The sequence below is a fragment of the Anopheles marshallii genome, chromosome 3, assembly GCF_943734725.1.
Source record: "Anopheles marshallii chromosome 3, idAnoMarsDA_429_01, whole genome shotgun sequence".
Classification (NCBI taxonomy): Eukaryota; Metazoa; Arthropoda; class Insecta; order Diptera; family Culicidae; genus Anopheles; species Anopheles marshallii.
In genome coordinates, this window is record NC_071327.1 from 40,668,939 (window position 1) to 40,741,027 (window position 72,089).

The 72,089-nt window shown below is 39.1% G+C and overlaps 3 protein-coding genes across 3 annotated transcripts; 2 read left to right on the forward strand and 1 right to left on the reverse strand.

Moving 5' to 3' along the window:
• The first annotated feature begins 4,981 nt into the window (after nucleotides 1-4,981).
• On the forward strand, nucleotides 4,982-7,653 carry LOC128715520 (DNA replication licensing factor Mcm6). The gene is made up of 4 exons (XM_053810427.1): nucleotides 4,982-5,073; nucleotides 5,140-6,173; nucleotides 6,257-7,461; nucleotides 7,546-7,653. Exons 1-4 carry the CDS (start codon nucleotides 4,982-4,984, stop codon nucleotides 7,651-7,653), a joined length of 2,439 nt encoding a protein of 812 aa, XP_053666402.1.
• Nucleotides 7,654-8,357: 704 nt separating this feature from the next.
• Nucleotides 8,358-9,209, reverse strand: LOC128715526 (proliferating cell nuclear antigen). Its single transcript, XM_053810432.1, has 2 exons — nucleotides 8,714-9,209; nucleotides 8,358-8,644 (listed from the first exon to the last, which is right to left on the reverse strand). The coding sequence occupies exons 1-2, from the start codon at nucleotides 9,207-9,209 to the stop codon at nucleotides 8,358-8,360; spliced, it is 783 nt and encodes a 260-aa protein (XP_053666407.1).
• Nucleotides 9,210-42,032: 32,823 nt separating this feature from the next.
• Nucleotides 42,033-59,510, forward strand: LOC128715524 (lachesin-like). Its single transcript, XM_053810431.1, has 10 exons — nucleotides 42,033-42,123; nucleotides 47,541-47,644; nucleotides 47,944-48,151; nucleotides 49,461-49,619; nucleotides 52,162-52,290; nucleotides 52,401-52,538; nucleotides 54,558-54,707; nucleotides 55,065-55,118; nucleotides 59,100-59,180; nucleotides 59,353-59,510. Exons 1-10 carry the CDS (start codon nucleotides 42,033-42,035, stop codon nucleotides 59,508-59,510), a joined length of 1,272 nt encoding a protein of 423 aa, XP_053666406.1.
• Nucleotides 59,511-72,089: the final 12,579 nt, after the last annotated feature.

Genomic DNA, 72,089 nt, shown 5'->3' on the forward strand with positions numbered 1-72,089 from the left:
TCACGAGCTGGTTACTTCAGGAGTATAAGGTTTCTGTAACTATTTGGGAGCCTGTGCGCAGCGAGAGTTTAAATAGGTCACTAAATACATGAACATTTTCATGTTCTTCAAACGTTTTTTTAATAATATAACTTCAGTTATTTAGTACATTTTCACTATAATAAAATGGCTAAATTATCAGAATGCATGTAATAAAAAAGGCTCACCAGAACAACGTATTTGCACTGTCGTTAGGAAAAAAATGCACTATAGATGTACACAAAATGCTGGATGGAACTAGTGCACACTGCTTAAATCACTACAACATCCTTCACTTAATAACACGGGCACAACAGCACTGAATTGAAAGCAGATCGCAAGCAGTGGGTGAGACTGTGGTTAACACTTTCATGCACTATTTGAATTCTTTCCACACAACAGGTTAGCAGAGCTAGCGGTTGATCCGTGTTGTCCCGCCGCACGTCGGAAACTTTGTGTCCTTATAATGGGTGGAACACACGTATTTATAAACCGTACGCATCCGCAGATCCTTGCTACAGGACGCATTCCTTTGATACAGGATCCTTAACACTTGCTTGCTCCAGGATGGCGCGTTCAAATGACGAGAACGTTGTGCTTCCATCGCTGATACTGTTAACCGTGCTACATTGCGAGCCTAAACGTGACATCGATGGTGCGGTTGATGGAGAACTGACGTCACGGTAAGAGAAAAGCAGTAAACAAACATCATATATATACTGATAACAGCGATATTGTTGATTAATTGCACGAGTAATAGGGATGTACATTTGAAAATATGAACTGTACACGAATAAACTAAAACATTTCGAAACTCAAGTCTTAGAAAGTGAGCCATAACTCAAAACTAACCACATATAAAGGATAAGTAAATACATGTGAGAGTTTTCAAAAGCGGTTTCTAGCAATCGTGTAGAAGAATATGATGAAAAGTATATCATACTCTTAGATTTGCGTGCAATTACATAGGCGGGTAAAATGATCGAAACCACGTGGGACTTTGCATTAGCCCTGTATCATTCACTTGTTGCTCGAAAAGTTCGCGCGTGCAACATTTGGATGTTGCATCTTATGTATCAGAGGTGTCGAACGTGTGTTTGGGAGGCTGTATTGTTAACACATTAATGATATAATGTATTTATCAGCTCCTTTCATTATGTGTGTCTAATTTTTTAAATGTTGTAATTGTGGCAAGTGTGTAACAAGTCTTGGTTTTTTATTTATCGTTTTTAGCCACCAAAGTAATTTATCTACACCGTACAAGGCATCAGTTTGACATTCCTGTTATATACAACTTTATGTAGACTTAAGTAATGTAAACATTATTTCTACATTTTGTTTTGCGTTTGAAACAAACTACAAAGCTACAATTTTGTGAAATTGATGTTTTACTTCATTATAGTTTTGAGCACTATTTCTATATTTTTTATTTATCTGAAGAACGACCGGGCTGTATATCTCACTATTTCTATGTATGTTATTTATATTTTCCTCTCGAACGCTGTCTTAGTGTTCAATATTGTTTTAAATTACTGTGCCATTTGCTGCTCGCTGCATTGCAGTCGGCATAATGTGGTGTGTTCATAAGTAAGCGAAAAATATCGGAAAACGTTCCGTTTACCATGCAAAGCTCATTAAAATGACATTCAATACGGATGGATATAAGGAGTTGATCGATTTGAACTTTTCGACTTTGAAAACCAGACAAGCTCATTTCTCATTTGGCCATTTAGATTTGTCATACATCAGCTTAATGCATGATAGCGACTCGGTGTTACCAGTGCATATATACTAGACTATATTTAATAGTCACCAGTAAGTAAATGTTTGAAACTTACACTCGTTGTTACAAGTGCTTTTTTTCTAGAATATATTTAAAAGTCACCAGTAAGTAAATGTTTGAAGATTACAACATGAATATAAGATGAAATTTAATGTGAAATTTAATATCTTCAGTATATTAGGGGAATAGAGGATGATTAATTTTCTTTTTTATATTTTTCTAGCCGATAAAGTCATTAGATTATCATGGCAGTCATTATCTATCGGCAAGCAGAGTAATACCGCTTGAAGTGCTACAAAGAGCAATGCGAATAAAGTTAGAGCATCAGTAGAGGCACGCTTGAAATGACGGCCAACTGCTATTGCATGAGGGGCCTTGCTTGCCTAGCCTCTAAGCAGTTTAATCCACCACTGGTAATGGCTCTGTAGATTTTGAATAAATGTTTTTATTCAGTTATTTGGTTTGAATCGCACCGGTGCCAGATGTAACAGTCCTCTAAATCGCTCATGGTCGAGAGCGTTCATCTACCAACTCATTATCCCGGCCTTTCTGAAGGATGCATTTACGCCATCATTTCATCTCAATTTGAACCTACCACGGCTCGATGTGGTCTTTCTTGTGACATGACCATCCCAGCGGAGTCCTGCCCAACCACCACTAATCTCTTGGAATTCGTTAGCCTATGCCACAGGACTATTGATGCCGGCCTTCAGGCCGTATATACAGATAACAAAGCAGCTTTTGACAGAGTAGGAACATGGAATTCTACTTACTAAGCTAAAAGTCCTTGGTCTTCCTGTTAAAGTGCTGGCCTGGATACTGTCCTACCTTTGCGACCGATCGTACCAGGTAAAAATGGGAATACAAACTTCGAGGTGCATCAACGCTACTTCCGGGGTACCGCAAGGGAGCAACCTTGGTCCGCTCCTCTTTGTGATCTACTTCAACGACGGGTCGCAAGTGCTTCCACCAGGTAGTCACCTGCTGTATGCCGATGACGCGAAGCTGGTTTTCCCGATCCGCACTCAAGCAGACCAATCGCAACTTCAGACAACTCTGAGCGTGTTTCAGTCTTGGTGCTCCACGAATGGCTTAGAGCTTTGCGCTGACAAGTGTGTTGTAAAAACATTCGCCAGAAAACGCAGCCCACTGTTATTCGAGTACGCCATTAACGAATCTGTCCTTGTGCGCCAAAGCTGTGTCAGGGACCTTGGAGTGTTCCTTGATGCTAAGTTGAGCTTTCTTGACTAGCTAGAGCACATCGCCACTAAGGGCAACCAGCTAATTGGCCTGCTGAAGAAGTTAGCGAGCAACATTACTGATCCGGTCTGTACTAAAGCGGTCTACTGTTTCTTAGTACGTACGGTGATGGATTAGGCATCTGTGGTGTGCTGGCCTATGGCTGCGCGTCCCCTGACCCTTCTGGAGTCCATCCAGCGCAAGTTTACGCGGTTTGCTCTGGGTTCCTGGAGCGTCCAAGTTGCCTACGTAAGACGCTGCGCGTTTCTTGGCCTGGAGTCGCTGAAACAGCGAAACTGTAACGCGCAGAGATTATTTGTCGCATGGCTACTTGAACATCGGATGGACTCGCCGGCACTGCTGTCCGGTCTCAACATCTACGTTCCGGCGAGATTACTCCGCGCAAGGCTGTTACTTGACGTAGAGGAACGTCATATTCGTTTTGGCTCCTCTGATCCGTTTTTGTCCATGTGCCGTGAGTTTATTAAAATCAAATTAAATTAAATTAAAAAAAAATGATTCGTCTACTATGTTCTATGCAAAATCTAATCTCAAATCATTCAAATGTTCTTCTATCTCGCAAGGTAGGCCCCTAACACGATACTGGAACCTGTGGCACTGGCCATATGCCATATGCCGAAAACTGGTAGATCCAATCAATCGTACTGGACAGAGAAGTAAATGGAATTCTTCGGGTGATCCAAAAAATGTATGGATGCCTCCAGTTATTGACTAGTTATTTTAATATTGTGGAGAACACGACAATCTGATTGTTCATACCCCTGTTTTACAACCCAAATTCTATACCCAAGCGTTCGTCCGTAATTTGTAACTTGACGGATCGGATCATTTTAGCTGGCCTAAATAAACAACCATCCGAAAAGGCCAGACGCACGATTCATGCAATAAGCGTAAGCGATCAGTGCATTAAGTATAAAGTAACATCTCAGATCCTCATTAGCAAAAATGTTCGACGCGCGCACTAACGTGCAATGCAATAAGAGATTCTTTAATAACCTAAATAAGCATTGGACAGCGCATCAATAAATGCAAGCTTTATGTAAGATACGGAAAGGAAACATGTCAGACGAGGATCATGGCGAGGATCATAATCAAACTGAAAAAGGACGAACAACCCAACAAAAATAAAAATTGCTAAATCTTCAAAACAAAATGGAACACCGGATCGAGATCTTGTTATCTAAACTCAACGTTATCGTAAATATATTATGAATACCGGATTTGTACTTTAAACCTCAAGGCGGTATCTTCAAGTCACTCGGGAAATCAACAGTCCACAGTTATGTACTTGTTCTGGAACGATCCAGTGAAATAAAGTGATCTAAGTGAAATAAAGAAGAAAAGTGAAAAGTAAACGCTTAACACGTCATCCTACAGCGCGATCAGTGATACAAGGGTCCACTACTAGGCACTGATTCTAGTCGAACCAGGAGAAGCCTATCCGAGGTCGAGCCGATTATACCCTTGATAAGGTGACTTTCACTGTTTGAAGAAGGAAATGTCTTCAAACGATTGTGAATTGTATATTAGTTTAAGCTACCCCTTTAGTTGTAAGCAATACGGCCTGGGCGTCCTTATTGAATATCTCCACAATGTGATAACAATATAATTTGTGAACAAAAAAAAAAATTCGTAAATATAAATGAATGGTTTAGATACGAGTCGTTACAACAACAATTTGCTACTCACTGCATCATCATCAGTTACAACCCCTGGAATACTGGACTGCTTGAATTTCAAATTTACAGAATGTCAAATAAAATGTCCAACGTTTCCACTATTTGGTGGCGTTGTGTCCAACGAATGTCATCTGAAATTGGCGCGCGCTTGTTGCTTGTTTGCGATTCGTGAAAGAGAACACTTGCGAGAAGAATAAAAATTGTTAATAATTGAACATAACTAAGTTTTCGGTGAATTATAATGGATGTAGCAGATGCGCATGTTGGTCAGCTTCGTGTACGGGATGAAGTTGGAGTACGATGTCAGAAATTGTTCCTGGATTTTCTCGAAGAGTGAGTACGGTAGCAGTCGGTAATGGTTTCATTGTTTGTTCATGCGCTTTTAACATTGTTCCATAGGTTCAAAGAGGACGGCGAGATCAAATATCTGAAAACGGTGCTAGATCTGGTCAATCCGGATCGGTCTACGCTAGAGGTCAGTTTTGAGGATGTAGAAAATTACAACCAAACGCTGGCTACTGCGATCATTGAGGAATACTATCGCATCTTTCCCTATCTCTGCCAATCGGTGTCGAATTTTGTACGGGATCGGACGAGCTTGAAAAAGCCGAAGGAATGCTACGTATCGTTTGTAGATGTACCGACGCGCCATAAAGTTCGTGAACTCAGCACTTCCAAGATTGGAACGTTGATTCGCATCTCCGGTCAGGTGGTACGCACGCATCCAGTACATCCGGAGTTGGTGTTGGGAACTTTCGTGTGTCTGGATTGTCAGACGGAAATTCGTGACGTAGAGCAGCAGTTCAAATTCACGAATCCGACCATCTGCCGCAATCCAGTGTGTGCCAATCGTCGTCGGTTCATGCTCGAAGTGGACAAATCATTGTTCATTGATTTCCAAAAGGTGCGCATTCAGGAGACGCAAGCCGAACTCCCGCGAGGATGTATTCCGCGCTCGGTTGAGGTGATTTTGCGTGCAGAGATGGTAGAAACGGTGCAAGCGGGAGACCGATATGATTTCACCGGAACGCTTATCGTAATACCGGATGTGGGAGCACTGCAACTGCCAGGAGCAAAGGCTGAAATCGGGTCGCGTCATAAGCAGGGCGATAATGCAGCCGAGGGCGTTCGAGGTTTGAAGGCTCTGGGTATGCGAGATTTGAACTACAAAATGGCTTTTCTAGCCTGTTCGGTGCAGGTGACTTCGTCTCGATTCGGCGGTACCGATTTGCCGATGAGTGAGGTAACATCGGAAGACATGAAGAAGCACATGACTGATGCGGAATGGAACAAAGTGTATGAAATGTCCCGTGACCCCCGACTGTATTCACACCTAATAAACAGCCTTTTTCCCTCGATCTATGGTAACGACGAAGTAAAACGAGGAATTCTGCTGATGCTGTTCGGTGGTGTGGCCAAAACTACACAGGAGAGTAAGTGGTTGAAAGTTCATCTAAACAAAATGTTTCACAATTCGTCTAATCGCTCGGGTCTGGGGTTTGTTTGTATATTGCAGAAACTACTCTCCGTGGTGACATAAATGTGTGTATTGTGGGCGATCCCAGCACAGCAAAATCTCAGTTCCTGAAACAAGTGTCCGACTTTTCGCCCCGTGCGGTATACACATCGGGTAAAGCATCGTCTGCTGCAGGTCTGACAGCGGCCGTAGTAAGAGATGAGGAAAGTTTCGATTTCGTTATCGAAGCCGGAGCACTTATGCTGGCGGACAATGGCATTTGCTGCATCGATGAGTTCGACAAGATGGACCCGCACGACCAGGTTGCGATTCACGAGGCCATGGAACAACAGACAATTTCCATTGCTAAAGCGGGCGTACGAGCCACACTGAACGCTCGTACCTCGATCTTGGCCGCAGCAAATCCAATCGGTGGCCGGTACGATCGGTCGAAATCGCTACAGCAGAACATTCAGCTGACGGCTCCGATTATGTCGCGTTTCGATCTGTTTTTCATTCTGGTTGATGAGTGCAATGAGGTGGTTGATTACGCGATCGCTAGAAAGATTGTCGATCTGCATTCCCACATTGAAAATCGTGTAGAACAGGCCTATTCGCGTGAGGACGTGCTGAGGTACATAATGTTTGCACGTCAGTTTAAACCAGTTATCAAACCTGAAGCCATGCAGCTGCTGGTTGAGAACTATGGACATTTGCGGCAGCGTGACACAGGTACAAGTGGCAAAAGCACTTGGCGAATTACCGTTCGGCAGCTTGAAAGTATGATCCGTTTAAGTGAAGCAATGGCCAAAATGGAATGTAATGAAGAGGTGACTGAACAGCATGTGAAGGAAGCTTACCGGTTGCTGAACAAATCAATCATCAGAGTGGAACAGCCGGACATTCATTTGGATGATGAGGAAGGAGAGGAAGGCGAAAACATTATGGATACTGCAGAGGATACACCCGAAGATACACCAGCAACGAATGGAACTGATGAGAACGGTCACGAAGCAACGGCTGTCACCAAGAAGAAACTCACACTTTCCTTTGAAGAGTACAAAAATCTGTCCAACATGCTGGTCATTCATATGCGCAATGAGGAGAGTCGCATTGAATCGGAAGAAATCGAACAGGAAGGAATTAGCAAGACGCAGTTAATAAACTGGTACCTTGGTCAAGTTGAGGATCAACTGGAATCGTTGGAGGAACTGACGGAGCGAAAGATTTTAATTGAAAAGGTGATCGACCGACTGATCTATCATGTAAGTAACAATGTTCATTCATCGATTGTTGTACTAGTTTCGGAATAGTTTTAACGTTATATGGGTTGTTTCTTTTTGTGGCAGGACCAAGTCATCATACCTCTGAAGAAGGCTGGACTTGACGAGAAAGGATCCTCCGGGGACGAAGATGTGCTGCTGGTGGTTCATCCTAATTACATTGTCGAAAGTTAATCTAATGAGTTCGTATCCGATGTATTGGTTCATACGCCAACTTTTCTCACGTAATTGATAATGGAGTTTTATAATAAGTAAGTGCGTGTTTCATTTTGCTTTTTTATACCATATGAACAATAAACTTTACAATGATGTCAATACGCTGACATGTACAGATATTGTGAAAAGAGATGGCAAGCGGATGGAGCTTATTTAAACATCTTGTTTGATATCTTTGATCCCTCATAATTCTACCAGCATGAGTTTCAATAGAGTTTTACTAAAATCAGCAAATAGCCATATATTATGTTTACGCGTGTTATTCGGTTCATCAACTGTAGCTAGTTAGTACTGTACTGCAAGAACGTTTCTAACACGATAAGTGTTTAATTTCTTATATTTACGAGAGTAAGACAAGGGGTGGTCTTTCTTAAACTATATCATTAAGATCAGGGGAAAACATTTTGTCTACCTGTATGAACATCCTAGTCAATCCATAGGATGTTTATCATGTAGATGATCATGAACTGGTGTAGTCTTATTCACACTTGAGTCATTGACACTCTTGAATTTGATAAATCTCACCAGGAAGGTGCTTCCTACCGACTGAGCAGGACTGACCGATCGGCCAAGACAAACGTAATGGAGCCCGATAACAACATAATGAATGAAGCTGAGTTACAGTACATAAAAAGGTGGTCTTACTTGTATTTTTATTTAACTTAATTCTCATCGTCTTCAATCTTAGGTGCGAGATAGTAGCGGATGTGGCCCAAGTCGGGAATTCGGTATTCAACGACCAGCGGCACATCAGCCGACATTGACAGCTGTACTTGGTTGCACAGCGGCGTTGCCTTGGTAAAAGAGTTCAGATAGCGGCAAGCGAAGGTAAGTGTAACTGGTTCTTGCATTTCAATGATGACCGATTCTTCCTCCTTATCTACGGTGGAAGTTTGTGCTAGCTTGATGTTAGCCGAGCCAGCATCTCCAGATGCGGAGAATTTCACACCTGCGAAAGCCAAATACAATAATCGTTACAGTAACATGATATTATTTATTCAATTCTGTTGACGCTTACCTTCCTTGGTGCACGAAATGACGACAGACTCGCCAAACTGGGACAAATCACGACAGATGCGTGCAAACTCCATGGCTGGCATACGCACGACGCAAGCATAATCCGTTTCCGGAATGCCCAAATGCTCTTGATCTAGGTTCATTAGTTTCATTTCATAATCAGACACTTTTTCTTGGTTATGTGATTCGAACATGAACGTAACAGTGTCAGCATTATCCTGCGCTTTCATAGTTAGTGTGTCATCGTTGTTTGCACACTTCATGATCTTGGCCATGTTAGCCAAGTTCATTCCCATCGACAAGTTCCGGTCGCACCGGTATTTGTCGAATCCGTCGGAGCGTAGCGATAGAGACACGAGAGAAACATGGGAGTTATCCATCGCTTGCAACTGAATGCCGGAATCACTGCAATCGAATGTGGCTTCGTTCAGAAGATCCTTGATAGCGTCCAGGACCTTCTTAAGGACGTTGCTGGCGTTTAGTCGTGCTTCAAACATGTTGATGCTACAGAAACAAAACCAAGCTTAATTTTAGCACTTTACAAATAAAACTATAGTGTAAACACCATAGTATAAACACCTAACGGATAGTCAATAAAGATACTCACTTAAATTTGGAGAAACAAAACTATATCGGAAACAACTACGGAAAACTGCTCACGTACGTGCGTGCGCGACCAAGATGTGAAGACAATTACGCGTAGATTCTTGTAATTTGGCGGTCCAACGTTGATGCCTACAAAAAGGCGCGAAACAACAACAGCAATATGTCAAAACGAATGGCAGTTCTGACGTTTACATTAGCACAGTGGTCGATGCCTTTTTTTTGTTTTGAAAAGGACCATTTTTGCTATATTTCTGTTGAAAGTAAATTATATCTGCAAAAAAAAAAGTTTTAAGCAATTGAGCTCTCTGTGCTACTTTCATATATTGTCTCATATGCTTCATATGGTCGATGATGAGCACCATCCTGGTAAGCCCAACCATAATTCTGCCTGTCTGGTATTCTGCCTACATTTTGAGGCGTCAAGACAATAGAAAAGAACAAAACGATAATTCACAATCGAAAATAAATTTGTTTCAATAATTGTTTTAAGTCCACATTTCTTTGTTTTATATCATAGTCTTAAACAGTCGATACCCGAGATACGCGGATAATTCGTACCAGTGAAATCCGCGTATCTCGAATATTCGCGTATCTCGAATTTCCTCTAAAACATCGTTTATATGTAGCATTAAGGCATCAAAAATCATCATCACGATCAAAGATCATCACGTTACAATGCACACCCAACATTGATATTTATACGATTATTTCAAGAATAATAAAACAACTATTATGAACATTAAGTGTTTTTCTAATAAAATGTTACGTATGTTTAAAAGTTGCGAACTAAATTTTTTGGGTTTCGGACCGTTCCTGTCGTGTGAAGACCGGTGTTGCTATCGAAACACCATCGGTACCACCGGCCTCCCCGAAATTTTGACAGATAATGTAATTTTCAATGTACAATTGAACTTTTTATTTGCAAAATTTAATTTTTTTCAAAACTTTCAAATAAATCTAGGAATTTCAATTATGAACTTGAAAAGAAGTATTATCGTGCATTTATACCTAGCGGTCTTCACAGGTACGTTAGCCAACTATGGCTTTTACTATGGGGCTGGGTACGCTAACAGATACGTTGGGAGCTTCTCACGATTTGTGGGAGACCAAAATGACACGTACGTTGGCCAGCGTACCTTTCTTTTTGTTAACGGGGAAGGAACCTTCAAAAGGTACCCACCTAGAGGGGACTGTCGCGGCTCGACCGTGCTTCCCTAGATGGGTTATGTGGGATTCATCGTTCCGCTGGGCCCGTGAAGCGGACCAAGCAGCCGACGCGACCTCACTAAACCACTCCTCGACCTGATCCGAACCCTGCCGATGCGCTGATGTGCGTAGTACTCCATGCTGGGTCGTTTGTGCGATGCACCCAAGCTGTTGACGCACTGCCGCGTCGTCTTCCTTGTTGTCCTTGCTGCTGCTGCTGCTTTGTGCCTTCCTTCCGCTGCTGCTGCTTCTAGCCCGCCCGTCCGTGGCCGCTGCTCCCGGGTGGACCTTAGCTCCTGCTGCTGTCCTGGTTACTCGTCGCTGCTGCCGTTGCGTCTAATCTCGTTGCCCTGTGTTGCGGTGAGCGGAGGTCGCTATTCGCTTGGTTTGTATTCCGCCGTTACTGTTGTCGTCGTCGTCTTGCCGTTGGAGGACTTTCTTCGTTCCACCTCACTTGGAGGGTTTTGAAGATTGTCCGAGCGGCTGTCCGGACTGCTTCCCATGTATTGCTGCTGGCACACATTTTCGTTGCAAGGTTGTCCATCGTCGAGGGGTTGTGGCTTTGCTGCTGCATCTCGTGTTGTGTACGAGCGAACCGTGGACAGTGGAAAATTACGTGGTTGACATCCTCCACTTAGTGCTCACACACCGGACAGTTAGGCGAGCCCTCCAGGGTGCCTTTGTTGACGAAGTAGCTACGAAGGAACCCGTGTCCGGTAAGGACCTGGGTGAGATAGAAATCTATCTCTCCGTACTTGCGACCAACCCATGACGAGACGTCCGGGATCAGTCTCCTTGTCTTCAAACCTGGCGAACTCTGCTGCTGCTCTGTACCGGCTGCCCACTGTTGCTGCCAGCGCTCCATGGTCTCCTCGCGTTGTCGCTTGCGTATGTCTGGTGCTGCGCCTGCCGTCGCTGCCTTTTCGTCGTGGCAGCGGATGTCCTCCTCTAGCAGGAGAGCTAGTGGTATGGTGCTTGCAACCAGGCGGCATCAACGCAGGCGGCGTCATAGGAAACCGTTTGGAAGGCGCTGTAGAAGCTGTCGTCCCCACGCCGGTGCAGCGTAACGGACAATGCTATTTCCGACGTTCACCAGGGGTCTCCTTCTGCTGCTATTTGGGCCACACTTGTTCGGCATAAGGGCGGTCATGGCATTCGTGATACGAGATGCCTTGCTCCAAATCTGCTCCAGATGACGTCTGTGGTGCTGTTTGCGGCAGAGCTCAACCCCGGGGTATTTGAGCGTCTCCGTGGAAACAATCGTGTCCCCCCCCACTCGTAGTTGGCCTATCTGCGGGGTATGGTGGGTGCAGAAGATCATGTAGCCGGTCTTTTGATGGGCCAGCTGCAAACCCACTCCGCTCATCCAACGCTCGATTGTTTCCAGGTTCCTCGCAGCAAGGTCGCTGATGTCCTGAGTGTTTCTCCCCAGAAGGGTGAACGTCACGTCGTCAGCAAACCCGATGATATCCGCACGCAGCCCAAACAGCTCCAGCCGAAGAAGATCGTCGTACATGACGTTCCACAGTGTTGGCCCTAGAACCGAACCCTGCGGGACGCCTGCCGACACTGGTAACGAGACCAGTCCTTCATCCGTCTCTTAGTGGAGCGTGCGGTTCTCGAAGTAGTTCCGCAGCATCGCCAGGAGGTACGGTGGCGTGTTCCTTCGCTGCAGAGCCTCTCCGATCGCTGTCCAGTTGGCTGTGTTGAAGGCGTTCTTCACGTCGATGGTCACCATTGCGCACAGTCGGTCGCCCTTGCGCTTTTTGTCGAGCCCAACCTTTCCGTTGGCGAGAACCCGCTTGATGGCATCTATGGTGGAGCGTTCTTTCCGGAATTCGTATTGGGCATCAGAGAGGCCCCCCGTCGCATCGAGATGCTCCGTGAGTCTCCGCTGTATGAGTCGCTCCAATACTTTCCCTAGGACACTCAGTGGCCAGCGTACCTTGGAAGACCGCTAGGTATAGATGCACGGTTAGATCCTGGAAAACAAAATTCGACTCGGTGGCTGGTTAAACGACTAGCAAACTAAGCGGTTTCGGGAGGCAGCGAGCTGAATGGGGCCTCAAGCCGATGAGGTCCCGTGTCTTGACTCATGACTTTTAACTTGGAAGCAAGCTAAGCCAACATGGGAGTATGTACATCATGATGGATTAGCCTGAATTTAGACGCATTTTTGGATGTCCGCTAAGGATGTGTTGTCCAGGGCAGGAGTCTCCGAACAGTTCAGTATGTGGGCCGCAGTGGTGAAAACTACAGTGGCTGGAAGCCAAGTAAGACATGAAACAGTTTCTTTTAATGTTAACATTATCAAAAACCTATTCACTTACAAAGGAAAGATTTTAATGATTGTTCATTTAAGTTCCCTGCTGCCTTTTAGCCAACCAGCTGTTAATAAATATTACCGATTCGATCGAATTTGGCAACATGCTCACGGTTGGCGTTGTCGTCATCATACTTCATACTGGTCTGAAGTCGAGTCCGATTAGACTGAAATTGAGGTTCAGGCAGGGGTTACTGGCGAGCGAGGATCAAAAAAACGATAAATGGGCGCGACAAAGGGAGAACCAACGCATACTGTTTTAACACGCGAAAATAGTGATTTTTTTTACCTGATTAGTCTACCTGCATGAATTACAAAAGGTTAAAAAAACTGATGATGATCTTAAGCCCTAAGAACCTGTAGATTGAGGCAATTGACCCAACAATTAAGAAGTAAGTTAACAAAATGCAACTTGAAATCTTTTCAGTCGAGACCAGCAGTATATTATAGGTAGGGAATATCCTAGAATTAGCTGAAATGACCATTCTGGTGCTAAAATTATTTTGGATAAGGATAGTTTTCCGCAGACCACCAACATTCTTGCTAACACTCTAAAGCGATGGATAAAATTTTGTAGGACCAAACTCAAACAGAGAAGCAAATCCAATAACTTCTAGTCAAAATCAGATTTATTGTAATATCGCTTCTATACATTTCATTCTATTGCATTATTATAATGCATTATAATGCATATAGCATTACATTCTCTTCAATAATAACTCCACTGATCCCAACTACCAACGATTCCAACTCCACTCGGGGCCTCCAATGAGCTAAACACGCTACTGATTCGACTTACGCGAAAATTCGAGTAACGTGAATTTTTCTAGCGTAAGCATTCGCTTAACTCGGGAAAAGATACTGCGATTTCGCAATAATCGACTTTTTGGAAAAAGGAATGTTTATAAATAATCAAAGGAGTTCTACGGACGGCAGAATTCGAAATTTTGAATCACAATGAAATAACAAAGAAAAACTGAACGTTTGTTAGTTATTTCGATAGAAGATTTGAAAAATAAGCTCTTCGATCATCGTAATTTAATGACGAAATTTTCTATGGCCCCTTATGCAATATATTTCAACTTTTCAATATGAGGTATAATCGATATGAATATGGAAATTCTCTATAAGCGAAAACTCGATATACGCCAAATCGTTCGGAAGTTGTTTTATTGAGTGATTCCTGCCAAGACTTAATTGTATGATGTAGCTGGATAGTCAGAGATGTTACAGGGATGGAAATTGAATGGTTTGAATAGGATTTCGTACCGATCCTGTCGTGTGAAAAACTGCTGTCTCTAACTCCTACACGCCCAGCGCCAATACTCCACGGAAGTACTCTGTTAATCACAGTTTTCATTGCATTTAATCTGGGGGCGGTCAAAGTAAGACAGAAATGGCAGGTTTAGACCTCTTGAGGTTGTTGTGCCGTTAAAGAAGAAGAAGAACCTGCAGCCGTATAAGACCTGATTGGATCTGATGTACATAAATAGATTAAATGAAGCTCGCATACTAAGACAACTAGAACATGCTTAAAGAAATTGGTGGAACGCAAAAAAAATATTGTGACAACCCGATATAGAACGTTGGTCGAAATTCAATGTGTATTATCATGCATGGATAAAACAAGATGAGAAACATCTTCCTTGAAACAGTTCTTTAAGTTTCATGTTCAAGATTTCTAGTTAAATTCGAATATCCTTTCGCGAACTCTTGGAATTTTAACTCTTAAATTTAAACAAATGTGAAACAAATCATTGAAAGGTTGCTAATGCGCATCAACCGCATTCTCACATTCTATTACTCTATTATTTTACTATCATTTTGTTTATTTCAAGGCACATACACGTGTCTTCATGAAAACATAATAAGTGAGATTCTTTATCCATTGATGCTGATGGAGTCCTGCATTTAGTCACTGGTTGTTAATGCAGATGCAGAGCTTATGAAAACTGGCCTTCGCAATTTATTCTCCTGTTGTGTTATGGTTCCTATTTTGTTTTTTAAACTTCAAAATTGTGTTGCAATGTGCGATTTCTGGCGATTTGCGTCAATGGCGATAATTTTATAAAACTGTTGTATTATATTTCTTGAAATTTTTGTTCTTTTGCAAGCATACTGATTACCAACATGACACAGATTATTGTGAAATGTATAATATTAGCAAAATAAAAGATTTATTATCATGCTACTATACATACAAAACTACATACTAAACATTTTGAGACATTTTAGCGTTGGCGTTGACGTTATGATCGTAATGTTTCATACTCTGTGTAGGAAGAATTATTGTCCTGCTCAACAGCATTGGTGATAGATTCTGGGTTCATCATAGCGGTATGGAGTTGTTGGGCGTATTTTCAAGACAATGTGTACGGCAGTCATGTCCATTAGTGTGTTCCTGCCGTGTTCGTTCCACTGGCTGTTCTTTATCAGACCGATACCTTCGTATGTTGCAATGGATCAAGGAACAAGGGGCACAGATTTGCCGAAAGGATAATACGCTTCTTACCGAAAGTGGCTACAAACCGCGGCATGCAGTAAGGAGAAAGGAGCTAAAATTTAGCAAGAAATTAATTATAAAGCTAGCAGCGTACGTGTCTGATGTATGTAAATTTGATTGGTGTTATCTCATTTGCATATAATTGAGCGTATTACGTATGTATAAACCTTTTGTTCGGCGGTGTTGATGGCTTGCGTGAAGGTGCTTGAATCTTGTTCACACACCAGTGGTGCAGAAAATGGTTAGACCTTTTTGCATTGAACGAACGGCTACGCGTTCAGCCATGGTGCATCTGGCGATAAACGCGTGGCCGTTATTTGAGCCCAACGCTTCAATGACGGATGGTACGAGAGCAATTTGAAAGTATTCAAATTTAATACGAAACGGATACAACTATATATTGCGAGTTACTATTAACTGAGGGCCCATTAAAATTGATATATCGATAGTTTGCAGGATCGGTACAATCAAGAATCTTTCGTTATAAGAATATGCATTATAGCGTGAGTTAGATACGTTGTAAATAATGATGAGAAGTCCGGCTTTCAACAGTGCATTCTGCATATTGTAGGGGTAAAGTGTCTGGGTGGGCTTAATGGCCAGAAACAAGAAGAAAACCAAGACAAAAACAACTACTCCGTAAGCAGGTTTGAGGTAACAAACGAAAGTATAAAATGGTAGTAATGTAATTTTATTGCATATTTTTGATTTATGATCTAATATTCCGTGTTAAGTTATGTGAACTAACTTCCCTGCTTCATATTTTGAAGATTTATTTCGATTATAGTTGTACAATGCAGTGTCCTAATCATTGGAATTGGAATCATTGGAAGACGGTGTATGAAATTAGATCTTCTACATAGATAATTTTTCTTCCTTTGCTTATAAATGCAAAACATTTTTAAGATACCGTTTCTTGAATATGTTTCATCTGCTTGAAACCGTTCCACTGCTTTAGGCATTATTTTCTTACAGTCGCACATTTCATGCCAGGTCGGTTTAATCGCCTGTGGGCAGATAGGTGTATTACGCACACTGCAACAAGACGTACGGTTGTACCGGTGAAATGACCTGAGCAACTATTCTGTCCGTGCTATGAAAATATCGAACTAAATCATACACCATTGTGCTGGTCTTTTAGTGGACTGGAAATAGTACAGAGGGCATTCCATTCTGTGTCCATTCCTTCGTTGTATGGCCGTTCAAATCTAATGCACTTTTAGTAAAAAACGGTGGTAACCGGAGCTAAGCTGTGGGCTGCATTTTGCATCACAAAGTAATTCCTCTAGTTGACGCTCGGCTAAGTGCGTTCAATCATTTTTGCAGCTCCTGCAGCAGCATAACGTTAGGGTAAGTTTTGGTTTATGTTTTACACCTGCCGGTTGTATCGACAACACACAAAAGCGGCGGAGAAAGTCGCCGTTGACTGGAAACACGTGTTTTTCTTTCCTTTGGGCATGCGTTGGAAATGACTGAATGAGTGAAGGGGAAATGGTACCACGGTCACTCAATAAACCGGTCGTAGTGGAACTCAATAGCATACGTTCCTGGATACCCGGTTTGTTTGCAAAGGATGTATATAGATGTTCACAACAGGATATATATCATCACACAGATGAAAGGAAGCTGTTGGTAAAGTGATTAATGAGTAATCATCGAACGGTAAAAAAATGATTTTGCATGGTCTATTATCTGAGGAAGAGGTGAATTGTTACGAAAAGTAGACTAGCAGAAGTTCCAGAATGTAAAACAAACTGCCTGCAAGCGAAAGATATTGTCATTGACCACAAGATTGAATGCGTTGTGCAGTTTGATAGTGTGGTGTACTTGGGCATCATAAAAAAAGCAAATTAATAACTTGGTGTTTAAAATTTAGAAATGTACCTAAGGTAAAACGTAGGTCAGAATATTTGTATTCAATACATTTTATTTTAGAGCTTCCGATGTTAAGATTCTGTTCGCGATCTACTTACTTTTCTATCACAAAGCATACGTTTAGAAACATTTCTGAAGTACGCATCACATCTGTTTAACACAGAAAAATGTTCCATTTAAACCCTTTTGGTGGTAAAAACGCCGTTGCAAATAATCATCATCTGTTAATCTAGCCACTGTCAACCTGTAAATTCACGGCACTTCATCAGACCAGCGGGAATCGACCGAGCGTTACGGTGTACGGTAGCAGCGTGTACGCGTATACATATGTGTGAAAGAGTGGATTTGCCGGTGTACCAGCAACAGAAAATACTTGCACTATCATCGTTCTGGATTTGGGCAAAGGATGGTCATCGTGGGTGTTGCAGTATGTTGTTGCCGAACGTGCGGCATATTACAAACGATCTCCACTAGCTCGATTGTTTCTTTTGGGAGCAATACATCACTTTGGAAAGTTTACTGAAAGAAGCATGCTATCACCTCAAGAAACAGATGAACCGTTTGATTTATAGGGCATTTCTGGAGGAGCTTATTTTGTACGAAGCCACACCATGTACGAAAACCAGATTTTGCAACGGTTCGTTCGTCTCGGTAACTTGGGTTTTTAAATTTTTCTTGTAGTTATTTGTAGTCTGCGCTTTCATGTATACCCCCGTCATAATCGTTTATATCTGCAACGTTGTAGCGAATGGGATGAATGAAACTTTTGGTCAGGTGAATTTGGTAGCTTCGAGCAAAATAGCTGAATCGTGCAGCAGCTTTGATTTAGTCAATACATTAAGAATTTGTGCTCCATCGGCGCTATCATTAGATAAAGTAAAGCAAACGCTCAATTCTACGTTCAATGTTACGGCCCCGTAAGGTACACGCAATGATAGCGAGGAAGAAAGGAAAGAACCGAAAAAAAACAGTGGCTGCAATGTTTCTTTGATTTCTTTAGCGTATTTGGTGTCTCATCGTCGTTTCGTCATTGAAACAGATATAAAACATGATACCATCAATGCATTAGCGCAACACAACGTGATGTGCATGGTATATGGTTGACTGGATGTTGGCCTTCCACGTGTTCCATATCTCCAATCGAGTTGACCTGCTATTAGGGTTGATTGAAATCAAGTATCGAGCACCATAAAATACAGATGAGAATCGTGGTGCTCTATCAGATAACTGGCATTGATAATAATTTCACATGCAGTTATAGATTACTCACTGAGTAAATCGTATTGCTGATTTCACTCAGTGATTGATAGTGGGAATTGTACAGTTGATATGATATTTTTTTAAATAAATTTAAAATGTGAAGCTTATTGGTGACGTAAAGGAACAACACTTGTTCTTCGCTGATAGAGATTAGTTTTGTTGAAGCAAACCTGCGTGGGTCGTAGTCCTTCAATGGTTAGTTAATAGTTTCAGTTCCAGTGGTACCGCACATAGTAAAGCATATCATGTAACTAAAGAAAATCAAAGCAAGCACTTGAACGATGGAAAGGTTAGTTTTCGTATTGGCCATGAAGCAACCAGGAACAGAAATGAAAACCTAGAAAGAAACATCAAGTTTGATGCAGTGAATTCAATAATGTAGCCATATTCCATGCCCTGAAACGACCGCAGTAGCAACCATACTTCATTCGCACATGTGTAGACATCGATCGGCTTCTATACCGTGTGTGTATCGTAGGCTTTTACGGTTCACCGATGTTAAGTAGCTATTGAGCAATAGATTTTTTTGTTGGTGTTGCACTCTGTTTCTCGCTGACACCATTTTCGGTGACTTGTGGCAGAGTTGTTATTGACACGTTTGTGGACAAAACGTTCACAAGTGTGGTATAAGGCCATACGGGTGTAAATGTGCAGCGAAGCGATATATTTAGAACGTGAGTGATGATGAAAATTGAAAATGACTACTATTGGAGGTAGTTTAGAGGTAAAATTCTGTCAAATTTTAAAGAATCTGACGCTTACACGTGGCCGTAGGTCAAATGCAGACCAAACCATATTAGTAGGATAGAAATTTAAAGTAACGAAAATTGGAAAAATACCATAAAAGGATAAAAATGCTTTAAATAGTATTTGAACCTTTTCCTGGAATAGGTTTCATCGATTGAAGGATTTATATGACAGAATTGAATATGGTTTGGACGAATTTTTTCCTGAAAATCAGACAACGTATCTGTATATTTTATCTTGAGAATGAATAAATTCTGCTAACTGGGTTAACTATAGCTTTAGGTTAACTAGGTGTTAGGTAATAGATATTTAGGTGCTATAGTCTTTCAAATATATTTTACTGTTTGTAAAGTGTTATGGCATTTAGAAAAAGCCGACTATTATAGGTAATTATGTCACAACTGGAAGGAGATTTGTACAAGAATATAAAGAATAACTTGCACACGTTATTTGTTTATTGTTTAAAAAGTAGTAAACGTAAAAATGAGACCATTCCAAGTTTTACGTGTGTTACAAACATTACTCAATAGGAACGCTGTAATAGGACAAAGAATAATAAGGCAAGAGATTTGCTTTACATTTTAAAATTCTGTATCCTTAAAAAAGGCTTGCAGCAGCTTGAAAGATAGACCATAAAAATTTTACTAGCTGGCATAGTGGTATGAAAGGCTTTTAGCTATTGCGTAAAGACGAGTGGCTAGTCGATTTGGTTAATCTGGCCGTGTTTGTAGTGAAGTAGCAGGATTAGCAGCGGCATTACAGCTATTTTATCAGCAATCATACCAGAGAGCGTTATGATAAAAAATTACCATCATCCGGGCTATTCATCTGGTCTCGGGTTGGCATCCAGGCTTCAAATGGAGTTGATTTGATGCTCTATCTTCTTGGAAAGACAAAGATGAGCGCGCTCTTCACTCAGCGGGGCTATAATCGCGAAGCAGGGGATAAATCGTATTTATGCTAAGACAAAAAAGTAGTATTAAAAGAATGGAAATAGACAAGATAGCAGTGTGGTAGTAGTAGCAACAGAAGGAAAAATTAAAAACAAGCTGATCAACAGCGTGTTCTATGGGTTTCTTTTCCGCATTTTTTTTGTCGTTATTTCATTAGTTGGTATTTTGAATAGCATTTTGCATGCTAACAACGGAGGTTTTCAATGTTTGCTTAACAGTGCAATACACAAAACGGCATTTGCCAATGGATTCATATTCAAAATGAATGTTTTCCATGGAAATGTTCGCCGTTTGCCTAGTTAGGGCACTTACAATACGGTTAATTGCATACTATTCACTTTTGCATGAGACTATCAGTAGACTGAATGGATGAGTAAATGTGCAGACATGCTGATATTAAAAACTAGCTTTAAATTGCACGATAAATGTATCTGTTCATTGCAAAATTTGTAATTTGTATGCAAAGCCCGAGCCTAGTTTTCCGGAGGCTGTTAATTTACCTACTCGAACATTTTTCACCATGCATCAGTTAAAACAGTATTTTTATGATATTTATGCCTTAAAAAAACGTTTTACAACATTTACACTACTCGTGGTGCATGCTCAGTGAAATAGTTTCCCTATCGTAAACAATGTAAACATGCCTGCACAGCACGAAAGGATAAATTAACGAATGATAATTTTCTTTTAGTTTAACTTCGATTTACCCTGTAAATTAAAAGTATTTAAGGGTAATTTAAAGAAACTTGGCTGGCTGAGTGATAGCGATAATTTTGAACATTAAACGGTAGTGGTAAAGGACTTTTTGTGTTAATTAGCGATTAACCTACAACATTAACGCAATGATCTTAAGTTAATTTAAACTGCTTTTTATGATAGATTGTTGTTTATATCCCTACAGAATTCGTCATTGGCTTGCATGCACGATGATACCAAAATAATTGTTACCGAATTGGCGTTCAAATGTTTGGCACAGCTTTATCTCTTACCTCTTTACGAAGCTTTTCAATGAGTTTGAGTTCTGAAGCAGACCCGAGCTGATTGAACTTGATTCGGGTCAATTCGATTATTGTTCAAATAGCAAATAGCGTTGGTGCACATTCTTCGACATGATAACAAATGTCAAATGGAGCTTCTGGACAATCACTGTGGGTTGGGGTGAAATATGAAATAAGAGCTCAGCAGGACTGTTTGCTTGCGGTTGCAACAATCTGCACCAAACTTCCCTTGAAAATGAAGCTGTTGATTGTTATTGCTATTGTTTCAAGGGATGCTGTTTCGTATAATGCATCAACTCCGGCCTCATGGCTTGATATTTGTACAGCTTTGCTCGAGGAGAAAACGATTTAATAAAGTTATGAATTTGATTGTCTCGAGCACATAATCCATGAATAATAGAGGAATGAGTTGGAGCGTAATGAAATAAACGTGTCGCGTATTGCATCCCAGATGCTACTATATTGCCAAGGTGGAACCACGTGTACAATGGTGTACGGCGTTTGTATACACAGTAGCACTTCTACCCTGTGGTTGTTATTTATTATCTGGTTGAACAAGAGAAAGAGAGAACCCAGAGGCAGAAAGATAGAGTAAGAAAACTTGTGAATTATTAACATTTTGATTTCCAATCAATGATCAAGCTCAGAATTTACCTGAAGCTCAGGAAGTCTAATATCATGATATAAAAGTATGTGGTAAAGTTGCATATCTTGAAGTGAAATTACGACTGCCATTGATGATTGAAACTAGCCAAGCTGCGTATAGACTTAGCTGGTGAAAATGTACAAACTTCTGTTAGTATTGTAGAAAAGCATTCGATCTTATTTCAATCATTACGATAAAGCAATACGACGTGACCGTACTCAATGAATGAAACAAACATCAAACATCGATTATCGATATTGCTGGAAATTGAATGGAAATAGTTTGATGAATTCATAATTTTCGTGTGCTTAGCAACTGATTACAACACCGGTCTCGACTTCCTGTGAAAAGGCCTTACCTAGTAAAATACTATTTTGGAGCAGCTTACGTTAGTTCATCAATGAATTTCAATCGACATCGGGATGTTAGTTTAAATAACTTAGAAACTGCAAAACTTTTAATTTTTGGGAAAAAAATAATTATAAGTGTTAGAAATAAAGACCGTTTAATTTGGAACTCACGAGCTAGAATTATAAAATTTCGATGTATGGCTAAATGGCGTTAAATAAAAGGTAAATTAGCGATTTTAGACAGTAAACGAGTATTTTGATTTTGAAACGAAAAAAGATCAAAAATTTATCTTTTTAACTTCTAATAAAAGCTGCAATGCACTTTTACAATCGTAAAGATAATCTGTTTACTTAATTTGTTGAAATTCTGAATTCTAAAAGGCAAAATGTTGTTATTTTCTTATTTTTTTTATTTTTTTTTCGTTAGAACGGCCTGGCCGTATCGACTTATTTTACCACGTAGCCGGATAGTCAGTCCTTGCTACGGGGGATTGGCCCGGATGGGATGTTGGTCCGGTCCGTTCGAGGGAATACCGGCGCCGCTACCATCATGCCACTGGGCCGCCCTGTTACTTTCTTATTTACTACTATAACTTCATTATGACTCGTCACGATAACTTCATTATAATTCGATTTTAAATGTTTAAAAAATGTGCATTTGTTTGACAGCATCGAAAAATTGCAGAAAAACACTATACATCTTTTTGGCATTCTGGGAACCTGGAAACTATAACACATAGAAAAATTAGAAAGCGTTATAGGAGGCTATGGCCTGGCTCGCCTCAACGCTTGAAGTTATGTTTAATTGCGGATGCTAAACCATAGTAACCATAACCCAATAGTTTCAGTACTCACATAGGCCTCTGAGTCATGGACTTTGTCCAAAACTGACGAAACCCTCTTAGCCGCGTTATGCTCAGAAGGATTTTTGACCCCGTATGTGTGGAAGGACAATGGAGGAGCGCTACAATGACGAGCTCTATGAGCTGTACGGCGAACTTACTGTCTTACAGCGGATTAGACTCGTCATGCTCCGGTGGGTTGGTTACTTCATGAGAATGACACCTGACGACCCAACCCTTAAAGTCCTTTTAGATCGTCCACATGGACAGAGGAGGCATGGTAGGCCCAAATTGAAATGGATTGATGGCGTTGATGCGATCGCCAGTAAACGATAGCGCTCGACCGTAAGCGGTTCAGGGGACTCTTACAGAAGGCAAAGACCGGTTGTAGCGCCGGATAAGCAAGTAAGCAAACCAAAACCCAAATGGTGGTGACATTGTAAACTCTTAAAAAATAAACATAGACTTCAAGTCCAATATGTTCCAAAATAAGCAAACAATATTTGGAATTACGTTCTAGAACCTGTACCTGTAGTAGTGGACGGTTTAACTTTTCATAACATAATGAACATAATGTCTAACATAATGAACAACAGCATTTTGAGTCGGGTAAAGGGGTGTTTATACTTCCTTTTTATAAAAAGATGAAGTGTTCCTCTTCTTCTTTGTTGTAACGGTCAATATTATGCTATCCATTTCACGTTTACTGATCATATTTTACCACATAGCCAAACAGTTCTTGCTGCGGATATGATTTTGTCTCAACATTGTCGTGTGGGCCAGCGACTTTACCAAATATATCAACGGGCTAGCCCAAATCAAAACAAATGGGCATCAAAACATCAGACGTTATATGTTTTAAATTTTCGATTTGAATTGTTAGAATTAAACTTTAACGAAAAAAATAAGTTTAAGAAATTTAAATCACTCTGTACAAAGTGTTAGATTTTAATACATTCTTTAACAACCGTTACAAAAATACAAATAACATTATGCAACTTGTGAAATTTGTCCTAAAACAAGCATAAGGTAGGGTAAGGTAGATATGTGGAGAAATAAGCTGCATGTTCTAATCATAGTTGATGGTACGAAGTGTAAAACGCAATTGCATTTGGAAAATGTATGACTGTTTCTCCTTATTTGGTCAATAGTAACGTTGTACGAACAAGGAGCAAGTCCCAGGAGGCCATTTTGCCGGCCTGCGAATGTCTTTTCATACCTAGTAGTTACCTGTGAGGTAAGGTTAGTTCCTTGGATTTGTGTGCCATGCCAGGTGTGGTGATTTTCATTGCAGAAAGTGGGAAGTTAAACATATTAACGACGATTTATATGCAATATCATGAATATTACAGCAACTGGACACTAATAATCGTAAATCGCGAAAAAGGACAATAAAGAATGGAACCTTAATGGGAATCAAATCGCGTCGGCCAGCATGGAACGCTACCGGGGTTGTTCCAGAAGGTGACCACAGAATTGACCAGTTTAGTTCACTAGGGGACGATGACGTTCCCAAGACGTTTCGGAAAATGGTCATGTTGATTGCCAGCAGAACCTAATAAAAATAGTTTCACGTTCCGATGTGGTAATGTGCCGTCCTAAATCGGGGTCCCCGTATTTCCGCAGAACAGGAAGCAACCTGGTGACGGAAAATGTTTCGAGCTGCCAACCTAGCTGCACATTGGCAGTGAGGATTAGTTCTAGCTTGTACTCCGCACAGCAGTGGTACGGCACTCGGAAGAAATTAGCATTGCAACATTGGTCAATCGGACATGATGGAAATGAAGTGACGCTAAAGCTCTAACAATGGAGAGCTTCCGAGTGAAAGCTTGATGAAAACTCGTTTTGGTCAACGGTATGGCATCGGCTTGGTGGGAACCATTGACAGGCAAATGTATGATTCAAACGTTTTTCATTTGATTTAGCTTTCAAAATGCCTTTGAGTTTTATTCCAAACATGGTGAAAGCTATGACCAACCGGATTGCGCGACAATGAGCAGTAAGGAAAATCGTATCCGGAAGTCATTGAATCCGAATGTTTAGTACCAGAAGGGGTCAATAATTTCTAGCAGTCTGCATTGGATACGGTGGGTCGTGTTTCGACAATGGTCGTGATGTGTAGTTTGGCGTGAGTGTATTTATCGATCGGTAGTTTTCCACGCGCTGTGTGGTAGTTTCATGTGGTTATTAAAAAAGAAACTTCACAACCAAAACCCGCTTAAGAATGTTTGGCTGAGATGATGATGATGATGTTACACTCCTTTTTTAATACCGAAAGCAACATGGACATAAGGTAAAATTATGAAAGATTTTTAAGTGGGAATGCGGTACTCTAACCAGTAATTTGTTCTCATGTATAGGGCATGCACAGAAATAAATAAAACATGAAAGAGAAAACCCTTAAGACAATATATTCATAAAAAAATTTAGACCTGTGCAATGAAAGCTCAATACATGTTATAAAGTTGGTATTAAGCGAAAGTATGCATAATTTATTCATTTTAGGTTTATTCACGTATCTCTCATATGAAATTGACAGTTGGTTATTATGTCTGAATAAGTCGGTGGTTGTTTATTTATTTGGCATGAGAGCAATTAAAATTTTGCAGATGTACATTAAATCTTTTCAAGACTAGGAAGGCTAGCATGAAATTGAAAAACATTTAACATTAGCATGGAAAAAATGGTTTCTATCAACAATATCAATCGATGAATCTTAAATATATAACTAGAAATAATAAAAAAAGATAATAAACCAGAATAGTGTCCAAATATGTTCAAATGACATTGCTGTCGATATTTGACTACATGGAAACAATTTGAAATAATCAATACAACGCCATGCATTACATGTAAATATTTAAAATGAAGGAGAGAGTAACCAGTTTTACAATGAAATTGTAACCTTGTGACTAAAATTCTCGTAGTTGCTCACTACAGAGGTAGCGTACATTGCATAACCCATTCATTTCCTATAATGAGTAGGTATTATTTGACAATACAAGAATTTAATTATACAGCTGTTGCGTTTTGGAAACGATCGCATAGCGAACCAGATTAAAATACAGTTTAGGGATGGGGAAGTGTACAAATTCGTGTTTATTATCGATTTTGATAAAACGACACCGAATGAAGATGTTTTCTCTGTACCACACCTCCCCGGCATATTGCATGAAAATGATTTTTTCTTTGGACGTGCTACTGATTGTAAAGCAAATGTATCATAAAATTATGTTTTTCTAGCGTAATTTGAGTGAGCAAAGACAGATGATTGTTTATTCGTATTTGATAAAGCTAACCTTCGTAATCTACATACTCAGACATATGGATTCAATTGTTTGACAAACCGAAAACCCCTCTGCGATGCGAACCGTCTACTGATCGTGGTGTATTTATGTAGATTGATATTTGATATTCATTAGAGATTTTCCAGAGCTCCAGAGTAGCATTTATAACATATAATGCATATGCTCTGAGTAAACGATTGAAGATTCGTAAGAATGGTCAGTTGATGCCTTCGTATCTCACTTGACAAAGATTCCACCCCAACGTTTGAGGAGAATAATCCTGAATAGAATTGCTCTGGTCACTAACAGTAAGTATAAGACACATGGGTTGGCCAAAGTATGGAAGAATTGCGGTCATGGGTTTCCGAAAATTGGGACTTAATCCTATCGCTGCTCTCTCCAAGGCTGGTCATAATCAAAAATGCATTATTCATGAAATAAGTATGAAAACTCCTCCACTTAATCGCCACTTAAAGCATTAAGACATTAAAATATTTATTTATTTTCTCACTCCCCGAGAAGCTACGGAACTTTGCGGGGCTCCAGCTTGCCAAATGTTAGCAACGCTTCAGAAGATTTGACCAAATCGGGATCCGAAGCTGGAAGAGGGAAGCGACAAAATCAACTTTCCGTCTATTAATTGTTATTATAATTTCCGGGCTGTTTGGAGTTTGTTCTTGGATCGTTCGACCGTTCGACCGATTGTGACTTTCGAAATTTCTTTCTCATCTAGTTGTGTGCGATCGCATAATGCTACCTTGCTGTGACAGGTCGTAGCCAAAAAGGTCTTAAGTATTTCGCTATTGATATTAGTACTGCAAAGTATTCATTTTTTTGTTCCATAGCCAAAACAAAACACACTGAATGCGATGAGAAAGCGCGCAAATGTTGTTGCCTGGCGGAAGATTTATTATTATTTAATTCTGAAATAAAATGCTAACGTGTGTGTGTGTGTGAGTGTGTGGTGGTGGGGTGAGCGAGTGGCTCCTGTTCAGATTGGCACGAAGCAAATGGAAAAGGTTCACCGCACGCCGATTGTAGCGGCGAAGTTTTTCCAGTGCCGACTAAAGCCACAGTGCGCTGTGGGGCTGGAAAAAAACGGAAAATCCAACACAAATATTGTGGGAACCTCTTGGATGGAAGCAAACACACCGATTGGTTACACAAACCCCCGGTGACGGCTGCTCGCCTAGGTTAGCAACACCCCACACACAGGTTATGCATTCAGATGTACCACAATTTCCGACAGATAGTGGTTTTTTATAGCAGAAATTCCGATCGCTGACGACGCGCGGAAAGACACGGCAACGGCTGGCTGTTGCCGGTATGAGTTACCGCAATCAGTTATCTTGTCCTCGCTATCAATGTAATGTGAATGAATTGTTTACGCTCGTTTTGCATGGGTCGCCGAACAAGTGCATGCTGTGAATGGCAAAATAGTTAAGTTGTAATAATAGCTCAAACGGTTACCTTGCGATCGGGGTATGCCGTGGAGACATTGTGCAGTTATTTGAAATTATCTTTGAAAACTTTGCTGAAGAGAAAGAGTATAAAAAAGCACAGCTCAGTAGACGCAGTGTGCGGTTTACATTCGCTCTGTGTGTGGTTTAGCATAGACAAAGTTTGGGTTAGATAAAGGTGAGGCGATACGGTATGAATTATGGGAAAATTAAATTAAAATTCACTAGTTACAGATTTCATATTTATTGAACAGGTTCGAAGGCGACTGTGTGAATCGATCAGCGTTGAATTTTGCGGTTCCGTGGTTAATGTGTTGCATGGGATGTTGTGCATGAACCTTAGATATGTGTTAAATTAGTGGAAAGTGTTACAGCGGATAGAAGATTAAGGACTAATTACGAATTAATTAAATTTATTAAAAACAAAGTGCCATCACGTAACATCACTGTAGGAAAGGTATGAAAACTTTACTGAAGAGCTTTTGGTGCTGGGCATCGTATGCTAGAACCGATCCCAAATTCTATCCGGATTGTTCCGAGCAAATAAGATCAAAGAAGGTAAAATATGGTATGGATGTTATAAAAACCACCGTATAGAATTCGTGGTCTTTGTTGTCATTACAGTTTCATTAGTTTATTTAGAGTTATTCTGTTATTTAAACTGAACAATGACATAACTTTGCTTATGTTTAGATGACTTTTCTTCAATTTCAAAGTTATTTTGGCTCATCATGTATGTTTTTTAGTGTTTACATTGAAACTAAATACGTACAGATGTCTATATTTGAATTTTTAGAATCAGCCTACTAATACAATTTTTGATATCAACGCGTTATTTGAAGCATTTTGCTAACTTTGCAAACTATGACTGCGTTTGAATAAAATAATATTGTTAAGAAATACTCAAACGCAGTTACATGCGCCTGCAGTAAATGTAAATTTTGTATCTTAAAATGAATTCGTTGGTGGGTATTCTCTGGATTTAGTATCCTGTTTCTGGAAAGGTACCCAAACGGACGTCTAGGGTTTTAAACCGAGTCATCATTCTACTAATAAAATCAGCTAGGCACGTGCAAACATCCGCAGCTACAAAAGCAAACACGGGCGAGAAAACGGAATGTCTAAGTCTAGTGCGTACAGCGTTGCTCCGGTTTCATTTGATAACATTTCCATGCTACTGACCCCCTTGGGATGCGTACGAATGTTTGTGTGTGTGTGTATGATGTCTTGATGACTTCGGCAAGGCATCATGATAAAAGAAGAATGAATTTCGTACATGTTGACATAGAAAGAAACGTAGCAAATTGATGAAACGCCACATGATTTTGGCGAATGTGAATGTGGCAGAAACGGGCACTACTGTTGTAGTTTATTGTAACTTTCCTCAGCCACACGCTGAAGATGAGTTTGACTGCTGGGGTGAATCTTGTTGGCGTCGAACGATACTTTTACGTGTGACACATTTTCGGTTTTATGACTTTTTATTTCACGATCACATGTTTAAGTCTTGTGACGTTCGTTTGTTTTCTAGTGTGGCAGTGCTCTCGAATGGAAGTGCAAGGTATTCGGGTATAGTTGAGCAAAAAAAAAGTGTAAAACAAACTGACGTTGGTCGTTAAAAGCCGGATGTTTGAAATCAATCCTAGTTGGTCCAGATATCAATTTGACAAGCACATTGACTTCGCATTTGGGCCACGGCATTTCGTCGCCTCATAGTGAAAGTAAAATCTTTGGTACTAAATATCAAGCTAAGGAGGAATTTATGGTTCTCTTTTAAAGCTTTTTTGACCACGGCGATGGTGGTGAAACCGGAATGGGGGAAAATATTCAATTTACGGTGATACGGTCGCGACATTCATGACGAGATTGAAACGTGATTATGTGACGTATTTGTAACACAGTGCGAATCAATCAATTGGAGATCATGTTTGAACTTTCCAGATAGCACGAACAAAGCGGACGTGAATGTGCTTGAGAGGAAAGGGCACACGGCGAAAAGATGGAATAATATGTGATTCCATTTTCATATCCTTTATAAATTTGTTTTTAAAACGTGATAGTACAGTGAAAAAGATATGTATGTTGTGGTATTTGAGTAATAGTTCAATTAAAGGGAGAATAAAGATAAACATTTAATTGCCATTAAAACTTTACTGTACTCCCTTCCTGATTAGACGGTCGATTGTACAGCTTTCACCTTACCAAGTAACGCTATCCGTAGCTTATATTCATAGTCTGCTTACTGGGAATGCATACTCCGTACTGTAATTAAATATGAGCAATGATCGTTTGCGTTGAGAAGTTTGTTTTGTACGGCAGAGTGTATTGATGGCAAAGTTGGATGTGGCAGTTTTTTGATAATTGTTTACACACATCCAGTACAGTTGTTGTGAACTAGTCCCCATAACCTGTGTGTGGGAGCGTTTGGACAGCAAAAGCCCGCACTTATTCTGACAAACTGCACAGTCGTGTTTCCTTTATTTATGTACATAACGTGTAAAGACACTAACGCATCTCTCCGACAAAACGTAAATAAATCAAAATGCAAATGACAATGAATTTCACCCGACTTCTCTCATGCATTTTGATACGGAGAGATTTACATTGTACGATGAGCTAAATCAAATAATTAGTTTCAGTGCAGATTTCGATCTTTCTCACATTCGCTAGCCCGGGTCTGGGTTAGTTAGGCGTTACTCACTCCAGCACAATTATTGTGTTGCATTGTTTTCCATCCCTGATGTGCCCTGTGCGAGTGAAAGTCTTCGCCGTAAGGGATATTTTCATTTATGCACCATATGAAGGATTGACGTTGATAGCAGCATTGTCGTGGGTGATGTTGTTTTGCAAATCAGGAACCTGTTCGTGTGTGTGTGTGCGGAGAGAGGAACTACGTTTGAGGGAATGTTTTGAAAGTCATACAAATCCAGTTTTGTCCAGTCCTTACAATTCAGTCCACCAGCAGTGAACGATCATAGTTATACAAAACAATGGCTTGGAATGGGATGGAAGCAACATCAAGTTAGCAAAACTCACACCGTATCAATGGGAACTGAGCAAGAGTTGTTTCATAGCATCTTTTCCGAAGTGTTGTTTCTTCTCCACGTTGGTGTACATGCACGAGAAAAAGGATAGCATACGTGCGTGTTACGAGAGAGCTAAACAAATTCTTACTGACATTGAGTTACCAAAGACTCAGGTTAAGCAAAGCGAGCCTGATTTGGTAAACATTAGCTTGGACATGATGTGAATGAATGGAACATGGCAATGCACATGGTGTGGCGTAAGCGTTGATACCCTGTGCTCCATCTTGTGCTGTACCTTGTTAGGAGAGGCATTCGTACTCGGCTATGGTCGGTTCTCAGGTGTCAACCGCAAACTTCGGTAACCCTTACCGTTAATTTGAATAAACTAAGTATAAATAGTTGCAGTTTGCTGATGATGGTGCGATGGCGATGGTCAGTTGTAGAGCGAATGGGACGGAATGGTGCAAGGTTTGCGTTTCGCAGCAGAGAACATCTTCATTCAAGTGTTTGGCTTGTCCAAGGGGTTAAATAAAGTAGCATTTTTCGTACCACCGATCAAGGAGTATGCTGACATAAAACCTTGCACACATGGAACGAGTATGGAAGGGTCGATGGAGTTTTAGTGAAGATTGTTATGCAAACTTTAATGAGAAGCAGATGAAGAAAATGAGAATGTGTCACAAGCCACAAATTTGGTCGTTTTGTGTAGGTGTGAATTTAACGAGAAAAACAAAAAAAGATACGGTTATTGTAGATTTATAATCAAAGCACTTATGCCCTTCAGATTTACTATCAATAAATTTCTGGCACATTTGTGAGTGTTGGTTCATGATCCTTGCAAGCAAATGATAAAATGTGTTCCAAAAAACCTAAAAAAAAACATTACAAATTATACTAATTTTATCACAAAAGTAATGGTACTTACCGATAGGTAATTACTCAATTATAAATGTGTTTAATGCCGAACCACAAAGGCGAGTCCGTAATTATAAAATCAAATTGAGTTTAGAATGGCCTTTACTTTTGTTATCAAATGGCAATTATGTGGCTGAGGAATATCGCATTGTAAACATTAACATACCATGAGTTGGGTTCGCACAAATTGCCATACCAAGGTAGAAAAAAAGTCTTCGAATAAACCAAATCAAATTGCAAAACTTTGAACTTTGATGTTATATAATTAATCTTTGAAACGCGAAACAAGTGTAGAAGAAGAAGAAGAACGTGAAAACAAAATGATATGGCAGGTCAATATACAGTGTAGAAAGGGAAGCAATCATTGTTAGGAGTTGCGCAACGGTACGCAGTTCCGTGAAGAATATTGATTAACATCGTTACCAAATAGGTCGTGTGTTGTGTCAGGTGAAATGAATACAGACGGCACTGATTCCTGCGAGATGGAATTTCCACTATGTTCGCATCTCACGAATTGATTCGCTTGATGGTAATTAATAGATTTTATGATGAGATTAATCACATATGTACGTGTGTGTGTGTGCGGTAGCACTGTCGGGTCGATTGATTCTACCGACCACTGGATGTTATACTAGGTGGTGCTATTGTTAATGTTCAATCAATCAACTAGTGCTCATCAAATTTTGCAACTGTGATAAAACGCAACGGACACGATGGAGACGCCTGGTGACGTAAAGGCAGTATGGGCATGAATATTGGGCAAAAGCGGCTGGGTGGATCAGGTCCATTTTATTCGCGATGCACTCTAATTTGGTGTTCAGCGTGTGAAGAAATAACATTAATCAGCACCATGCGCGGCTCTGCATCACCGATTGGATCGAATGGGGGGAAAGAAATGAAGATCAGGAATTGGGATTGATTATTCCCATGAGTCATCGTTGGTTTGAAATGGATGGTAGTTCGAATATTACGCAATGTCGACCAGCCAAGACGTTTGCTACGTATGTCTAGAGACGTGGGAATTTTAGCCTTCCGCCAACATATAGTAGCACTGAAACGCATGTAGTAACATCGAAAGGTACATTAGCATTCTGTTCATCGTCGCAGGATAAACAAGGATATCAAAACGTATCGTTTATGCGAGCCGAAATCTTTCGATATAAAATAGTCGTATGTGATAATGAGCCACATAGCTTATGTCCTTTACCATCTTGGAGTTGAGGGTTTTGGTTGTCACATTTCGCTTTGTAACAAATTGTATACCACAACTTTACGACATCTTGCTTCAGAGTATTGGAAATATGTATGCTTAGAACATGGACGGGTGAGGCCAGAATATCAAAATGATTTCATTCCCCTTTGATCGTTCGTTCGGGTGTCGTTTTCTTGTTATCTTGAACAAGAAAAAATCAAATCTCATGCTTTGCTGAAAAACTGAAGAGAAAGGGATGTAATTTTAGTAAGAGACCACAGTATATTCCACCACCGACACACGTTATCTTCCACAGTAGCGCTGCTGTGTTCCAGCAACACAATGCAAAGAATACCACCCCATCCGTACGTTCGTTCGGTAGGTTCTGATTTGACATCAAACTTACGACGTGATGTTATAATGATAATATCAGCCGTAATGTAGAATAAATATTTATTCCATTTCGTACCGTACCGTTCCATTCCGGAGCTCCCGACAATGAGACTCTCCAATCTCGGGGCGGCTGGTAACAAAGGATGGATACTTTTGTATTTATTACGCGACTTCACCGGGTACCGTTGCCAATGTTTGAGGGGGAGAAATTGAGCGATAAAATTACAAATTTTGATTTAATAACGATACCACAGGGGTTGTTGAAGTGCGATTATCCATTTGCAGCTTGCTCTCAAGAAAAGCAATAAGCTTAAGGTGCCATTTGATGCTAATAGAATGGAACAATGGAGCAATCCGTTTGAGCCTTTGGACGATTTGCGTATAATTAAGTGATTGCAAGGTAAACATTTATGACGTGATGACTATGGTTAAGGCAACTTGAGAAGAAATTCGTAATAAATAAACATAGAGCAGTGATATCTTTTTAAATAAGTTTTGTCAGTAAGGGAACAGTGAAGTCTATTGTTTAATACATCAGCATCATTTAACTTGTGTAACAGCAAACAGATGCAACGCAGATGATTGATTTTTTAGTATATTAGTTTTATTAGGGGATCACAAACCCAACATCTGAAAACGAAAATTGAATCGTTCCTTTTGTGATGAGAAAGATTGGACGTACAGTTTATGGCATTGCTGGAAACAAGCACTGTGAGTGGTTTGTTCGTACTTTCTGTGGTTTCATCATTGTCACCGAGTACTTAACACTGATTCCAACCGGGTGATAACAATCATGGTTACACTTAGTTTTATATCAACCAGCGACGTGTACGAACAAAGGCTACGTTTGTTCGCCACAAACGAGTAGAGGCTAATGCTGTTTGTATGGTTAGTAAATGAGAAGTAGTCTCGGCATGAAGAGCTCAACATCATGTGGGAAGAAAAGTCATGCCTATTTTTTCGTTCCCATTGACGTGCTTTTTATTCGTGCACGATTCAACTGACACGTTGAATAGCCCGTTGGAATCATTGTACTGATCTTGGGCAGTAAAATGAATCGACAACGGAAATATACTGGTTTGAATCAGGACAAGAATAGAAAAGAAAATGGAAAGCACCGCAAAGGAAGCACTTTGTTGTGGTAAGGAGTGTAAACAAACAGAAACATTGGCGCTTGCAGAAGACGCGTGTGCGAGAAACAAAGGCATTCGGCGTACTTTGAGCTTGAAGATGCCTCACGGGTGTGAGGCGAGCGATGAAACGAATTTATCCAGAAAACAATAACAAGAGCGACTGTAAAAACACTTCACAGCAACAGTAGTAATGAGATTTAACAGTTATACGGCTCATTAAGTGTGTGTTACTACATTTATATTGTGTTGGCGCCAAATAAAGCGTGTCGCGGTGTAGTCGCGCTAATCCCTGCTCGTTCCCAGTGACGGTTTGCTCACAACACTCGGAACCATTGCCATTTTTTTGCTATTCGTGGCAGAATGTGTGTGTGTGAATAGATGTGAATGGTCGGAGAAGGATGAACAGCAAGGTGTGTTTATTACAGTTGATTGCGTGCTAGTGTGAGGTTCAATTTAGTTCAGAAATTGTCGAGACAGAAATGCTTAAGAAATTCTGAAGGAGGGCTCCATTTCTTGTTTCGATTATTTATAGTTTAGATATTTATTGTTAAACTATAAATTTTGATTATTTCGATGCGTCGATGCATAGACGTTAAAAATGACTATAGGATTTGTTCCTAAAAGTTTTTAAGCCGAAAAAAATATAATTGAACGAAACATCTTTTGCATTAATTGTCCGACTATTGTGTCCTCAAATACAGCAGACTTTTATAAATTGAACAATTTTTGTTATTGTTAAGCACATACATGGCTTGAAATTGTAGGAATTATGCAACACAGTGAAAACTTTCGATCAAATAAGCAGTTAAGTGGTGTATTTGGTAGAAACGTCTGTCACACACGATAGGAACAAGTGCGTTACTCCGTAGCAAGGTTTGAAAATTTGGCTGCGTGGTGAAATAAGTTGATACGACCCGGTCGTTTTGACTAAAAAAAACGCAGTGTTATGCAAAAAGAATACATAATTGAAAAGTGTTGAGGATAACAGCATATTACATTACACTACAACATGCATACAGCGTTATTATTGCTGCCATAACCCTCAAAACTTTCAATAATAATGGTAACTACTAATTAAATCGACTGCATCAATGAAAGAAATCAACAAATATTCGGAGAATTTGTAGATCAGTATTTGACTAACATGGTGAGAATCGTCTTATTATGTATAACTGTGCGTCTATTTAACTCGATAATGCCCTTGAACTAAAATATTGCTATTTTCTGGCTAATACTGTATGTTTGTAGGCTATAGGTAATTTTTGAATAATGTGTTTCAAATTGAAGGTTTAAGTACTGGATACATCTGATTCTGAAAGTACAGCAACAAGAAGAGGGTTATTGAAAGCGAAGCTTGAATGTACAAGAATAATACGTTAACATAATACGTTGACAATTTCTTTGTGTTAAGATTTATGCTGGAAGCAATACAGAAGGGGTTTCAAGTCTCAAATAATCTTCAAGTCTCAGGCCTCAAACATCTTAATATTATATTAAGTTGCGCGGTCGTGTTATTTACAGTTTCATATAACAATGCTAACAATGATAACTAATGTGGAATACGTTTGGCATAAAACTGATGTTATCAGGCGCTACAATCGCCTCGCGGTGACCAGTCCTCTGAAGTCTGACGAGTTTTTTATATACTGCGTAGCTTAATATACTTAAAATATTTATTTTATATTAGAACTAGTAAAAAGAAGATTTTACTTAATTTGCCTTATACGATGAATTTTTAATAACTGGTTATAATTAGTAATGTAAAATGTACAATGTTACAGTACCTGTAATAACTACAAACGGTACTCTATGAATAGATAGGATGGGCAAACAGAACAAGTAACATAAGGATGATATGTAGGCTATTCAATTAGATGTAACTCAATTTAAAAGCAAAAAATTCAAATTAAAAAAAATGTATATAATTTTAAACTTTGAAATAATAAACAATAAACATAATAAAATTAGTAATGAATAATATTAAATATTTTTACTATTGCTATTGAATTTAGTTTAATAGTTATTTAATATATCATAATAATAGGAATAGTAACAATAATAATTATAATATAACTAGTATTAACGCGGCTCGATGGTGTATTTGGTAGCGGCACTGGTCTTCACACGGCAGGACTGTTTCAAAATCCCAACCCAAATAAAGTCAAGGAAAGGCAAAAATGGCAGGTCGAGATCTTTAAAGTTGTTGTGCCGCTAAGGTAGAAGAAGATACTTAAATTATATTTTGCAGGGTTGAAATTCTGTACAATTCGTTCCACTACATTCATTGAATTGTTGTGGTTTTATCTGTTACCGATAGGTTTGGCTCTAATTTGCACTGGAACATATAAGTAGCTACCAGGGGAAGGTCTGGAATGCTGAGTGCCGAGTGTTTGGTATCTCATCAATAGTGGGGAAAGCAAGGCCTGCAAACATTGGTGAGGTATGCGAATAAAGTGTTCAAAAATAGAACATTGGTAGTTGTACATTTAAGGCATTTTGTTGAAAACTTTTATATCGACAAGATTACAACGTTTCGTTTCGGAATGTAGATATACTAAAATACCATGCGGCATTGTACCAAATTAACGGTTTCTATGAGTATCCTTGTCGTGCACATGCGCATTAGCCACCGTTCTACTGTTGAAGCACTCAATTAGAATTTAAACCTTGAGCGCTCCAGAACACGCGACGCCACATTTCATCCGTTGGCCCGCAAACGCAGCAAGCCAGTCGATCTGTGGTAGTTGATGTGATTGGTGGCAATAGTTGGTACACGGTTGCGGCATAAGAAGCAAAACTATTGGAAAACAAAAATATAAAATCGTTCTACGTTTGTAGTTGCGTTTGCCTGCTTTGTTGATCAAGTGCCAGAGGTTTGTTTTTGCGGTTCCGGTTACCGTGTATGTTAATATGGCGGTTGATAGTGTTGAGATTGGTCTGAAAACCTCGTTCCGTGACGTTGTGTGCTGTTTGGAATTAAAACAAACCATCATAAAAGTTTGTGTCGGTTTCCCATTTGCTAGGGAGCTGTAATTTAGTCACGAATGGAAGATATTGGTCGTCGCTTCTTATCCTGTGTGTGTGTTTTTAGCCGCGGCTTTTCCACTATTTCTATTTTACTTTTACCTGTGAAGGTTGAAACTTGTTCTTCACGATGCACGATGTGTTTAGCTGTTTTGTTTCTTTATAATTTGGGGAATTCTCTTTCCCGCAAGCTTTTCTAAGCGATCGGATATCGCGTGTGTGTATATGTGAGACTGTCGTGCTTTCAGTGAGTCAGTGTTTTTTTTCGATAAAGTGATGGTTTTGAAATTCAAAAAAGGATGAAAACTACTTTCCACGCCGGCAATGTTTTCCTTTTAGTTTTAAAGCGTTGTTGCTCTATATCACGTGCGCACTATATTCATGCATTATCAGGTGTTGTCAAGCCGTGCCCCATCAGGTTATAGATAATTTCAATTCACTTAGCTGCCATAAAGGATGTAAATAATATATTGAACACGAGCAAACCGGTGCCAAGGTGTCTCATTACCGCTTAGTATTAGCAACGGTAAAAAGAACAGATGCACAAATCAATTGATTTATGTTGGAATTATGCCCAACAATTTTCAATGTGCTGCTTATTGCTGGTTGAAAACCAAAATCAATAATAGTTTCTGCTAGCGTCTCGCTTTTGGCGCCATAAGAGTAATCATACGGGGGATGGATTTCAAAACGAAAGCAACAAAACTTTCATTTGTATTCTTTCATGCATAGCCCGGTGTGGTCAAGGCGTTCGGGTTAAATGAAAGGTTTGTAGCAGACGAAACGTGTTGAAAAACAAAACAACCCCATGTGTAGTTTATTGCACTTGCTGCAAGAATGAGTCCAGTGCCCCATGGAATCGACTATCACGTCAAGTTTCAATTCAACCGCATTTCAAATACATATTCTGTTCGACAATGCTCTATGTAATTTTCCAGCGGACACACACAATGCCTCCGTTTGCGTGGGGGAAAGTGGTTTCTTAGAACTGATCAACATTTTACAACAACATTCCAAGAACGATTCAACCCCACTCCGTCACTAGTGTTGGTGGTAAACGAAACCCACATTATTAGAGTGCCATTTAGTTCCTTGTTATTTGCTGGATGGATTTGCTCAGTGCATAAGCATTGTAGTTTTATTAATTTATTTTTGAGAAGGTTTTTACGACTTTCTGCACAGAATTATTTGGAAAATGCGAATGATTTTATTTGAAAAAATTGAACCGATTGGTAAAGTTGAACAGTCATCACATACAAAAACAACTTTAAATATTACATTATTTTGAAGCTTCAAGCATGGAAGCTAATTTGTATTAAAACGAATAAAAATAAACTTGGCATCTGCATTGCGAAATGAAATCTGCCCAAATGTCGCACCAAGTTCTCTACCGTTTGAATGGTGCCAATTGGTCCTTTCATTGTTACAAAATTCATCAGTTACGTAGCGCGCTGAAGAGATCTAATTATACGTTGAGCATAGTTACATCTGATATACAACCAATCTACGCTGCATAGTGCGTGCATGTGCAGCTTTGTAGCGTTTCATACATTAAAGTTGTTAATTATAATGTTAGAAGATGATAAGTAGAATGTACCACAGAAATAAACGGTTGGCCAAACTTGTACTCTTTAGCACAGGTTACACATTTACCAAGGCCGGTACATGATGGTGTGCAGCTTAGCTTTTTGTGCCGGGATAGTGATAAAATCGGATCCCTGAATGAGCGTGAAGAAGTATGATGTTTTGAATATGTTGAAATATTCAAACCCCAAAACGATTATGCATAATTCACTCGCGTTGTTGTCGCGTTTGTTGTGTCGTTTGCATGTTGGATTATAATTGATGCTGTTGTTGGCACTACCGGTGCATTTGCCTTTTGCATCTACTTCTGTGTGATGGAACATGATGAATAATAATTGCAACAGTTGCAGATACAGTTCATGGTTCCGGGTTGTTGCTACTATTGTTGACTTTGGTATGTTGACTTAGCGGCTTTTACGTTTAGAAAACATTGGTTGGATTTTATATTTCATATGACTCTCAGGACTTTTACAGCTAGCGGAAGAAGGTTTATTTTATTGAAATAGTTTTAAATGAGTGTTTGTGTTTTGCTGTACTTATATATATTATTGTCGGTAGAAAAATGTCCACAAGTGTTGATGTAAAACATATCTACAACACGCTTAGACTTGGACTTTTGGTACCGGTTTTATTGCTATTTTGTGTGCTTCATTCTTTAAGCAATAGAAGGAAATATCACCAAAGAGGGTTCTTTTTTTTTATATTTTTTCATCAACTATAATATCCATAAATTATAGTATGTTTTCTATTTACTGGCATCCACAGGCACACGCTTGGAATTATACATTTGTAGTAGGACTAAAAAGCATAAGACCGTTAGTAATAGGTTTATGATTGACAAGCTAGTTGAAACAGGCTAGCTGGTGGAAATTATACCGATGATGGGTTAGAAAACATGGTTTGGGTTAACAATCATTGCACTGCGTATGGCAGACGCATGAAAACACAGCAGTAAACTTCTCTAACGAACGCAAACACCCTGTAGCTCATGTCAAAAGCAAGGAAGCAGGTTTACTGTAGCCACTGCTGGTACATACATTCATAAGGAAAAAATAAAATCAATTTGTGCAACGAGAAACTCAACCACCAGCTGACAAACGAAGTTGTGAAGTCTAGTTCTATTGATTTTGCCAGCACCACCACGGGGGGCGCCTGACGTCCTGCGTCTAATCAGACCCGATAGTACGAAGTGAATTCTCGCCTTGGCATTACTCCAAGTGCATCGTGACTGTTTGTACATTGCACCAGTTTATTACAAGCTGGCTTCAGATGGAAACCTGAGAAATGCGGTATTTCCGATCAGTGCAAGTGCCGGAAGATGCTAGAAAACGGTTTAAAAATTCCATCAGTAAACTGGGAAACAAAACCGGTCAGTAAACATTTCCGATGTGGTGTAATTTTAGTGTCATAGTTTGGCTGTTTCTGGTGATGTTACGGACGGTGCGCGGGTTAGGAAGGTGAGCTGCAACCCTTAAAACTCTCGTTTCTCATGCCCACACACCATCGGATCCGTATCATCATATATCAAAAGCAGAGCGATCACCGAATGTTTGCAACTTTTTCAGGTGATTGCGGTGACAAAGTTACTCGAGAGAGCGTTTACCGTGTTTATCATCGTACCGTATCAACGAGTTGCTGCTGAAAATGGTTCGCTATATGGTCTGGTTATTGGCGTTAATCAAGTGCCAAAGTTCATTTCAACACCGATGCCCTTCCTTATTACACCCCATCGTGCTTATTTTTTCATTGCGTTCGAGCTGCCACGAAGCGTCCGTGCAGCATGTCAATTGGTGTCGCTACGGATCGAGAAGTTTTATGTTGGTGTTTTCGTTTAATATGTGAGTTTCGACGCATCATCATCATCATCATCGTCGCACTAGCCACTAGCCATCACTAGCGATGGTGATGGCGAGAACACCGAATTCGTACCGTGGTGAGATGGGTTTGATGCGAAAACAAGAAATTTTGCTCATGCAAAACTCGTCCAACCGTTCAGCTGGCAGTAGACAGATGATGCCCGTAAGCGACCGATTATCGCACATGGATCGAACCGAACCCTTTCGGTGTTGGTGCTAAAGGCCAGCGCTTTGGCCTGGAGCCTGACCTTCTTATTCCACCTGCAATCACCTTTTCGGATGTGTTGATTGCCCTAGCCGTTAGCAGTTAGCTCAGTGTGTCATTTGTGTTCCTGCTACGAGGATGATTTGCACTCGCAAACGTTAAGCCATTCGACAGATGGTAGATCGATGACTGAACACGCTTTCTGCCCGTTACCGTATTGGTCGGTTCGCTATACGCATGTATCTGGAAATGCTACTTTCTCAAGTTTTCGTGCGAGGTGAGTTGTGTTGATAATGCAAACCGATACGAAGAAGATTTACCCCCCAGGAAGATTAGTACTTGCTTTCATCGCACAGGGTTAGAGTTTTTTATTAGTCTAGTTGCTGTTCGATCTTGTCCGAGAATTGGTGTCCTTTGGCTAATTTATGAACGGTGTGAAAGTGGTTAGAATGCCGTAGGAGCACCACAGGGTGTCTAGATAGGGATGGTGTTAAATATGTGCAAATTGACGATGAACAAGGAACATTTCTCGATAGACCGGCATCTTTAGTTATTCGATGCTTATTCAACGCATGTTGTACTTCAAGCAAGCTTTTCTGCTAAGTGTATATTCTGCAGGTGAAATGAACTAATCTGTTGTGTTTACTTAAAAACGGAGTGATTTTCTGGTTCTAAACTATTAATTCGGACTTGTTTATAAGTGATACATCTGCAATTATTCAGATAATCTATTCATAGCGATATGCCGTATAACAATGAACAGATTTCAAATGATCGAAGAAGATAAATTTCCGTTAGTTACACTGCAAAACTGTGTTTGGTGACTTGGAGAAGATTAAATTAGCATAATATGTTTTTTGTGCAGTGTTTGGACTAATGTGGAACTATTTCGAGTCTAACTTTGCATCTGCCATCAACTTGAAGTGTGTTTAAGCAATGATTTGCTCCAGTGTATTTGATGCATTGTGGCTGCTCGTATTTATTTCTGCATCCATTGTTTGTCCTGCATCATTTTCCGAAGTCACAGGTAAGTTTGCCGTTCGAAATTGCATATCTAGCATCACATTAAATGTAAATATTTTTGATGGTCTATTAATTTAACGGAGCTGTTAGTTAGCATGTCCCCGATACAAGTACATTCATCGTCATATACAGGCGTAAATTCTAAATGTTCAAAAGCACTTTTCTTAAAACAACGTATTGATATTCGGTCTTTGGTCCGAATGACTTGAAGAATTCATAAGAAATTCTTGTTTTCAGGTCAGTATTTTTTAATATCTGTCGCCGGATTTTGTTTTTAAGCAGATGCCTCTTTATGGACAAAATAGTGAAAAAAAAATCGGTTAAAAATCGCATGCAACGCCATAGGGGAACGCAAACTTGTATTTATTTACAGGACGTCGAAGAAACTTCTAAAAATGTGTATACTTTCCAATACCACATGTAGTTTTTCTTCTTAAGTATTCCCTAAAATTACCTTCTTTTTCGAGCTGAACAGAACATCTGCGTGTATGTTCTTCATGAAATTAAAACAAAAAGATACAAATTATGGAGTGGAAATAATAGCGCTGATTGTTAACAACACAGAACCTGGACCCAATTCCATTAGGAGAATTACGTTCAATGCAGCCATTGTATGAGTAAATATATTTTATTATTTGTGTGGTAATTTAATTTAATTGGGAGTTTTTGGGCTCGCTCCTTTTCTACTCAATTATTTCAACATATGACTGTTATTGCAAACAAGATTGAACGATCACCGGAATACAGTTAAAATTTTGTAATTTCCCACAAAAGTGCAATATGAACTACATTGTTAGTAATTCATTGATTGCCAAGAATGTGAATTTTATATTTGTCTGTATGTGTGTATGTGAATAGTAAATCGTAAGCGTAAGGCCAGAAACATGTAAAATAAATGGACAACTCAAATTCTGCTGCATCCACCGTGTCGGGATTGATTTCGTTGGCATCGGTTTTGGAAAACAGGGTACACGGTTACCATTTCGGACTGCTTAATTGGTATGAAACGGGCCACACAAATTCCTGATTGTGACATTGTGGACATACATTGAATTGTTCGTATGTAGAAAAAAAGAAACATTCAAGCGATGCCATTCGACATCTAGACCGATGTACAAATGCTGCTAACATTCTTATCTCATTTGGTACCGTAAAAAATGAATCATGGTTCGTAGTTTCTTCCTGCAAAATGGTAATTGATATTTGGCATCTGTATCGGGATGATTATAGGTGGAATTGGCCAGCACCGATGGACGACATGTGAAAACGAGTATCTCCATCAGACTCACTAGAATGCTTTAAATACACGATGAAGCAGACGCGTAAGTGGAAATGAGGAATCGGAAGGAAATTTACTGCTTTTACACCATGCAATGTTCCACGCAAGACCGCGCATTACGATTAGCTTACAGCATGCCTATTTGACCGATTGTAGCTTCTTCCCTGAGCATATATCACATGCAGTACAGATGATACATTGTCGTGGTTTTCTCTGGTTCATGACTGATAAATCCATAATTTAGCTGTATGTGCATCAAGCCATGTTCCGTATTTCAGCAGCCCATGGCTGATGAGCAATAATATCAATCAGTGGTGTACTGCAGGTAGGCATAGATAGCATTATTCAGATTTGAACTGTTTCTAAAAGCCAGTCTAGGAAAACTATATTGAGATTGTTCGTGTTACGCATAATTGGAATTTTTAAAACCGTGTTTGGGCAAGCACTATCAAACGAAACTATCTGAGTTTAGCATGCTTTGGTTGAACAGTTTTGATATCTTTTTCCACAAATAGTTCTGCGGGATTTAAAAGAGCTGTTCCTAAAGTCGAGCTTCAAAGAACCATTTAAACAATCTCAAACTTTGCAAGATATTTTGTGCTAATCACTTTCTTTTGGTGAGCGCCGTTGAAAAAAAGTATCTATGGAAAGTTAAGACTTTTTAAGGATCATTTTAAACTTTTTCCAAACTTTTGTGGCGTTTCGTTTGCTCGGACCATTGCGACCATCTCGGTAGTTGGAACATGAACATGGAACGATTGCACGACATTATGGTATAAAATAAATCGGTGTGGAGACCAGCAGTAAGAGTAAAACCCGTGGCAGTGGTGCAAGGGTAAGCATAACACCTAGGAGTCTAATTAATATGATGAGTTTTATTTACCTTACGACAGCAGTTGTGCTGTGGGTGCGGGAGGAATATTTCACATGACCCTCAACGAACACTTTTTTCTGAGTGGGATGTGTTGCGAGTGAGCTGCAGTTATGAAATTGTTCTTGCGAAGTGTCCAGTAACCGAGCGGATGATGGTGGAAATCCGTCGCATACGTACGGTACGTACAGGTCGCTATTGGTAGCGGACGAGAAAAATCCCAACGCCACAGATTAGAGTAAAGTTTTGTGGCACAGGATTAAAACCGAACGCACACTGTCCATTGGACGGTCGTAAGGATTTGGTGTTTTAGTGAGAGACACACGTTAATCCTTTTGGGGCGTACTATCTACCGGGCCAAGGTAGGTTGCTCAAGTTTCCGATTCACTTACATCCACGCATGCAACTGCACACCCGCAGATGCACCTTTTGCAAATCTACAGCATGGTGACGGTCGGTCGTGAAAATATCACTATGACAGGAGTGCGAGTGATGGAATGTTGGTAGGAAATTTAGCTGAAAAACAACAGACGAGTGTGGTCGAGGCGGATCTGTGAAGCGCATACTGTACGGACGCATTCACAGCGTTTTGCGAGAAGCCGTCCAGTTGTTTGAAGGTCTATTTCCACGGATCCAGGGAAAAGATGAATGGGCTGACAAAAAAGGAAATATAGAGCAGAGAAAATCCATTACATAAATTGAGGGCAGATTTTTGCTTTCCAGTTTATTATATATTGCTGTTTTTGCGCCACACAGTGATCTCTGACCAGCAGAATATGCAGAGCTGGTTTTACACAATAATACTGCCCGGGAGCCATTCACTACCCTTTTGAGGTGCACCTTTGATGAACGGTTGCCAGTTAGCATCGCTGCCGTTTCCATGAACGAGGAACCGGAAGCACAGTTTTCATAAGTTACGAATGATATTTACAGTGTGTTTACGGTGCCATTTTAAACTGTTCATTTGTGAACTATTTAGCAGTACACGTGGTAAATTGTGTTCAGTATGTAAATTTATTAGACCGCATATATTGTTTATATTTGTTTACAAGCAGTGGAACAGAATTGATTGTTTAGCGATAACTTACGGGTTTAAGAATGTATTGCTTAAATTTCATAAGGATCCCACCTTCTGTCCATCATTCTATACATTTCACATTGGTTGGGAAAATGTTTCTTCTCTGACTCGTGAATCATGGGTGTATTTGGCCATATTCTTAATTACTTTTCACATATTATTTTCCTAAAACTCTGCCCTTACAAAATTCTGCGTTACTTCACTGGTTTACTGCCTTATTATACACTATTCCATTAGTAATTTAACGTTAGTCTTCTTCCTAAATATGATTAATGTATTTAAATACACAAACAACTGTGCGATAGGTATAGCTTTATTGTATTTCACTGCTTTATTATACACTACTTAATTAGTAATTTAACGACGATAATTAATGTACTTAAATACTCAAATAAATGTGAGATAGTTATTTTCGTAATCAACAACAGAACGCTTAATATTGGCTACGGTTTAGGTGTTTTGAACAATTAAACATTCTGCAATTTGCAACAGATGTCGATGTATTGCTTACAATGACAAGTACTTGGTAGCCCAACAAGCATATTCGTATTGGTATATCTCCAGCAGACGAAGCGTAGTGGCTATTTCAATCGTAAAAGTGTCGTCGTTTATTTGTTTGTGCAATGTGCAAACCGATGGTATTCGCATCATCATGAAAACACCAATTGCGTACCGGACCTGTCTAAAACGGAACACAGAACGGACTAAACCGATTCATCCGTTTAGAGGTTAGAAATGCAATTGATATAGAAACAGAAACGGTACGTTCACCAAAACCTTTCGCACTGGCGAAACGTAGCTGTAGGTGTTGGTTGCTGCATAGATATTGGTGGTCAAACAAATACACTGGGTTTATGGAAAAGTCAAATAGGTCCTTCCACTTCATCTATACGTGTGCGTGTATCAATACTGGGTGACTAAAGTAGGAGATAGAAATTGTACTCAATACGTGGATATTCGAATTATCGGGTAGTACCACTTTGCATAGGACTCTGCTGATGATGTTTCCCTTTTTCCTGTTCACCGATTATTCCTCCGTGCATGGCTGCAGACAGGAACGTGCTAGTAGTATCGTTAGGTTTTTGCATCACTGCTCTGTTTATGTGATACCATCCATCGTACATTCAATTATTTCGTTTAAACGTCGATTTTCATTAGGGCGGTTAAATACACCACTAGACTGTTTAATAAATTGTCAGCTGCGTGACGAGGCACTTACCCTGAACCACCACTTTTGCATTCCCTACTGTACTGCTACATAGCCGAATAATGAGTGCATTATCCTTTAAATGTAGGAGAGCTCCACATTGGCTGATTCTGTGTTAGTTAATTTATAGCGAGGAAAAGTTATAGATTATAAAAATCTTTTAATTGACTTTCCAAAAGCATTTTGATACAAATATTAAAGTGGCAATAATCACACTGTGGTATTAAAGAGCCGATTCATACCATTTCTGGTTATTGTAAACTCCAACTTGATTGCGATTGGTACTTTTAGAAACGGTTTAATTGTTTTTGTGAAATGATTTTGAGGATGAAAAATATATTTATTAAATGCTATATGTTTTGTTTGTTAATAATATATTAAAATAATAATTAAAATACCTTCGCAATCGGTTAATTTTTGTCTCAGGTTTTTGCTTTTGTCATCACGCATTGCTCATTTTCATGAGGTTTGTTTCTTAATACCTTTCAGAATGTTGGGATACTTCAAATATTCCAACATTCCAACACCCAGTCAGATTTGATCAGTTATAATTAGGCAAATCACGATGTTATAGAAGTTATTCTAAAACCCTCGAGTAATGGTTTCCAGTGTTTTGTCACCTCTAATAAACATTAAGACGGAGTTTTAGTCTGAGGTGCCAGGAGCTGTTAGCAGACAGCCGGCCACAGTCGAAAAGAAAGTACAATGGAAAAACATAAATTTCAATGTAACACTCTGCGGATCTGAACGATCTTGCACGTACCTCAAAACAAAATATCACTCGCTCGGTGGTGGCTCTGGTGTCCCAATACACCCGTATCTCACTGCACTCGTGTCTAGAAGAACAACTGTTCTTTGAACAGTTTCACAATCACGACTGATAGAGACTGCAATTATTCGTAGAAATAACCCCGTAAACAAATAATGTTTCTAATCATCTAGATTATTATTAACTAACTTGTGGTTTTTCTTCCCATTTCTTTCAGTGATAACCGATCCAAAGTTCAGCACACCTATCACCAATGTAACGGCAGCCGTGGGACGAGAAGCCACCTTAACATGTGTAGTGCATGATCTAGGTGCTTATAAGGTTTGATTATTAAAGTGAAAAATATAGATATTTTTCGTAAAGAAACCTTATTAATTTGAGACGCTGTTTATGTTAAAAATCTCCTTCAATAATTAGATAGTATACGAGTTTTTGTCATTTATTACAATTTTAATGTAATGTCCTGTACTGTATGTACTGATGGAAAAATTAACGGATTATTGTATTCAATGGAAAAAAAAACATGCAGACTCTTTTATGTTCATTAATTCATTATTGTTTGAAATAAAAAATGATACCTTCATGGCTCGTGCCTTTCTCTTTACTTTACCTTCAAACAGGTCGCATGGTTGCGGGTGGACACCCAAACAATACTCACCATCCAAAATCATGTCATTACGAAGAACAAACGAATTGGTATTACATATACAGAGAAAAAAACTTGGCAACTTCGAATCAAGGATATCCGTGAAACAGATCGGGGATGGTACATGTGCCAAATCAATACGGATCCAATGAAAAGCCAGATGGGATATCTGGATGTTGTAGGTACATATATGCATTCATAAAATGAAAACTGGGCAAGCACCTGCAGCCTCATTATTGATAATGCGTCAGTGTTTTTTTTTCTTTTGTATTTATTTTCGATATGGAACAGAACAGTATTTCAATACGTAAAACTATAGCAGCAAATGTTTGCTAAAGAATAGTACCACAATACGAGAAATTCCGAAGAGATGTTTTCATTCCGTCGAATGAGTCACCGCCGTGGTGGAAACATCGCCAGTTTCTGCAACCAACAAACCAATGCAATACATGTATTGAAAGAGAATTATAATTATGAATGAATTGGAATGTGCAGGACGCTACTTTTGTGTCACGACTTACTACTGGCAGTCACGTGATATTCAAATTGTTCACCATATGGCATCGACGTGTGGGTCGACCATTTTCGTTGACGAAACCACCCCACACGGGTAAAAGAAAATGCCAAACGAAGAAGTTGAGCGAATGGATAATAAAGCAAAACAAAGCAACAACAATAAATAAAAAAAACATAAATAGTTTCTAATGCTACCGCCATGCAACTTTGGAAAGTATAATTGACTAAGCAGGTTTGTAACAATGGATATAAAATGAAAATACAGCTAACACCGCATTTGCGGTAAATGTATGCGCGAGTTATGGTGGTGCCGGTGATGTTGCGATTTACCAAACGTCTTTGCACTGTCATTGCGGTGATAATGCACTTTACTATGCAGAAGCAAAAACAAAAAAATGGAAAATATGCAAAATTAAATAATTTGCCGAAGGCTAGAAAAAACTAGCTATAAATAGAAAATGCATGGGGTGGCCGGTGGTGTATTGGTAGCGGCGCCGGTCACAACAGGAGCGGTCCAAAATCCCATCCGGATCAATCCTTTACAGCCAGTACTGACTATCCGGTTACGTGGTAAAATTAAATCTAGTGAGCCAGAAATGGCAGACATGACCTAAACGGTCGTTACGCCAAGAAGAGAAGGAGAAAAACGCATTCGATGCTTATATGGTGTATTGGATAGTTTTAATTTGCGCTTGTAGAACGTATGTATGTAGAATGTAGAATGTATAATGTAGAGTGTGAATCCATTGCTTTAAAAAGAAATGGAAGAAAGGTACTACTCTAACGAGAATCTATTTGAAATGAGCACGATCGTTCTGAAACAATGTACGGACGATCACTGTTGATGACAGTGTATCGAATAACATTTTATTGCATTGGTTTTGGTTGTGAAAACCAAAAAACGTTGTTTGAAAGCACATAGTTAACATCCAGATGAAAATCATAAATTTGCTGAATGTATGTTGTAATTTTCAGTACCGCCGGACATACTGGACTACCCGACCAGCACTGATATGGTTGTACGGGAGGGTAGCAACGTGACGCTGCGATGTGCTGCCGTAGGATCGCCTGCCCCAGCAATCGTGTGGCGCCGTGAAGCTGGCGATAACATCTCCCTGCAAGACGGTGAGCAAGGTGAGTAGCAGATGGACCAGTAACACCCTTCAGCCAAAGTTACTTACAAATAAATAAAATTGGGATAAATCTACTAAATGATTTACGAATGTGTGTTGCGCGTGATGTCAGAACGATAAAACAAAGTATTGCTCAATAAGAGGTGTGCAGATACCGCGGTCACGGTGGGTACTAAACTGTTGAGCTACACTGGGGCTCTCATAAGTCGATGTAAGCAAACCCTCCACCGATCCAAACTAGAACGATTGGTTGATACAGGTTTGCTATAAATTTAAACTACTTCGTATTTTTATGTGTGCACGGCCATTAAATTTGAAACTTTTTGCAATTTTTTTTTGCTGTTGATGCTTCTAGTGAGAGTAAAACGTGTGCGAACCGTGTGGCATAGCTGGTGGAAAGGTGTGCGAAAAGTAAAGTAGAGCTCAAAAGTATCGAATTGTAAAAAAGGATAGTCGGCGGTAACAACGGCGTCAAGATGTAAAGCAATGATATTTGATGGGCTATATAATTTATTGGCCCCTGTGATGTGAAGGGAGTTGGCAAGAGTGCACATCAAGCTTGTTTATCATTGGCGTTTTATTTCCAACCGCCCAGAACCCGTCGCCTCGCTGCATTTTTACCACTGGTATTGCCCTGTGCTCGTATTACTTTCAGATATGTTTGCATCCTGAGCAATGATATACGAATCGGTGAGATGAGTTTAATTTCAATAATAGCCCCTTTACGCTGGGAAGCTGATATGAACTGAAAGCATACGGAAGGCAGAAATGGTGGTGTTGTTTGCGTGGGGTAGTGGTTCCAGTTTGCAAACAAAACTCCCATGTCGATTGAATTTTGTTGGCCATGCTCTTATTATTCCGCCGTTACAGTAGAGCTTCGCACAATCATTGGAAAAGAAACAGATTTATGCTACAAAAATAAACAATCGACCACACTCAGCATGGGGTCGGTGTACATTCGGAACACTCAGAACGCCAATCATCGTGCTAAGCTTGATTTGATTGAGAGCGAACTGCTGCCGGTGATTGCAAACGAGAAAGCAGCCTAATCGTTGTCAGTACGTATAAACCAATTCCACCATTCCCATCGGTCATCAGACGAGCTAACGAATGGGTGCAAATGAATTATTTGTTTGGTAAACGTAACTGCACGGGCCAAGCCCGATGGGGCCATCGATAGGGTGTGGGTTGTGTGAGAGAGATGGTAAACCTACAACGTGATACATGGTTGAAATCGGAAGGTTAAGCCTACGGAGAGGGAGCAGGGAGAAAAGGTGTAATTGAGCTAATTTACCGTCGAAATTTGGCAAATACATTCCTCATTTTATTGCATCCACTTGAACCAAGTCCGAATTAACGCTGTCGATTGTGTTTGCGGCATGGTCGTGGACATAGAGGGTTAATGGACGTCCATGAGATGTGGATGACAGAGGGATGGTAGAAGTGAATTGACGTCCGGAATATTTGTCCGGTGTTTGATACCGAAAAAGTTCAAACAACTGCCCGTCAATACCGATACATCTTTGCTTATCCTACAAAGATGACACAAATTGCAGTTTCGCTCGACAGTCTAGACAATAGCCGAAGTTGTACGCCTTGAAACATGTGTCACCGTTTTTTCACCAAGGTCACACTATGGGACAGGTTCAATCGATTGGTTGATTTTCGATCGTTTGTCTTTTGGCCGATCATTCGATTGGCTAGTCCACATTGTAAAAAAAAACCTTCCGCATTGAAGAACTGTACGATGTTGAGATAGTAAAACGCTTTGGGATCTATTGTGGTAAATTGAATACTTGAATATATCCTTGTTTCGTTAGTCTTTGATACATGATACACAAAACAAAACAAAAATAGTGTAACAGCTTAGAATTTGATAATATATAGGTGAACATTTATTTTTGCGTTCTTCGCCTTCAAGTCTACATCATAACCGTTGGTATCCATTCGCAACACCAAATCAGTCTACGAGCCAAGGCTCATATGCTCAGCACGATGGGTTCACCAAGTCCATCCGTGTGTGTGACAACAGCCGAGCAAAATGAGCGCAGGGAGCAGAAAAATAATTTTGTTTTATGACAAGTTTATTTCCCAGATCCAATTTTCCAGCCAATTGAAAATTTATCATTCACACCAACCCTATGCCAGGGTAAAGGAGACAAGGCACCTTTTAGTATAAGTAAGCGTGTCTCTACCTGCTCCCTGCCAGGAGCTGGCACACAGTGAGCAGTAGCAACTAGTATGCTGTTCCGAAATTCCTTCATCTTACGTCTGTGGCCTTTAAGAATTCTTAGGTATTGTGATGTTCAAATTCCTGTTGTTATTTGCAGCTCCTGAACATTCCGGATGCACTTGTGAGGTTCTTCGGATGGGAAAGAGAATGTAGCCAGCGTTTAGTAACTTAACACACCGGTGACAACGAATATATGCGGCCCAATATCCGCAACTTTAACGAATAGCTCTTTTTGCGCAGAATGCCAGCATTTCCCGATGCGTTGACGTTAATTGTTTTTGTTTACCGCTTAATCGCCTTTCTCCTGCAGTATCATCTGTCGAAGGTCCAACGTTTACAATACCGAAAGTCAACAGATTGCATATGGGTGCGTATCTATGCATTGCGTCCAATGGAGTTCCACCGTCGGTTAGCAAACGGGTAATGTTGATAGTGCACTGTAAGTATCATACGAACTGTATTCGGATACCATATGGCTAGTGCGGATAGCAATGGGCGCCTAGCGTTCAATGGTTTGCGCATAATTTTCTTCCCGCTGTTTGCTTACAGTTCCGCCGATGATATGGGTGCCCAATCAGCTGGTCGGGGCGGTTGAAGGTCAACGAATGACTCTTGAGTGCCACTCGGAAGCTTATCCCAAGTCAATTAACTATTGGACCCGCGAAAAGGGTGACATTGTTCCCCAAGGTAAGTGAGATCGAGCAGTTTCGTATTTTGTATGAATGTTGTGTACAAAACTTTCTTGGTATGTTGAAAATTATACAACACAAATTCTCTCCTTTTTTACAAGTGTCACTCTTAGCTGTTGCAGTGTGCAAGCCCATGTAACACCTGGGCGCTCCTTACAAAGTGAATTAAAATCGTGCCTACGTCAGATAGTTTCTTATCATAATTTTTACATATCACGTTTCATTGATTACATCTGTGCTACGTGCTAAGGGTGGGAAAATGAAGGGAGTTCTAGTTTGTTTTGTAAGGGCACAAGATGTACCAATGTTCGGATGGTAAATTGCGAAATGGAACGCAACGTAGAGGACGCGGGAAGAGTGTAGTATATTCCACAGTTACGTAGGGATTGTTATCAGAGGATAAGTGAATGCTAATGGGCGTAAGGGAGCGAGAAGAGCGAAAGAAAACTGGTTTGTTTTGTTCTTATTGCCTTCGGGAAAAACGAAACCGTAACACACCATTACCATGTACGTGCTCTTGATGGTTGGCTGTTTGTTGTTTTGCGTTAAGGCCGGTGCATCAATGTTTATATGCGTACTTTGGAGTGTGACAGTGTGGATAAGGGTGGGTAATCTTGCTATCAGTTCAAGGTCTAGCGGTTGATAAGTTTTAGTGTCGTTCATGTTCACGTAGGCAATGGGGTTTTGTGTTCTAAACGAATAATGCAAAACGTTACCGAAATGAAAAGGTGCAATGGTTGGGACGCAACATTTGTCAATAAGACGAGCACAGTTGATAATGACATTGAAGGGTTGCCTGAGAGTTCGCTTTCTAACGTGTGAATTGAGGTGTATAATTAGAATGACACTGTAAATTATATTCAAAGCACATAAATGTTTGAAATGACTAGCCAGAATACAAAGACTTATTTTAGGAAATAAGCATGCTTGCGCTCACCCCGGAATTATTTCACAAGAAGTGTGAATTATTAAGTTGTATCCTAGCAAACAATTCCATCCGACACCGACCATGCTGACAACATGGCTTAACCTAACCCATTAGCTTGTTCATTTTGATTTCTACCACTGATTCCGTTCGAGCTTTCCCATTCAGTTCGCAGTGAATGCGAACGTGGAAAGAGATTAACCTGCCCGACAACCCGGACACCCTTTCTACGCTTCGCAAACCTGCACAGCACAGCGAGCCGACAGGATTTAGGATAAATGATTTGATAAGCATAATTTATGCTTGCTGTGTTTTCCGATACTTCCTTGTCCCTTTTAACCACACACTGCGGTACGTGGTTCGACATTTCTTTCGTACCGTTTCTTTCCGTCGGTGGTTTCATGCCTTCGGTCAGCGTACCGTGAAAACGATAGATGTTACGTCGAAAGTAATATCTTAATTGGGTTGAAATTAGGTTAATGCCACATTATTAGTTGCTGTGGCATCGAGGCTACGTTACAGCCAACTGCGAACCATTGCTAGCGTACACAATTTACCGAAGGAGTTGACATGATTAATATTTGGATGATGATTTTTGCTGCTCTCTCAATGCTAATGCAGTTCCGCTATTTTAGAGTTTGACAAGATTTACACGGTGATCTGTGATGTAATCTTTGTTTTGCAAGAAAACTGGATAGCTTTTCCAGGCCGGAACAAAACCTCTTCTAGCAAATGGTAACGGAAATGGAAATGGTAATCGTTTAAGACAATACGAAATGTGTCCGGTAGTTTTTCGATTGCAAGGATTTTTGATGCGTCGGCGACACGTATGTGACTTCAGGTGTATTATAAAAACATAATTTGAAGGTGATGCAAATCTCCCGGGTTCTAGCTGTAGAGCAGCAACACCAGATTCAGATTTCTTTTTGAATAATCATGCAAATTTGGCAGTAGGTGAGAACAAAAAAACATTTCGTTATGTTTGGTACGTTTTTCCACTTGTTCCGATTTTTCGTACGTTTGTGCTTTCTCAGCTCTCAGCTTACGCTGTTTGTGTTTCTCATTGTACTCTCCCTATTTCTTCGTTTTCAGGTGGTAAGTACGAGCCGGTTCTGATAGACAACGCGTACAAAGTGGTGATGAAGCTGAGCATCAAGGTTGTGAGCCAGGCCGATTTTGGTGCCTACAAATGTATCGCTAAAAATTCCTTAGGGGAAACCGACGGAACCATCAAACTATACAGTAAGCCTGCCATATCCTATTTTAGAACCGTCAGTTTAGTTAAGCTTTTTTCGAATTCTTGTTATATGGCTAGCCTAAGCTATGCTTTCCGGGGTATTTTTTGTTTACATTTCCCGTCGCCACGAGACAAATACGACAAATATTCCACAATAGAACTGGCCACCACACCGAAGCAATGGTGGAGTGTTAGCATTCCAATTTCAATAGTTTATCATATTAACACTAACAAAGCAAAGATGTGAACAAAACTTGAGTTTCATATTCGTCTCATTCGATTGTACACTTTAAAATGCAGGCTATGTAGTTTGAACTAGTTTTCATTTGCGCCATTTATCGTGTATTGTTCTCCTATTTCAGAGCTACCAAAAAGTGCAATCAACTCAGTGGAGGCTATAGACGGCAAGCGAAGAAGTAAGTATAAGCGATGAAACCTTTATAGCATGTCCACTGATTTAGAGACTCTAAATGTAACAGTAACGAAGGTTTTACTCTAAATCAAATTAAAATAAAAAACTCCATAGAAGTGTTTATAGTTTTGGGTAGAACGAAATTTTATAGACCGAATGCCTTCGTTAGTGTTACCATCTTGATAGCGTCTTTACAGCTACGCAAAACGTAGTAAAAATATTTAGAAAAGTGTAATAATCAGTGTTAAAACAGTCATTAACTAAAATCAAGATTAATGATGATAACACACTATTGTGATAGAGCAATCAACCAGTTTAGCGTTGACTTGATCCAAACTGGTGTGCGTTCACTGGCACAATAATTCAAAGCAATTATTCCGCCATCAGATCAGACGTGCTTGCCCATTTTTGGGTTGGGATGGGTGGGAAAAATTGGGTTTAAATTACAACGCGCGTGTAAGGAAAAGGATGCGTGCGAATGTTCATTTGACTGTTGCTGGTTGGCGGTGTTTGTTGTGTACAGCGATGTACAAGCACACGGACATCCTGTAGCATTAGCGCAGCGAAATCAACCACAGCATTCATCATTAATCACAATAAAAATATAATTGTGAACTGTGAAAATGATGCCTGTTTCACGCGATGGACGCGTCTGAAAGTTTATTTTCGCTCGCATATCGTTGCATGATTGAGGCAATCGTTCGGTAAGGTTCGGTAGACATAGTGTTTATGATCTGCATGACGTACATTCGTTTGATGTGCGCCAAAAGTAGTTTTTGGCCTACCGAGATTCCCGGGTATGAAATATATGGTCATCTTAATGAAATGCGGCTCCAACGTTTGTACCATAATTTTCCGCAAGGTAAACGCTTCTAGGCTGGGGCTTTTTTCTCGCTCCCGACCTAATACACGCTTTTAGTCTATGCCATAAAAAATGCGAATGGACGTCAAGCCGATCAACGGTCTTGCTGGTCTGTATTGTAGTATTGTTTATCGTTGCAAAATTGAGTGAAAGTAAAATGGCACATAAAAGCCCAATTCGTAACGAAAGTGAACCGCAACCGAATGGCGTAGGGAAAACTCAACCGCCCAGCAGCGGCTCATTGGGGAATTAGTGAAATTTACTGGCCACCGATGGGCTGGTGAAGGAAGTGGCAATGGAAATAATAGAACCAAAGCTGCAACCTCTTTCAAACTAATGAAAGGCATACCTTTGCTGGGCGGAGGTGTCAATGTCAAGTAGAAAAGGCGTTTAAACGCTACACCCACAAGGGGATTGTGTATATGTTACTGTGCTACAATCCGTGTAAGGGTTGAAATACTACTCTTCTAGTGAACCACTTTTTCACCTCACACTGAAACCGGCCGCTGGTCATATCTGCTGTAACATACTGAGCGTTCTGAGGTTGTGGTAGATCTCCGAGACTAGTTGTCGGGGATTTGTATTTCTTTCGTTCAGGGGATAGGGAAAAATTGCAGTGGAAAAAATAAATCACGGAAACTCCTCAGTTCGAACTGTTCCATCACTGGTTTGGCTGGGCACAATGAGTGCTGAGGTACATCAAATCATCACGTAAAACAACACGCAAATGATCCGTGAAATCTCCTGAACTCTGTCGGCCAATAAGCCAACCATGCGGACTAATTATATTTAGTGTAGCCGATCGTACGCCCTGTTGCCATTCGGTACCGATGGAATGGGATCCTATACATTTCCTGTTTCCTGTGTTACCATTTTCGTCTGTGAGCGATTCGGCTGGCCCCGAAAACATATGCTCACATTTTGTAGCGCAAATGATGATGGCTAACAATTAGGTACATGTTAGTTGCATAGTACGATAGCACAAAATTACAAGTTATTTGTGATTGCTGCCGGCAATTGGTTTGGTTAGCCCGAAGACGCTCGAAGCAAGAGCGAGAAAACACATATACTTTGGACTTGGACTTGGTAATTCCTTGTGCAGTAAGGTCAATTCGGTTCCGGCAGTCGAATGGCGCAAGACGCCAAACCTCATTTGTGAAATAATACTCATTAGACACGGCTTTACACATGTGGAGCATTTTTTATGACTTCATAGGTCACAAAGGTCTTCCGTCAGTATTAACTTACGTATCTACACCTACGGTTGGTCTTTGCTGTTTGTTTGTTTCCATGTCAAACTGGGACGCAATATGAAAATGTGTGGCAAATGTAAGCTAAAAACAGTGCTGAACAAAATATTGTTCCAGACAAGCGATGGGAATCATGCATCGAGTAAAATGTTTAGAACATAAACTGGATGGGTTGTATTGAAACTTGTTTGAATTTGTTCTCAACAATTCGTAGGTTATGTATGCTTTGTGTTTTCTAATTGTGCCATATAACTTAAACTTATTCGCAACTTGCTGGTACGCTTTAGGGCTACAAGCATTCTGTACTATACTGTACACTTTGCTGTATAATATTTGTCGATTTTCGTTATGTCTAGCGCTGGAAAAAAGTCACTGTAGCGTGCTTTTCTTTTTGTAAAAGCAAATGACGGTAGCGTTTCGGAAGTGGACTTTCCCCCTTTTGGTAACAGCAGTCTGAAAGCGAAATCTAAACAACTCCCAGGAGACCTGCAAGCATTTGCTGGTTGGTTTTTCTTTTATGTCTAGCCTATTCGCTTTGGTTTGGAACAGGAAGAGTAAAATTTGTTTTCCGACCGTCGAATAAAATGAGATATAAAAACACGCACTAGCCCTTTATAGTTTTGTTTCCTGGTGGGAGAAAATCTAATCCGAAGAATTCGTTGTGTTGTTAAATGAAAACTTGAAATCTGAGACAAATTCAATTGGGTTGTTTCTTTGCCGGTAAATGAGCGTAGTAAATTGGATGATAATTTTGCAGTGTGTTTGTTTGTTTGTTTCCGTAACATTGATATTTGTGTTGGCGTGAGTTATTTAATCTTGTAAGTCGGCTGTCGTTACATGATTTAATCTTGTATAGCATAGCTTGTTCATTGTACACTTCTCGTTAATTACAAGTTACGTATTATGTCCGTATCTCACTGAAGTGAAAAATTTATTAACGACCGGTGGTAAAAAGGTGAATGGTGATAGGTGAAAAGGTGATATGAAAAAATGTGATTTTTTTTTATAAATTTGTTCAAAAAATGTTACAATCTTATTTAACAACCTTTTTTGCTGACACTTAATCAAGCACATGAGCTGTTTGTGTCTTGTCGTTAGTCTCGCTGCAAACACCTATCAAGTGTTGCATTGATGCATTATCCCCCCAAACCATCCTATGCACCATAATTAATTGATAACTGCATTGAACATACATGTTAGTCTACAAAGCGTATGAATATAAGAAAGGGATATATATCCTTCTTCCACCTTTCATATGTTACAAGTTTAACTAATAAATAAATTTGTAGAAAGTCGATGCAGTACGTTTTATTATAAAAGCTTTATAATAATTTACTTCGCATCAAAAAGTATGTATCTGATCTCTTAAACGGTAGAGATTACAAATGCAGTTATGCTTGCCTAGTAAAGGCAGTTAAAACTGGTTCATTAATTTTAAATGGATATTTGTATAAAATCCCACTATTCTTGAAAAATCGGGATATTCCATGACCATCTTATTAACTGTAGAAGTTACTCAAAGATAAGGTTTTGCCAATTCTGGATTCTTCTGCATTATCTGAGCTAAAGCATTTGCCAAAGTAGCCTTAAATGTGTCGTTCCATTCTCGTTTGTTCGATAGAATATTGGCCAATTTGTATACAATATTATTTCAAGAATAATACTTTCTTTTCGTATTTTTCGTATTGGCACAATGTTCTCTTGTTTGTCTTAGCCATAGTTTGTTCTTTTGTTTGGTAGACAACCAGGGACCACCGACGGTTTAATTGTTTTTAGATTAAAAATGGTAGATATTAAAACAATTGATTTTTTATCGTAAATAATAATGAAAAATTTGGGTGTTTAACTGTAAACTTTTGACATTTTATTTTAGATAAATCGCGAAAAGGGAGTAACTTTTACGAATCTAACGATTTTATGGATGAAGATTTGGACAGCAGCAGTAAGAGGAAAGGTAAAATGTTAGACTTATTAAAATTATTATAACATGTCGATCATTGCTGTGAAGCACGGATCACTGGAATTAGTAGTAATCTTAGAAAATCATGTATTAATAACTAAAAAATTTCTTTTCTCTTTTCATGGTTTTGTACATTGGTCTGACTTTCTGCGAGCCTGTTCAACAGATGTAATAATAAGCGGTAATCGAAATGACGACAGCTATGAAATATCAACAACTGGAGTGAATGGAGCCATTTGCTCCAAAGAATTGTTATACGGCAGGATACACATAGTAATAGTTTTAGCAGTTGTCATTTTTGCTTTGCAAGTCGGAACAATTTGACGCTTGTAATGATAAGAAACAGTCAATAGAATAGAGTAGCAAGCAAATAGAATTGTTTATTTCGATCGTTCCGTTCATGTTGATTCGGTTTGGCGAGAAAGCTATTATGGTTCCATTAAACTATTGTTATGTAACATGAAAATGAGTTAATATTAGGAGTTGTGTTATACCAAACACGAATGTAAACGATACAATTTATGCAGGTAACAATTAAAAACTGCAAAACAAGGATAGGGAAATATGCGCTAGAAATGAACAAACGGAGAGCTAGTTATTAATTGTAAATACGCTGCTACGATTAGTAAGTTTTACCTAAACCAACAATCCAAAAGCAACATCGATACATATCCTTAGGAAAATGAATAAGATTAGTTAAGAAACTCACAAAAACAACAAAAAAACACAAAAAAGCCAATGCTTGTACAACAATATTGCTTAATCAGCATCGGCTTCAGAGAATAAACAATGTATTGAGAGAGTGTAGGCTTTAAGAAGTGGAATATACTACAAGCGAATTATAACGCTTATTGTCAGGTAATATGTTATTAGGATAAAATATTTGGATGGAAATAAAGAGACTTAGGAAAGATCTATGAACGAGCGGAGTAGAATTGTAATTAAATCTACTGAAAGCTGAGCACGGTCTGCACGGTGGTGCAGTGGACGGGATCGACTTTCCAACACTCCAGAAATGATACCAAAATACCAAACAGGATTGTCTATCACAATTTTATTACTTCATCCAATAGAAAATTGTTAGCCAATGTCAGAATGAATATGGGATGTAGTGGGATAAAGTTAGATTTATGTAGGTTTAAATTTAGGTTATTCTGGTCGTATTACTGGTTTTTTTCGCATGATGTATAAAGCGTTAAAGAATATTTATTATTACTGGAGCACTGTTAAGTAAAATTTCGTTCCGTGATTTTGAGTATGTTAAGTTAAAAGCTGCTTCGCGTGATTGCTCTCCATGTGTAACAATCCTTTTCATTCTTATTATTATTTTTTTCATTAGAACGGTCAGGCCTTATTTCTATTATTTATCGACTTATTTTATCGCGTAGCTAGTCAGTTTTTTGCTACGGGGAATTGGTCCGGATGGGTTTTTGTCAGGTGTGGTCGTGTAAAGGCCGGCGCCTCTATTACCATGACACCGGACCGCCTCAATCTGTTTCATTAGCCTAACTTACATTCCTGGAAATTATGTTTACCTTGAGCTGGATAGTCAGTCCTGGCTGTGGAGAAAAGGTCTGAATTGGATTTGGTAGCAGTCATGTCACTTGACGGAATTTTGGACAAATTTATATTCAATGTAAATGGGACTGTACAAATTCATTTGCATACTTACCATTTTTTACATGATTGTTAATGCTTGATTTTTATTATCTCATATTAACCGAACTTATCAATAATTAGCAAACCACGTAATACATTTTCTTCCAATAATATTCTTTTCAATGCATCATTCATGCTGTACATAATGCACGTGATTACTATATCTTTACAGTAGAGTTCATACCGTTCTGTGATTAAACATTGAGTAAACAATTGCATGAGAACTTCTGCAAGATTCCCAAGCCCATGGTTCCTGATGACATAAAGAGTATAATTTCAGAGTGTAATCTAAATCTTATAATATTTTAAAATAGTCTTTTCTGACTCATAAGCCAGGTGGTTTTAAATGTTTTTGTTCTGTTTCTAAGAAAGATTTTACCTACGTTAAAGCTCATGCACCATTGTGTGTAACTTAAAGTCAATGATACAGGTGATATGGTGAATCAATGATATTGGTGAATTTTCACATTCCTCCACACGTCACGGTAGGTTCATGCACAGAAGTCAAACAATTGGATATAATATGCTCTTTTTGTTGTTGCGTTTTTTTTAATGACGTGTCAATTTTTGAGTGACTTTTATGTGGATATCTTAGCTGTTTTGCTTATTTTAAGAATTTTCAATGTTTTATCATATCTACACGTTACTTTCTAATGGAACATTTCTGGTAAAATTCGTATTTGTTTGAATACGAAACTTAATACTGAACCATTCATTCCTTGTTGGATGTTGTAGACTCCCAAGATCCTGAATCATTTGAATCTTGCAATTGCCACATTGCATTTTAAAATTATAGCCGCATCCAGTTTTTTCTATCTAGTGCCAAATAGTTTTCCGTATTTTAACAAATTTTTAAATTTTTTATGTTTGCATGGATTGATTATTTTTCAGGAAAATAAATATGGAAATAACCGTAAAAATTATCATAAAAGTAGAACGAAACACCTCACCTCACTTCGACTTTTAAAAGAATACCGGTTAAAAAGAGCATGAACCGAATGAAACAGGATAAATTAATACCCAATAAGTTTTAACTTAATCTAAAACTTATGTACGTTAACAACCTAATATAAAAAATGGCGTAAGGATAAGTTGGGATAATGTTGCCAAAATATGAGTTTAAAGGAATCTCTTATCTGGACTGAGATAATTTCAAGCATCTGTACATTCTCTCAATCTAGCTCATCTTTGTTAACTTCTTGAATGAGCATTCTACAAAAATTACCTAAGATATTTTGGATAAAACTGGATGAGGCTTCCATTGTTGAACGTAGTGCAAATTAATTAGTAGACTTAATTTTTTCCAGCTATTTTTTGTTTTACTTTTCAATGAAAAGCTACAAACTTGGGTTAAAGCAATTAAAACGTCCTGCTATAGAAGATTGATTTGCTATGGTACTGCACAAGTAATTAAAACAACAACAAAATTTCAATCACCTAACTTTTTACTTCAATTTCAGAGTATCACATCAGTGTTTGAATATAAAATAAATATTAAATGATTATGTTTATCTGCGTTTTACGGCTTGTTCATGAAACCGATTCTAAAATGTTCCAATTGAGTTATTTTAGCGATATTTGCTACGGATTGATTATATCCTCTGCCTTGTTCATAGACTCTTTTCTATGTTATTGTTTACAATTCATTTAATGAGATCCTTTATTGATGTCACTCCTACATTCTCTTTTATTTAAAATTTAAAATTTAAAATAAATTTAATTTTATTTTTTTTCTTGAGTTATTTCTTTTAACGAGTTCCAGATGGTAATATGATTAATAACTTTTTCTTACACAATTTTATGCGCCACAGCCGTAGTTCTTAATTTTTTTCATTAATTACATTTTTATTTTTTGCATTAACATAGTTAACATACACTAACATAGTTAACATAGTCATAAAAGGGTATACAAAATAAAGGGTTCATTCGGATTAAAGTTTCAGGTATGATTCGTAAACGATATTGTACAAAACAACAAAAGGCTATAACATATTTAGAGCTGAATGTTCGTATATTCTCTTTTTGTTAATAATGTAAATATTGTTTTATAGTTTATACTATTTCATCTTTGTTTGAATAGCGTTTTACAAGTATTTTACTCAAATAATTATCGTTTTTTCTTCTGATAAAATAGTATCGTTCCTGTACCGTGACATGTTTACATCATGTATTGGAAGTAATTCATATTTTCACTCACAAAAAAAACAAGCATAAATTATGCCAACGTAGTAAAAAATATCTCATAAATAACGGAAACAGCATCCCAACAAAAACGAAATTTAGACTAGCTAAATCATCAATTATTCAGTCAACAATCGAACAATTCATTGAAATTCAGTTAGTCGTTTTTTGGGATCTTGGTAATCCAGTTTTTTCCTTTCATCACCTTATCCATCCTGGCCTGGCAGCAACGTCCAATAAATATAACGTTAACAGTAGCATTTCTATCCTCCCTCTTTGCGATGGTTCTACTACTGCTCTGTTCACTGGTGATGAACATCCGTTCATCATTTTTACTTCATGTGTGTTTTTTTAGCTATCGTATGGTACTGGCAGTGTATGAAAATAATTCGCTAGCTATGAAGTGAATAAAATTTAACAAAACACACAACAAAACGATGGGTTACACAAATGTATGCAGTTGCTTGGTAAAAAAACGAGGCGGTGATTTGTGGCATATTGAGAGAACGGATGCGAGTGAAAGCATGCGATGAAAAAGCAAACAAAGTTATCATCGTTCAACTTTCTCTTTGGTCACGCATTGTGTCCGCACGTACAAATGGTGGGTGTAGCGGGTATTTGGTAAAAATACATTCAGTAATCTGTTTTATGTAGCACGAAACGCTCTTTGTCTAGCTTGGCAGTAGCTAGTACTTCAATTGGTATGCACAGATATTTTGTAAAGCATCGAAACAGTACATTCAGCATATCCTTGGTGGGATATATTCACTGCAAGAAGAACTTGACCAACATAGTTTATTAAGTTGTACTACCAATTGAATAGAATTTATTAAGCGATTCGCTTATATTGTTGAGCGCGTGTGTTGTTAAACGATTGATTTGTTTCAATTGATTGCTCTGTGTGCAAATTATAAATCGTTCTAGTTTCTATTCCTTTTAAACTTTTTACATTTTTCAGATTCATTTGTTATATCATAAGGAAACACATGTTGCTTTATATCTTTATTTTTTTACAGTAATGTTATTTATGCCGCGGTTGCGTTTTAATGTAATAATTTAAACGTAGATGTATAACAGTTGCTGCGCTTCGCCCAAGTGTATCTGAAATGGAATAGGAAAAAATGAATAAGTGAATTTATAAAATTTTAGACTTGCCTGCTATGATGGCAGCCAATGAATGCGGCAATCTGGAAGAAAAGAATTGAACGTTATGTGAGTAATGAAACGTAATTAAACGTCAACGTTAATCGATTAAATTTTCAATGAAGTTTTATTTCAATGAAAAGTATTAATGAAATTGGTATATTTAATGCATAGTCTGTACATTACAGTTAAGGTTACTGAATAGTGATCGAATGAAATAATTTTCATTACATGTCATATAAGAGCTGTGCGAGACACTTATCAACAATGAAATATCTTTGTCCAAGTGAGTAAAAAAAAATAATTGTTGAATGATGTTAAATGCTGAATTGATTCCACTGTTCAGTATAAACTGAGAAGTTTTAGCTGACATTCGGTGAGTCATAGTGGTGTCCTCAATCAATACATAATAACCAAGAGAGTTCCAAAGTTTGTTGCGAGCTTAAATTGATTTTTAAGTAGAGTAATCAAATATGTTATCATTCTGACTCCAACCTCGGATGAGAACGGACGCTCTCCTGATTCACTCTCGCGTGCTGAAGAATACTTGGATTATCGACTCAGTGCACATTCGTACCGGCTTGTGATATCTTGATGGTGTTGTGTGTAGTATTGCTTACTAGCAGCGGGTACCCTTAGTTTCAAATCAGGAGTCGACTCTCTAAGGATTCATGAATCCTCAAATATTCATGTATCCTCAGAGATTTATGAATCCTCGGAGATTCATGAATCCTCAGAGATTCATGAATCCTCAAAGATTCATGAATCTCTCTGGAAACATAATTTTGAGCATTTTTTTTGTCCGAAATAAGAAATTTTATACAGATGAAGTTGTTATTAGCACTGCACTATTATTAGCAGCATTCTTAATGCTAGATTGCTTAAATTAATCGAGCTGAATTTTATTCTAGTGACCGTAACTTTGTGATGCCCTAAAAATTGGCCTTGGTCTTAAATTACTATTAGGAGTCTGGAAGTTTATACTTTCGAGAATGTACGGGGCGTCAATAAATCCGCCATTAAGTTAATGTACAAAAATGCACTGCGCCGTCATTCGCCTATGTTGAAGGGATTCCGAATAACAAAAATTTAGTACGGTATGTGGTTTGGGTACAGTAGTGCCACGAGATCAAGGCAGCAGATAAAAGAGCGCATATGTCAAGTTTCTTTGAAATGAAATAAAGATTTATTGAATTATATTTATTCTTTAAACTATTGAAATATTTTTAGCTTCCAAAAATGTATTAACTCGTTGAGATTACTCTAAGGGCAACACAAAGGTCACTGGCAAAATAATCAGCTCGATTAGTTTAAGAAGGTTAGCGTTAATGCTAGCAGTATTAATAATAACTTCATCTGTATAAAATTTCTTATTTGGGACGAAACAATAATAAAAAAAAAGGTCAAAATTATGTTTCCGGAGGGATTCATGAATCTCTGAGGATTCATGAATCACTGAGGATTTATGAATATCTGAGGATTCATGAATCTTTGAGGATTTACGAATCTTTGAGGATTCATGAATCTCGAGGATTCATGAATCTCCAAGGATTCCTGAATCTTTGAGGATTTATGAATCTTTGAGGATTCATGAATCTCTGAGGACTCATTAATCTTTGAGGATTCATGAATCTCTGGATTCATGAAACTCGAGGATTCTCGAATCTTTGGAATAGAGATTCAGATTCATTCATTCAGTTCAAAGATTCATTCAGATTCATGAATCTGAATCTGAATTACCCAACTAGAGATGAGAATAATCACTCTTTTCAATGATTTGAATCGGAGTCAAAGAGTGGGTTTAAAGATTTGAAACCTTTACTCACTCTTTTGAGATTCATTAAAAAATATTACACTGCATTTATGTTTTTACCACTCTTTTGCGTTTATACTCACTCTTACTCTCTGTGCCGACTAGAAACTCACTCAGGAGTGAGTAAAACTGTTTTATCACTCTTTGGATTATAATCACTCTGTAAGAGTGAGTAAAAGAGTATTATCACTCTTTGGATTATAATCACTCTGTAAGAGTGAGTAAAAGAGTATTATCACTCTTTTGGGATTGTAAGCACCGAGGATGAGTGAGAAAACGTCCAGGAAACGACAGGGGATCCCCTGGCGGGCGATGAATAAAATCCAAAGAGAGTGATAAAACACGTTCGCTGGCTGACTTCGTCCCTGCGGATAAGTTCGAACAAATTTCGCTTGGAACTGTTCCTGAATTGGACACATCATTCACCATGGTTGAACATTGCTGGCCCTCCTATCTTGCAGAAACTCTGCACCAGATGTAGATCTGATCAATAGCAAATTGATCTTAAATCTACTGGACATGGTAAAGAAGTATCTATTGAGACTCTTCAATAGGTTGCTTGAAAACAATATCATTCCGCCAGAGTGGAGGAAAGTAAAAGTGGTAACCATCTTGAAACCGAGCAAACCGGCATCAGATCATCGGTCATATCGACCAAAAGGTTTGCTCTCATGTCTTCGATAGCTCTTCGAAAAAATGATTCTTCTGCGTTTAGAGAAGTGGTTAGAAACAAACAACCTCTTCTCAAGTACACAATATGGTTTTCGTAAAGGCAAAGGTACGAACGACAGCTTCGCGCTGCTAGTTACGGAAAATGAACTGGCACATGCACGAAAACAGAATATGGGTTCCGTATTCTTAGATATACAGGGGGCTTTTGACTCAGTGTCTCCTCACACAATGTGTCATAAATTAGAAAATGCTGGAATTAACCCAAAATTAAATAACGTGTTATTCATTTTTATATAGGAAAAGGCAATGAATTTTGATAACGGTCATGTTCAACTGAGGCGGACCAGTTTTCACGGACTAGCACAAGGGTCCTGTTTGAGCCCCCTGTAAGTGAGTGAATTTTTACGTAAGTTACATAGACTCGTGTCTTACACTTAATTGTAGTCGAAGGCATCTAGCAGATGACGACGTTTTATCAGTGGCAAGCAGGGACGCCGATGAAATCCAAGATTCCTTACAAACTACGCTTAACAATTTATCAGTATGGTCTCATAACCTAGGTATCGAGTTTTCTGCAGATAAAACTAAAATGGTTACCTTTTCCTTCTTTAGCGATACTGCGAAAACAGAGAGAAAAAATTGTATAAACCTGATATCGATTTTTTTTTATATGATAAAAAGATAGACATTGCCGAAGATTTTATATACCTAGGGGTTTGGTTTAATTCCCGACCTAATTGGAATAAGCACATACGATAAATAGTACAAAAGTGCACGAGAAGAATCAACTTCTTAAGAACAATTACTGGTCTGTAGTGGGGAGCACATCCAATTGATATGTTACATTTATATAAAACCACAATACGATCCGTTTTGGAATAGGGAATTATATGTCTCCACCGGGCGTCTAAAACGCATCTAATAACATTAGAAAAAATCCAGTATCGAAGCTTGAAAATCACCATGGGCAGTATGAAATCAACTCATAACATGTCCTTGGCACTTGGCACTGTACTCATAACATGCCTACCAATGAACTAAATGTTTGTTAACCCCAGTCGAGACCTCGATCGACAATACGGCACAGACCGTAATACTTGTAATAAATAAAAAAAATAATAATTTAACATATTAAAGAAAGGTGGACGTATCTAAACAACTTACAGTAATTTGCTCTCGCAGTATCACTGTAGTATAAATCCGACTAGCAAACTCGCTTGGCATTGCACTCAAAGTGATAACGGTCAATCAATTTCTCCCTCAGACATGGTACTTGTACCACGGTCCCAAGTATTCTCCGTACTATAGCTAAGAGACCACTACCTTACAAGGGTTTTACCATTGATTGATTTGTATGAGAAGAATACTGTTTCTCATTTATGGTCAAAATTCAGACAACGACAAAAAAACGGAACATACGACCGTACCATAAGAAAATATAGAATTAATTGAGAGTGGATATTTCCACAACTACTTTTCAATTAATCAAATTAATAAACTTATTCGTTGCACCTTAAATGACTTTTGATCTGGTGTGGAATGAAATTTGCCTTCATTTCATATAAATTATATTGAGAAGAACCTCCCTCATATTGAATTTTCGTTCTAAGAGAATTGATCGTATTCGCAATGAATACTAATGTTAATCAGCGATTTGGCCTAACCGTTCTTGACTTTAAAACCTTATATTAATTATATATCTGAAATAATAAAGACTTCAGAAACAACTTCATACCCAAAGCGAAACAGAAATTGTATGTCACACTAGACATGCATATTATTAACGATTCATGTCAGTATAAAAACGGGAGATTCAAGCCGAAAAAACTATAATGTCTGATTTGCTATTAACTTGGATACTCCGCAAATAATCTACGAATGATGGCACTCACCATAAGCCGTTTGAATCACTACTGCAGCAGTTATGTATGCTACTTAACACGCTGCAGCTTATGTACTACTTTATTACCCATCAACTTCTCGATCATTGATGAACGCTGCTTATCTCGATGGGCTAATCGCAAGCAATGTTTTTTTTTATTGTAATACATGTTCATACTCATACTACATTAAACTATCATATAGGTCGAATAAAACTGGGCATGTGAGTTGCCAGAAAAGTATTCGGGCATGTTCTTGTACATGATGAGCAATCTACGTTTTAGTGAGTTCATTTGTTTTTTTGGCAAAAAAACAATAAACAATGTTCTCATAGTTATCAACCGGTTATATTTATCTAGCTTGGCATCGTACAGGATTCGAATGAAAGGTTTTGAAAGATGTTGTATCTTTGGTTTACACAAATACAATTTATTACATAAAACAAAATGAATATACACTTTTACAAATAACAGTTAAAACTTGTCTTTAGGACGGAGACCCTCAACGTCCGATCGTTGCTCTGGTGTTCAGCAACCTCTCTTGAGTGTGTCAACCGAACGCACACATCACCAGGTGGCAGTCCCTGTCACCTGTGAGTGGAGATTAAGTACCGTTTCCACTCCGACGCGCTTCATCCCGGTTGACACACACTCTCATGTTGACAAAAGATCTGCCCGATTCATAATGGTTTTTCTGAATGATACATTACTCTGTTCTGTATTTGTTTTCCATACTCCGAACAATTAAAGTAAAGCAATTAAAGAAATAAAACAAGTAAAGTACAGACCATAAAACTATGGAATAAACGACGACGCAGTCTGAATCAAAAAGAAAACAAGAAATAACTAAAATTCTGATGGACAAGTAATGAAGAAAATACCGTTTCACTACATAAATACATACATACATCCACTGTGGTCAGGCTGTGAAGAAAGGTGTTAAAACGTTTAAAGTACGATTGATTTTTAGATAAGAGGTGTCACCGAAACGAAACGCAAACGAAACCCATCAGGTACGGTACGGTCAGCAGGTGTGGCGTTGTTCAAATGCATTCAATGCTTAAAGATTGTCGTTAGAACCGGGTTTAAATGCATTATTTATTTACGTTTCGTCTTTCGGTCGATTTCCAACCATCTTTTTTATTGCATCGCAATGGTTCCCTCGGTACAATACACTGCCGCCGCTGGTGCTGCTACTTTCTATTTCCGGGTGTAGTTGCATTCGTTAGTGAGTCCGATCGCTTAGTGCGGCATCGGATGGGTACTAAGAGTGCGGCCAGAGTGAAAGAAATCCACTCTTAAAAGGGAACACTGAACTATATAGAATCGGCGCGAGAACAAACGCCTCAAATACGGTTTTGGCTGGCGATATGGGAAACGACACAAAAATGTATGTGGGAAAAAGAAGGTGAAAGGGCAAAACAACGTGGAACGGGAACATTCTTAGCGATGAAAGTTCGATATCGTTCGGTTAAACTAGTGCTAGGAGGCTCACTAGGTGAACGTGTGTACTTATGTGTTATTTTGAAAAGCATTTTATTTTTATGGTTAAGAGATGGTTCTGCATTTTCCATGAACTCGGTTTTCTTTTCCAAAACCACTATCGCATGCAGCGAAGGGCGTAGGATTTACCGCCGGTCTCTTTGGTATCGCATGGTTGGGAAATGAAACGATTGCTCGTAAGTAAGTACAAACCCCGAAATAATACCCAAGGTAGGTCAACGTAAAGAAATGACCGACACTAGAGATAGCGCCAGCATTTGGGCGTACAAATGATTCTCGGGAGTATCTCGTAAACGGTACTAAAAAACAACAGGTAACCACTGTGCAACAGAAAGAGTTTAAAATTAAACTAAATTTATTTTCCACAATTTTGTGAGATAGTTGAACATTCTAATGTTGAACTAATTTTGCCCAAACCTTTAGGGATACTACTGGAAAGAAAATTCAACCGCTCTTCCTGCAATTTATTTGAGAAATCAATATGTGTCACATTGTGGAACTATGAATGTTCGAAATTAGTAGTTTATCGAACATTGTGGCGTCGTTCATACTAGTGGCATAACAAACAGGCGCGATGTAAGCAGTGAGGTAAAAGACAGGAATGCGTAAACAAGGATGCACACAGGATTCGTCAAAATACGACTATGTGAGTTTCACCTATCCATCCATCCGATCCGATCTGTTGTCAGCTTGGAGCGAAATATCAAGCCGCACTGTTAAGCAAATTAGCTCGTTTGCGCGTCGGTAATTCAACTTCCAACGAACTTTGTCTTGGAGCTGCTTTCATTATGAGAATCCAATTTCCGGTGGCGTTGGAGTTATTTACCGCTTCTCCGCCATGCAGACATCGATTGCGGGCCTGGGTTGGCATCGCGTACCCGTAGCAGCCGTCGCCGCTGGGACCAACGTTAACTTCGGTGGGCATACGAATCGGCGGTGGTACATATTCGTCTTTGCCCAATCGATGGCGACACGAGGCTCAAGCCCAGGTGCCGTAGGTGGCACAGGGCATGTTTATACCCGTATGACTGCCCGGAGCAGTTCCGCAACAGAAGTATCAGAAACCGATAAAATTAATTTCATTTCCCGCAGCTGCTACTTGCTTCTGCTAGTGCTGCTGCTACCGATGTTGCCGTTGTTTAGTCTTGACTTCCAAACGGTGTGACGGTGAGAAGTTTTTGGGGTGGGGAGGTTTGTGAGTTCTTGAGATATCTTTCGATGTGGCCATCCCGGATGCCTCGTACTCGGGTTCTTGTGGGGTGCTGATGAAACTTTTCACGCCATATACATTTAGAGCGTCTTGTGTGAAGTCACGTAAGGTGGCGTAACGAATGCGTTAGACAAAGCAATTGTTGATTTGTTTTCAAATTCAACGCACATCGAACGATCGTAGATATTGGTCTCATTCAAATTTGCGCTTGATTGAGATTGCGCTCGTATGCGATTCTACAGTAACCATTTGGTTAGTACAAACATGATTTTCTGTTTGCCATACAGGTTTGTTAAACGTATATTTAAACATTAAAAAAAAAACCTTCATCAGGAAAACAGGTCGTCGTGGTAGTGTTGTGTAGCTTAACAAATGGTTTGAACCAAACACCAGTAACCGATGTCTGTACTACAGTTTAGAGATTACAATCTAGATGAGATCAATTAAACATCACATTAAGAGCAATACTCTTGACGTACACAGTACGTGGTCTATTTATCAGGGGTAATATAAGCCGAAAAGGTTTATCTTTTTTGTTTAAGACAAATACAGTGTACATTCTTTAAATTATGAGCAATATTTATTTTCGTATATGAGTGCCGTGATTTCCGCCGTGATTTACTGCTTAAGACTGGCGGGGATTCGCTTTGGTGCACGTTAGACGTCAATCGGCTCTAAGTACTCTGGTCAAAAGTAGTGAACTTTCTAAGAGTTTCAACTTTCAGTTTTCGACATGGCGCAATGGAGGCGCTCAATCATACTTGGTGTCCGGCTACCTTGTCACCTTGGTGTAGGTTTTCAACTTTCCTATATCCTACACTTGTTTCCTCCTGATTTCAGTA

Coding starts and splice junctions, on each gene's coding strand:
- LOC128715520 (XM_053810427.1), top strand. CDS start 4,982: ATGGATGTAGCAGATGCGCATGTTGGTCAGCTTCGTGTACGGGATGAA. Junction 5,074..5,139: donor TTCCTGGATTTTCTCGAAGA/GTGAGTACGGTA, acceptor ATTGTTCCATAG/GTTCAAAGAGGACGGCGAGA. Junction 7,462..7,545: donor TCGACCGACTGATCTATCAT/GTAAGTAACAAT, acceptor TTTTTGTGGCAG/GACCAAGTCATCATACCTCT.
- LOC128715526 (XM_053810432.1), bottom strand. CDS start 9,209: ATGTTTGAAGCACGACTAAACGCCAGCAACGTCCTTAAGAAGGTCCTG. Junction 8,645..8,713: donor CATTTCGTGCACCAAGGAAG/GTAAGCGTCAAC, acceptor TGGCTTTCGCAG/GTGTGAAATTCTCCGCATCT.
- LOC128715524 (XM_053810431.1), top strand. CDS start 42,033: ATGATTTGCTCCAGTGTATTTGATGCATTGTGGCTGCTCGTATTTATT. Junction 52,291..52,400: donor GGTAATGTTGATAGTGCACT/GTAAGTATCATA, acceptor GTTTGCTTACAG/TTCCGCCGATGATATGGGTG. Junction 54,708..55,064: donor CGGAACCATCAAACTATACA/GTAAGCCTGCCA, acceptor CTCCTATTTCAG/AGCTACCAAAAAGTGCAATC.